Source organism: Cucumis melo, chromosome 4 (assembly GCF_025177605.1).
Source record: "Cucumis melo cultivar AY chromosome 4, USDA_Cmelo_AY_1.0, whole genome shotgun sequence".
Classification (NCBI taxonomy): domain Eukaryota; kingdom Viridiplantae; phylum Streptophyta; class Magnoliopsida; order Cucurbitales; family Cucurbitaceae; genus Cucumis; species Cucumis melo.
Window position 1 is genome coordinate 31892297 of NC_066860.1, and position 72089 is coordinate 31964385.

At 30.4% G+C, this 72089-nt stretch overlaps 5 protein-coding genes and 1 non-coding gene across 9 annotated transcripts in view; 4 read left to right on the forward strand and 2 right to left on the reverse strand.

Moving 5' to 3' along the window:
• Positions 1-5939, forward strand: part of LOC103486685 (DExH-box ATP-dependent RNA helicase DExH1) — a 10929-nt gene extending 4990 nt beyond the window's left edge. For both annotated transcript variants that reach the window (XM_008444703.3, XM_008444704.2), the window contains 10 exons: positions 1-5; positions 90-245; positions 797-889; positions 1335-1549; positions 2492-2651; positions 2915-3188; positions 3266-3458; positions 3613-3799; positions 4572-4940; positions 5433-5939. The exon at positions 1-5 is cut by the window's left edge and continues 199 nt beyond it. In XM_008444703.3, coding sequence (XP_008442925.3) covers positions 1-5; positions 90-245; positions 797-889; positions 1335-1549; positions 2492-2651; positions 2915-3188; positions 3266-3458; positions 3613-3799; positions 4572-4940; positions 5433-5564 — 1784 coding nt within the window. In that variant the 3' untranslated portion in view covers positions 5565-5939. The remainder of the gene's footprint in view (positions 6-89; positions 246-796; positions 890-1334; positions 1550-2491; positions 2652-2914; positions 3189-3265; positions 3459-3612; positions 3800-4571; positions 4941-5432) is intronic.
• A 1004-nt stretch (positions 5940-6943) lies between these two features.
• LOC103486684 (protein virilizer homolog) lies at positions 6944-23678 on the forward strand. Of its 2 annotated transcripts, none has more exons than XM_008444700.3 (28): positions 6944-7318; positions 7440-7528; positions 7770-7893; positions 8140-8760; positions 8943-9311; positions 9432-9536; positions 9658-9840; positions 11085-11226; positions 11679-11860; positions 12005-12090; positions 12170-12218; positions 13178-13244; positions 13349-13812; positions 13927-14026; positions 14544-14677; positions 15148-15215; positions 15294-15510; positions 16317-16532; positions 16624-16779; positions 17854-17907; positions 18010-18224; positions 18328-18397; positions 18888-19204; positions 20227-20413; positions 20493-21881; positions 21974-22747; positions 22834-22905; positions 23343-23678. In XM_008444700.3, exons 1-28 carry the CDS (start codon positions 7244-7246, stop codon positions 23361-23363), a joined length of 6546 nt encoding a protein of 2181 aa, XP_008442922.2. In that variant the 5' UTR covers positions 6944-7243; the 3' UTR covers positions 23364-23678. The 2 variants fall into 2 exon arrangements, with proteins under 2 accessions (XP_008442922.2, XP_008442924.2); XM_008444702.3 differs by having other exon boundaries at positions 21977-22747.
• A 3138-nt stretch (positions 23679-26816) lies between these two features.
• LOC103487154 (dof zinc finger protein DOF3.5) lies at positions 26817-27611 on the forward strand. The gene has a single exon (XM_008445375.2). The coding sequence runs from the start codon at positions 26817-26819 to the stop codon at positions 27609-27611; it is 795 nt and encodes a 264-aa protein (XP_008443597.1).
• A 2208-nt stretch (positions 27612-29819) lies between these two features.
• On the forward strand, positions 29820-29892 carry TRNAV-UAC (transfer RNA valine (anticodon UAC)). Its single transcript has one exon. It is a non-coding gene; the product is annotated as a tRNA-Val (tRNA).
• A 3110-nt stretch (positions 29893-33002) lies between these two features.
• Positions 33003-34576, reverse strand: LOC103486683 (E3 ubiquitin-protein ligase PUB23-like). The gene has a single exon (XM_008444699.3). The coding sequence runs from the start codon at positions 34468-34470 to the stop codon at positions 33250-33252; it is 1221 nt and encodes a 406-aa protein (XP_008442921.2). The 5' UTR covers positions 34471-34576; the 3' UTR covers positions 33003-33249.
• Positions 34577-43194: 8618 nt separating this feature from the next.
• LOC103486682 (BEL1-like homeodomain protein 1) lies at positions 43195-47292 on the reverse strand. 2 transcript variants are annotated; one of them, XM_051084108.1, is made up of 6 exons: positions 47065-47292; positions 46828-46878; positions 45155-46068; positions 44690-45063; positions 44535-44595; positions 43195-44456 (listed from the first exon to the last, which is right to left on the reverse strand). In XM_051084108.1, the coding sequence occupies exons 3-6, from the start codon at positions 45998-46000 to the stop codon at positions 43596-43598; spliced, it is 2142 nt and encodes a 713-aa protein (XP_050940065.1). In that variant the 5' UTR covers positions 46001-46068; positions 46828-46878; positions 47065-47292; the 3' UTR covers positions 43195-43595. The 2 variants fall into 2 exon arrangements, with proteins under 2 accessions (XP_050940065.1, XP_050940064.1); XM_051084107.1 differs by lacking the exons at positions 46828-46878; positions 47065-47292 and adding an exon at positions 46185-46762.
• Positions 47293-72089: the final 24797 nt, after the last annotated feature.

Sequence of the window (72089 nt, forward strand, 5' to 3'; positions counted from 1 at the left end):
TACCAGTATGTATAACATCTTTCTTGTAACATATTTTTAGTATGTATTGTGTCATAATTATAACGTATTGTGTTACCCTCAAATATCAGGGAAAAACATTTGCTGTGGCAGAGTTCTTTCTAGAGGATGTGCTGGAGAAAACTCGTTATAATATCAAGTCAGAGTTTGAAAACTTTGAAGGAAATTCAAGGAGAAGAAGGAGACAACAAGAATCTAAGAAGGACCCTTTATCAGAATTATTTGAGGCATTTTTAATCTCTAATACTGTATTTAATGTTTAATTTTTTCTTTTTGTATTGGCATGGCTAGTCAAATTGCTATTTGGCATATTTGAATGTTATACCGTGCATGGTTTTAGTTGTGGGTTCCTTTTTGTTCTATTCTCTTTAGAAAGTTGGTAGTTAGTAACTTCTTAAATATCATTGAAAAGCTCAAATTGCTTGTAAGTTGTAAAACAAAATTTTCTTTGAGAGCGAAACATGCAGTACTAGAAGCTTGTTTTTCTTATTCTCTTGCAGTTTTAACATTTATGTTATTTCTAACTAAGAGGTTTGCAATTCTATATTGCTGAAATGTTGATTGGTGGGACTTCATTTTTAATCTTAATGCACTGCGGGGAAAATCAATAAGTTGTTGGTTTAGCATGTATTTTTTGTTAATGATTGACCAATTCAAGGTACCTCTGTTGACATTTGGTGTATAGCATTTAAAATATTAGAATAATTCCTGATTAGAACTGTGTAATTAATGTATTATTTCTAGATGTACTAACCTGCGCATTATTATTGATGTATAGGATGTTGATATTGATTCTCAGTACAGAGGTTATAGTTCATCTACGAGAAAGTCACTTGAAGCCTGGTCTGGAACACAACTTGATTTGAGTCTGGTATGTTCTTAGATGTTATAATGAACCACAGAAGATGAATCTATTATTATGTCTTCTTCTTCTTCTTCTTCTCCTCTTTTGTATTTTTCTTAAAATAAAAGAAAAATGTATTTCTGATGAGATGAAAATTTAAAACATGGGGGACATCAAGAATCTGAATCTAACACAAAAAACTTTATTTGATTTCTTTTAGTTTTAGTTTTTTTTTTTTTTTTGCTTTTCTATTCATCTTGTAATAACGAATTTCATATTTTGTAATAAATTATGAAGTAATTTTAAAATGACTAATGTCAGTTTTGAGATCTTCACGTCAATTTGACAATTGAGATCTTCAAGCTTTACAAGTTTAGTTGACTCCTTCCTTTTTCTTCACTAGGCCATGGTACTGCTAAGCATAGATTTTCTTTCCATATATGATATAACCAGTTGTGTACATTTTCTGCAGGTGGAATCAACTATTGAGTATATTTGTCGCCATGAAGGCAATGGTGCTATCCTCGTATTCCTAACCGGCTGGGATGACATTTCTAAACTACTCGACAAAGTCAAAGCAAACAATTATCTTGGGGATTCTGGAAAGTTCTTAGTACTTCCTTTGCACGGTTCCATGCCAACCATTAATCAGCGGGAAATATTTGATAGGCCCCCCCCTGGGAAACGGCAAGTTTGACCTTTTGTTGAACTCAATAGGATCCCCTTCCCTTCTTTTTTTCTTCCCTTTTTCCAAGTCTCAAAAGAAAGCAATTTTTTTAATATAAAAAGAATATCTATTTCAAGATTTTGATCAGTATCTAAGGATTTTCGCCGACCCTTAACAACAGTGAAAAGTAACTAAGAGGTAGTACAGTAGCAAAAATCTCTTGGATTCAGGTTCGGCTAGGAGATGATGAGATTGAAAACCCTTCGTGATATTGTATTATTCTTTTCGTTTTAAAAAGAAAACAAACTGAAGAAAATGGCAGAATGTAGAACAGTCATAAACATCATAAAAGAGATCCATGTGGGTTGTGTGAGTAATCATGTCAAAAGGAAATTTTAGGTCCTGTTTGGTTGAGAACCCATATTTTGTTTCTGAAAACTGTTTTTGGATTTAAATTCTAAAAACCAACATTTTTATGTTTTTATTGGATCCAAATTTTGAATTTTAAAATATGAAATATAGAATTATATTAAATAAAGGTACAAATAATTATACATACAATGTGTCATGTTATAAGCTTAGTTTTCAATATAAATTATATAATATTACAAAATAATACTTATATAAATTCTTTTAACATGAATTATATTCATTAATAAATTAATAATAGTTTATTATTAAAACTATAATTAGTTGTATGATTAATAAATATAGAATATCAAACACATCATTTAAATTATAATTTAATTTCTGGATTTGCTACCAAAACATGAAAGAGAACTCCGTTTCCATTGACTTCCTTTTTTTCAAATTCTCTGTCAAAGGGACCCTTAGTTCCTTGGGAAATTCATGAAACTTCTTTCACCTCTCTCTCTCTCTCATGAATTTGTATCTGTATCGAATTAATCTGCATTTCTTGCTACATTTTCCTTCTTCCAATCCCGATCTGTCCATTCTTGTAGAAAAATTGTGCTGGCAACTAATATTGCTGAGAGTAGTATCACCGTAGATGACGTTGTCTATGTCATTGATTGTGGAAAAGCAAAGGAGACGAGTTATGATGCTTTAAACAAACTTGCTTGTTTGCTGCCTTCATGGATTTCCAAGGCTTCAGCACACCAGGTATTCACTTTCTTGTAATGATAAATTGAAACTAATGACCCCTTCTGGTTGAAGGCAGAAAATAAACTTCCATAAAAATGTGTGTGTGTGTGTTGTGGGGGGGGGGTGGGGGGGGTGTTTGATTGAATAACCCCAAAATACAATTATATCTTTGCTTTTGAGTAAACAACCTAAAATACAAATTTATTACATCCAAATGAGGGGCACTTAGGTTTGTACAAAATGCTTTTGGTTTCCTGACGAGTTGATTGCAAAATTTTCAGAGGCGAGGTCGTGCTGGTCGTGTGCAACCTGGTGTTTGTTATAGACTCTATCCAAAAATTATCCACGATGCAATGCTTCAGTATCAGTTACCTGAAATTTTAAGAACTCCTCTACAAGAACTTTGTTTGCATATCAAAAGTTTGCAGCTAGGAACTGTTGGTTCCTTTTTGGCACAGGCATTACAACCACCAGATCCTCTTGCAGTCCAAAACGCCATTGAACTTCTCAAAACAATTGGTGCTTTAGATGATATGGAGGAGCTTACCCCACTGGGTATATAATGATGGATTTTCGTTTTCTTCTTTTTGAATATTGAATTGTGATCACTAATCTTGCGCACCATGTTGCAGGTCGTCATCTTTGCACCTTACCTCTGGACCCAAATATAGGGAAGATGCTTCTCATGGGTTCTATATTTCAATGCCTGAATCCTGCCTTGACCATTGCTGCTGCTCTGGCTCACCGAGATCCATTTATTTTGCCCATTAATAGGAAAGAGGAAGCAAATGATGCAAAGAAATCATTTGCTGGTGACTCTTGCAGGTGACAATGTTTTATGTGATATATAATGATGATGATGATGATGATGATAGAAAGTGATGACTACTACTACGGTGGAGGAGGATTTTCAAATTTTTTGATGTGGGGTTCTTATGTTTTCTATTTCTGAAATTGGAGTTAAAACTACCTTTTGCAGTGATCACGTTGCTCTTCTTAAAGCCTTTGAAGGATGGAAGGATGCAAAAAGAAATGGAGCTGAAAGATCGTTCTGTTGGGATAACTTTTTATCTCCAGTAACCTTGCAGATGATGGATGACATGAGAATGCAGTTTTTAGATCTATTATCTGATATTGGCTTTGTGAACAAGTCCAGGGGTCCAAGTGTAAGTTTTCTGTCAAAAACTTATTCTGGGAGGGAAATTTTGGGTCTCTTCTGAATCAAAGTTGTGCACCACATTAATTATTTCATTGTGATTGGTCTTGATGTACAATTGCATTAAGTTAGTTTGAAACAAAGCATAAATAAATAATGCAGTGAACTTCATAATTTAACAAGATTTATGTACTTGGTATTTAGTTAATATATTGTTACATTACCTAAACCCTCATGTTGACCGAAAGGTAAGGTAGTAACCTAGCAACTAGTAATGAACCTAGTGAGTTAGCTCTTGGTTAATAGCAAGTATATGTAGGCAACACAGTCACAGATAAAGCATAGACATGGAAGAATTAGCGCATAATCAGAAGGATTTTGGCCTTTTGAATGCTTGAGGATTCCTCATACTATCCTGCAACTGTGTAAGAGGCATCAACCTTGAGTTTTATTTTGTATCAAATCCTTAAAGTTTGATCTTGATGCAGTTTAATTCCTTGGGGGTTAGTTGTATGTTCGCATTTTTGTTCGGTGTTTCCTTGATTGATCTTTGCTAACTTTTCATTGTTTTTGTGAAACAAGTACTCGGGTGTTTTTTTTCATGAGCTATTAAATTTGACACGGTGAAATTTTTATTTTTTTTGTCTCTTTTCTTTTGCTATTGGTTTCAATATCGCTTGTGTATTCTCTTGGAATAGAAGTTGGAATAAATCTTCCTTTTATTCTTTTTGAAAAGGAATATCGGGCATTTCTGGGTTAACAGAAACGTCACTTGTTTGCAGGCATACAACCAGTACAGCCAAGATTTGGAGATGGTGTGTGCGGTGCTTTGTGCTGGACTATATCCTAATGTCGTACAATGTAAAAGAAGAGGAAAGAGGACAGCCTTCTATACTAAGGAAGTTGGGAAAGTTGATATTCATCCCGGATCTGTGAATGCAGGGGTTCATATCTTCCCTTTGCCTTACATGGTTTACAGTGAGAAGGTCAAAACCACTAGTATATACATTAGAGACTCTACCAATATATCGGACTATGCCTTGTTGTTGTTCGGTGGTAATCTTGTACCTACCAACACTGGAGATGGCATTGAAATGCTTGGTGGCTACCTTCATTTCTCTGCATCGAAGAGCGTTTTAGATTTAATAAAGGTAATTCTCACTACATCTAACTTTTTTTTCACTTGTTTGCCCCTTCAAGTGCTTTCTCACTCCAAACATTTATGTATTACAAAGATGAGCATCGAGCATTTTAGTCTTTTTGGACACATTTGCTTTTACTCACTAGCTTTCAAGATGGTTGTTGGGTTTAAATATAGATTAGGATAATGTTTTACTCGGTTGGTCCCTCTTCTTTTAGTCGGAGTGTTTTTGTAGGCTGGTTTTTTTGTATGTCCATGTATTCTTTCATTTTTTCTCATTTCTATATAAAAAAAATATTAGTAAAATGAAGAATTTCTTCTTTTTTTTTTCCTCAAAAGGGACTTTGAATTTATGGAAGGCATGCCAAATTTTGATAACAAGTATTAAATGGCTATGACATTTATTATCAAACGGAGACTAGGTAGCAAATATAATGTTTATAAAAGTTTATGAGTTCCTTTGCAACGGTTTACCTTTTTTTCGTTTATTTTCTTTCTTTAGAAACTGCGCGGTGAACTAGACAAGCTTTTTAATAGAAAGATTGAGGAGCCGGGTTTCGACATTAATACTGAAGGAAAAGGAGTGGTGGCAGCTGCAGTTGAGTTACTGCACAGTCAAGTTGTACATCACTGATTCTTAATTGCTTGGTTTAGTTGTAATTTTGCTTCTTCTACTATCAACTAAGAATATAACAAAGGATTCTTAACGAAGGGATTGATCTGTTCTTTCTGCTTTTGGGTACCCCCTACCTGAATATGGTATATAATGATCCCTAATCAATAGCAAGGTTTGTTGGTATGGAATAGTTTGCTGACGTTTTTTTCCCAAGTGATTACACTTACGCCAGGCTGATCTTTGTACAATTTAGGACGTATGTGAAATTATTAAAAAGTTAATTACTTGTATATTATTTCCTAATCTCTTTTTATTGGTTAGTTGTAATCTTTGTTATTAACACTTGGCTATTTATGCCCTTGATCATTCAATAAAGGTGCACAAGTTTTCTTACTCTATGCTTTAATGTGGCATTAGGTTTATAGAACTTTCTCCCAGAGTTTCTTCGTCATCCTCGTTTGCTGTGGTTAGGACCAATTCCCTTAACCCCAACATTAAAACTTCTTCATCTTACTCGATGATGACTCGACCTATGCCTTAATTTATGGTTGTTAATAATTGAATCTCTACTTTCTTCACCATTCTGATGTAAAAAGTTTAGTTCTTGTCTTTGATATTACTTTTTTTCAATGGAACTCAACTCCAACTGGCCGAATATTTGAAGAATTTGTGTGTAGGCAACGTCATTACTGCTTGATAGTAAGATCATTGATTTGAAATGAGATTACTTATGCTGTGAATTTATTTTATTCTAACGGGAATATTTGACTAATTGACTTTAAATTTTAATTTCATCAGTTGTTATCTTTGTTATTCGACACAAGATTAAAGGCGACTTGTTGACCAAAGAATTAAAAATTGAAAATATCTAACCATACTGCATATAAAAGGATTATGACAGCGATAATAGTATGCTACATTGCTTTTACATTTTAAGAAGAAATGCAACATACCTTAGAAATGGGGATTGATTTGAAATCAAACATTGTTGTCAGATGTGTGAAACATCAATTATCGTTTCAAGATGTCAATAATTTAAATCTACTAAAACTAATTTCTAAAAAATAAAAAGTAAACTACCAAAAACCTTTTTAACTTAAAAATGGGAAAGAGATATTAAACATTTTTCTTAAACCTAATATGTTAAGAAATAAAGGTTGAAAAATCATTTTGCATATTATATAATGTAACATTGTATTTTCAAAGTTAATTACTAATTATTTAGTCATTATACTTTGTAAGAATTTAGTCATTGTCACAAAGTTAAATTATATTGTACAAGGACTCGATATCTTTAATATAAATAAATAAATTTAATCTACAACTAAATTATATATATATTTGTTGTAACGATTGAAGCACTCAAATGATATGTGTTGAAAAGTATAGACTAAATGACTGCGGATTGAAAGTTGATCAAAGTTTTAAAGACCAAAATTATTGTTTTAACCAAAAAGAAAATAAAAGAAAATCGGCGCGCCGGACAGCATTCCGAGGAGCGAGTTGGCAACTCACAACAGTTTTTTCCGACTCGCTAAACCCCAATCTCCCTCGCTCAGGTCGGTGGCGAAACCATCAAAAACCCTTCCAATTACCAAAAACCTCCCTTTTTACGCATCACCGGAACCCTAGATCACAGAATCACCAACCCGCATTCCCCTTCCATGGTCATTTAGCTGCCTCATCACCTTCTTCAGATGGGTCGCCCGGAACCCTACGTCCTCTTTGCCCAGACCTTCGCTCACCCCCACCTGGATGAGTACGTTGACGAGGCAAGTACCTTTTATTTCAAATTTTGTCAAATGGCGCAGCTACTCAATCTGAACATTCTTGTTTGATAATGCGAATGTAAGCATCTTCGCAACTGACATTCTTTACTTGATGAAAGCCCAGGTATTATTTGCCGAACCAGTTGTTATTACTGCGTGTGAGTTTATTGAACAGAATGCTTCGTCTACCTCTCAAGCAGTTGCACTTGCTGGGTAAGTGTGTCTTGCAACATTGAGCCTGTTGTTAAGCATCTGGTTTTTAGATTTATACTTGAAAGTTTGATTCTTGATTTTGAATTGAAAGTTTGCTTAGTGAAGTACAAATTCGGTCTTAATGCTTTGTGGCTGTAATGCCATTGTTATCTTTTCCCGTAAACTTCTTTTTCGTTATTGAGGCCTGGGAGCAAGTTCTTGTTGCACATGTTTTTAATGCACATCTACTTTTCATTTTTAGTGCTACTTTGCCCCCTTCATTCGCCGTGGAAGTGTTTGTTCAATGCGAGGGAGAGACAAGATTTAGGCGCCTCTGCCAGCCTTTTCTATATTCTCATTCATCATCGAATGTTCTGGAAGTCGAGGTAATTTCTTGTATGGAGATGTAAATCTACCATGGTATTGATGACATATTACTGTATTTCTGAGTGACGAAACAATTATGTTCTTTAGGCTATTATTATTTGATTGGAAACAATTTCATTGATGTATGAATTTCTTCAGGCGAATTACTTGAAATTAAAAATTTTCTTTTGAATGTTAACTTCTTGGTAGTGTTATTACTTATGGACGAGTTCTTGCTGTTGAATAGTATTTATTTTGTTTGACAGGCTATTGTAAGTAACCATTTAGTTGTTAGAGGCAGTTACCGCAGCCTAAGTTTGGTGATATATGGAAATACAGCAGAGGACCTTGGACAGTTCAATATTGGTTTGGATGATAGCTCATTAAATAACCTTGTTACTTCTACTGAGGGGAACCTAGAAGATCTCCCTCTGGCTTTACATTCAAATAGTTTGATGATTGACGAGCCGGTGACTTCTCTCATGAAGTTGTCACAGCCTGGTGTTGTATTGGATATTTCAGCGGAAGTTAAGCAATTTTTACAGTTAATGGACAGCATGTTGCAACAGTTGAGTCTAGGTGATGCGATTCATAAAGTATTGGTCATTGTAATTTCAGCTGCTTCCTCCTATGTCTCTTACATACGAGAGAGTTCAAAAGATTCAGAAAGATTATGTGCTATTTTCAACAATGCCCAAAAGGATCTTCTTAAGCTGCGTAAAGCCATGCAAGATTCTGAGGATGTATCAGGTCACTTGTCCGTTGAGTTTTCTTTCCTTGAATCTGAGGATGATTTGGCTTCTACAAAACAGCTGGTGGATACTTTGAGCAAGCATTGGAATTTTAACTTGAGCTCCTCAACTGTTGGCTGTCCTTGGAAATCAAAGGTCTTTTAGGATGTTTTATTTTTAAGATGTTGAACAGCTTCCAATTTTATTTGAAGTTGTTTTCTTTTAAAATAGATTTTCCTCTCTTTACTGTTTTAACTGCTTATTTTCTGTCTTTTCAGAAAAGAAAATAAATGAAAAGTGTTTCTGCTTATTTTTTTTGATTCTCTATTCCCTTTCAGAACACCAGTGTCATTTTTGGGTTGAGTGTGGCTCTTTTCTTGTGCTCCGCTAGAGAGAGTTGCTTCCATTTTGTCAATGGTGGTGGAATGGAACAAATTGTACATGTTCTGTGTAGTGACCTGCAAGATTCTACATCTGCCATGTTACTTCTTCTAGGAGTTATTGAACAGGCTACCCGACATTCATTTGGATGTGAAGGCTTTTTAGGTTGGTGGCCTCGTGAAGATGAAAACGTTCCATCTGGAGCTAGTGAGGGTTATAGTCAGTTGTTGAATTTGTTGTTGAAAAAACCACGTCATGATATTGCTTCTCTTGCAACTCATATTCTTCAACGCCTAAGCTTTTATGAAGTTGCTTCACGTTATGAGGTAGTATTTTGATTTGGATATGTATGCCTCCGTTTGTCTGGTTGACTATAAATGATAGATTTGTAGATGATTATGTTTTCATTCTGTATAAGGGAAGAAGTTCTGATCTAATTTTTGCAGTGTGCTATCTTGTCTGTATTGGGAGGTCTTTCTAGCACTGGCAGAGTTTCAAATGTTCACTTGGATGTGCTTATCAGTATGAAGTCCCAATTAAAGAAAATTTTGGTCAGTTTTGCTGCTTTCATTTGTTTGTTTTTCCCTTCTAGTTACGACTTACTGATTCTCCTGGTAATTTCTTCTCCAAAGTTAATTCTCAGTTTGTATCCATTGACAAGTGTAATTGCAGAATTTGATAAATTTATGTGGGCCAATTCAAGATCCTTCTCCACCTTCCAGTGCTGCGAAATCTTTGTTTCTTGGTCATACTGATGTGTTATTAACATGTAAAGCAACAAGTTGCTTGATATCGTCGTCGAAGTGTAGATTTTCACAATGGGAAACTGACCCTCAGTTACTTGCGCTTCTAAAGGTCCGAAACTGTGGTTCTTATCTTGTCTCTTTATTTGAAAGCAGTTCTTGATTCTTCGTTTCATGGTGTCTTGCCTAGCGTCCAAGGGATTTTTTTTTTTTTTGAAAAAGAAACACAAGCACTTTTTATTGATAGGTTGAAAAGAGATTAATGCTAAAAAAGCACAGAAACCCAAAAAGGATACAAAATCATAACAGAAAGTGAATTAAAGCAACAAAACATAACAGAATTATGAGAACAACATAAAAGCGTTCCAATTAAGACGAATATCCTGCAAAGCTTTTAGAAAAACAACACTTTGAAGAGGCCTTCAAACGAGAAGAGCCAAACCAATCATCCCAAGAAAGATGTTTGTTGTGAAAAACTCTCGGATAATAAAGCCTTCATTGCATTAGACCATAAGTCTTATGGCTGGACCACATGACTTTTCTTGTATTTGGGTGTGTGTGTGTGTGTGTGTGTTTTGTTGGATATGAATATATGATGGGGGCGTTAAGGGGGGTGTCAACCTAGTTGAGATGTCTGAGTGTGCCTACTGATCCATGGTTTTCTTCATGCATTGGTGCTCTTTTTATAACTCTCGTGTACTTTGAGCATTTTATGATTATTAATAGTGGTTGGTCTCCTTTTCCAAAAAAACTTGTAAGATGTTTTCCTACGAAAGAATTAAAGAAAACCCATTGGATGTTGAAAAATGAGAAAAGTTTCCACCAATAATTGCTTGAATACAAACAGTCAAAGAATAAGTGCGGGAAGGATTCACTATTCCTCATGCAAAGAGGACAGATAGTAGGTGAAAGGTAGTGCATTGGGAGCTTTCTTTGAAGGATTTCTAAACAATCTAATGAACCATTACTCTTTATCCGCAGTTAAATCCCTATAGATTTATGAGGTATTTGATAGTGGAGGAGAATATTAATCAGCCCTCCTATAGGTGCTTCACGATCAGCTCATTTCTCACTGCTGGTATATAGGGAATTTCCAAATGTTACCAAAATTCAACAATTTTTAACAATTATGGAATGATTTGTAGAAATCATTGCAAATGTTCTGGCACCTCTTTCTATGATCATTCAGTCTTAGTTTGAATTGAACTATATGTGTGTACACATACACATATACATACATATTATGCAGTGATTATTGAACGCTAATTTCATGATCACCATAACTTCTGATCTTCATTTACTTAGTTTTAGATAATATTCTGGATTCTAATGTTGCAAATATGTTTCTGAAAGCAGGAGAGAGGGTTTTTCTCTCTTTCAGCTGCACTGTTGTCATCCTCCGTGAGGCATTCAGAAGAGAGTAAAATCATGGATGTGTTTTTGGAGATTGTATCTTCTATTGGAGCCATTATTCTTTCACTTCTTTTTTCTCGCTCAGGTTGTCAAACTTCATCTAGCTTTTCTTACTACTTGTGTTGCCCGGATGAAAATGATACTGTTATTAAAATGATACTGTTATTAAAATGATACTGCTATTCTTTGGTCAAATGGAATTTTATAGGTTTTGTGGGGAGGGTGGGAACGCAGGTTGCATAATGGTGTGGAAAAGGGATCCTAGGCTGATTTGGTCCCTTGTTTGCTTTCATATCTCTTTGTGTACTTTGATTTCGACAACCTTTTGTGACTATTCTATAGGCACAATTCCGCATGGTTGAAGTTCCTTCTTGTAGGGGAGCTCCCTTTTTTTCATGTGCTTGTTTTTTTGTATCCTCTTATATTCTTTAATTTTTTTCTTAATGAAAGTTGTGGTTTCATAAAAAAACTAATAATGAATAAAAGTTAACCTAACATCTTGGAATTACAACCATTGATATTAAGTCTGTTTTTCAGGTCTGATATTCCTACTCCAGCATCATGAACTTTCAGCTACAATTCTTCGTGCTTTAATGGGTGATGAAGAGACCAGTTTGGAAGAGTGTATGCCCATTCGATATGCATCAACCCTTATATCTAACAACTTCTTTTGTAAGCCCTCACATGTTTCTATGATTGTACGGATACACTTGAGAGTGGTAAGTTGCCCTCAGTAAATAACAGTGGTCTCTCGAATTTTCTGTTTTCTTGTATTATATCAATGAAATGTTTTGTTTCCTTAAAAAAAAAAAAGAACTATGAAGTTACCATGATATAAAGCAAATTTCATGTACTCTATGTAGGTCGCGGCAATTGATCGCTTACTTATGACCACTCCAAACTCAGAAGAATTTTTATGGGTCTTATGGAAACTTTGTAGTATTTCTAGGTGGAGTTCTGGATTTTCTTTTCCTTAACTTTCTCCCACTTGTCATAATTAATCATTTGACCTACCTTCTGTTTTGCAGGTCTGAATGTGGACGCCAGGCCTTGCTTGCTCTGGCATACTTTCCTGAGGTAATAAAGGCTGGTTGGACTGCCATTCAAGTTTCAGGAAATTAAAATGTTTAGTTTACAATTTCTATGTTTCGTAACCTAGTTTTATTTATTTTAAACAAAACCTTTCTACTTTTAAGTGGAAAGCTAAAAAGGTACAATGATAAGAAACCAACTGCATACATAAACTTCAAAAACACACAGATACTAAACCATCGTGGATTGACCTAGTAGTAAAAAGGGAGACATTGCCTCAATAAATGGCTAAGAGGTCATGAGTTTAATCCATGTTAGTCACCTACCTAAGAATTAATATCTTACAATTTTTCTTGACTCCCAAATGTTGTAGGGTTAAGTGAGTTGTTCTGTGAGGTTAGTTGAATTTCGTCTAAGCTTGCTTAGACATTCACGGATATAAAAAAAAAAGCACACTAATACTACAACCTCCTATCATGACTACGAATATTTGAAATTTCAGCAAAAATAAATATTAGAGGACTCATGAATTGTCTTGATTCAAATTTTGAGGACTTTTTGGCTCTCTGTGTGGTGGGTTTTTTTTTAAAATTTTTAGGGAGTTTTTCCTTCATGTGTTTTCAATCATAAATTTGCAACATCAAATCCCATGTCTGTTTCTTAGCAAGAAAAAGGTTAGACGATGAGTCAACTGTAAAGACTTTGGAAGGCCACCCCAAGGAGCTGAAGATAATTTAAATTTTAATGAAATCAAACTCTACAAACTTCACTAGACACCAACAATAAATTGATAACTTGTATTCTTTTGATAATTGTAATGACATTTTAACTCGTACACACTAATCACTCCATTGATTGGTCAATAATTTTTCACTGCTTTGGCTTTATTTTTTTTGTTACTTTATTTTGTGTGAATCAAACAATTATTATTACCTATATAAAAGACCAACAATTATGGTTACTTCAAAAGTTTAGAGGTGGCTTAATTGCCATTTTTTTTCCAGGCCATTGTCATTTTGATTGAGTCCTTACGTTTGGTCAAAGAACCAGAGTCAGCAAGCAGGAATAGTGGTAATCTCAGTTTTATGGGCAACTTTAGTTTTTTTATAGTTTTTGCAACTTCTTTGTGTCTTTTGTTGGAAATGTTTATTTCTCCCACCTCTTGTGTTATTCAGGTGCTTTGCCTCTTAATCTAGCAATATCTCACGCTGCTGCTGAGATCTTTGAAGTTATTGTAACCGACTCCACTGCATCTTCTCTTGGTTCTTGGATTGTGCATGCCATGGAGCTTTACAAGGCTTTGCATTCTTCTCCGCCAGGGTCTAATAGAAAAGATGCTCCCACTAGATTGTTGGAATGGATAGACGCTGGTGTTGTTTTCCATAAGAGTGGAGCTGTTGGTCTTCTACGATATGCTGCTGTATTAGCATCTGGAGGCGATGCTAACTCAAATTTAGCTAATACTTTAGTGTCGGAGTTAACAGATTTAGATAATACTGCAGAACCTGATGTTAATGTAATGGACAATCTTGGTAAAACCATTTCTGAAAAGACATTTGATGGAATTTCTCTTCGTGACCCTTCTATTGCACAACTGACAACTGCATTCCAGATTTTGGCATATATTTCAGAGAACTCTGTATGTTTCTGTTTTATTATTTATTTATAATCATTTTATTACTTTCTTAAAAACAAATCTTTAAGCTTGTGCTTGAAATTTCTTTGTCAAGAGCCTAAGCTATTTTTGATGTAGACTGTTGCTGCTGCTCTGTATGACGAAGGTGCAGTAGCGGTTATCTATGCAGTACTAGTTGACTCTCGATATATGATGGAGAGGTGCTCGAACAATTATGGTTAGTTGTTTAGATCATTCATATGTAATATGGCTCTGGTAATTGGTAAATTCAAGTTCTTTAAAAACCACTTTTGTCTTTCGAAACTCAAGTATGTAAGATGAAATAATGTTGTGAGCCTTGGAGAGGCAAGACATCTGATATTATATGAAGCCAAGAAGCTTGTTGTCTCGTAGTTCAGAATGCTTATGCCTATTTTATCTATTTCTAGAAGCTAACCATCAGAAACTCACACTTTGGCTTTTGGTTTGTTGCTATATGTAAGGTCCCCAACGTGTCCGTGTCCTATTATTGCTATATGTAAGGTCCCCAACGTGTCCGTGTCCTATTATTTTAGAAATTGTCATCGTATCTGTGTCTGTGTCAATGTCCGTGCTTCTTAGGTGGTAGCCAATTGTAATCTTCTTCTATAATTGTATTTGTTCCTTGTTAATGATGTTATAACCTTCCAACAAATTATGCAGTCTGCTTTATCATGAATATCCTTTTTTGTGATTGGCTATTTTTTTGTAAACAGATTATCTGGTTGACGAGGGCACAGAATGCAATTCTACATCAGATTTACTCTTGGAACGTAATCGAGAGCAAAGCCTGGTCAATCTTTTGGTACCATGCTTGGTGCTGCTTCTCAATCTCTTGCAAACATTGCAGGTTATTTATATTTTATTTCTATTAGATTTAATGTTTAACCAGAGTTTCAAAATTTTACACTTACTGAGCAACGCGGTACTTGGTTTTTATCTATCCATCTATTAATCGGTTTTTATATGATTGATATCTTTGTATTATTATTTTACATGAAGAATACTGGGATACTTCCTCAAACTGAATTCATCTCTGATAGTGTTGCATGCCCGCATGTGCAAATGCTTTGGCCACTTGTATTTTTCTGTGTCGGAAAGAAGCCTTATTTGTAAACATTACATGCAATTTTCAGAATGATATATGACATGTTTGCATGTGTATCAAATATGGAAAAGCTGTCAGAACCTCAATCCTTTTAAAGAACCTCCCTAACCAAATTATACCATTGAGCGAGCATTTAATTTAATGCTTTGTTCTTCTGTATTGTTTATCCTCTTTCTTTAGAACTAATTTTTTTCATTTGCAATCACGTGCAGGTTGCTAAAGAGGAGCATAGGAATTCAAAATTAATGAATGCTCTTGTAAGATTGCATCGAGAAGTAAGGTACGAAAGAATTTCTTGTTGCAAGGTGGCTGAAGTTTTTCACTCAGGAATCACGATTGACCCTTTCTGTCATTGCAGTCCAAAACTTGCTGCATGTACATTTGATTTATCCACTTCATTTCCCAATTCTGCCCTTGGCTTTGGAGCTGTCTGCCATCTACTGGTGTCTGTACTTGCTTGTTGGCCTGTATATGGCTGGTCTCCTGGCCTTTTCAGCTCACTTCTGGATAGTGTCCAAGCTACCTCCTTACAGGTTTTGGGCCCAAAAGAAACTTGCAGCTTGCTTTGTCTGCTGGTAAGCCAGCCTTCTGATTCATAAAGAATGTGTTTGTATCGATGGACGTGACATTTTTAGATGCTAATCAGTATTTTATGGTGGAGTGCTTTTTTATTCATGCTAGTACATTAGTAACTACTTCAGCCTTTGCACATCCAGAAGTAGTTAACTGTTATGACCTCGTTATCTGTCCTTGGTTGCTATCGATACCCTTTTATAGTGGACGTGGTAGTTGTGTGCTTTGTTGAGATGACAAAAGTTCATCAGTAGATGGTTTTTTTTGGGCGATATTTTCTCTTCTTAGTGGAATCAAAATTTCCAATTCTTCAACCCTTACTACAAAAAAGGAATTCAACCCAAAAGAAGAAGACCTATTCCGAAGAGGAACATCCTGTGGAGATGTGCTACTCGGAGCATTTGGGATGAGAGAAATAGTAGAATTTTTTATGATAAATATGATTATTTTAATTCTTTTTGGACTATGGTTCAACACAACTTTTTGGTGGATTACCAATTACACCAAACACTTTTGTAATTATAGTCTTTCTATACTTTTCAACAATTGGGAGGCCCTTATTTGCTAGGTTTTTATTGGGGAGGGTCCCTCCCTTGCCCTTAGGCTGTTCTTCTTTTGTCCCTTTGAATATATTTGTTTCTTATCCAAAGAAAAGGTCAATTTTTATAATTTAATTTAATTTTGTTTTTGTTTAATGATTTTTTATGCAAGAAAAAAGTTTTAGTTGGCATAATGGCATCAATTATCTTAAATTTCCATTTGCCGCTTTTATGTCTCCTCACTCTCCATATCATTGTTATGGTGCTAGAACGATTTATTTCCTGATGAAGGAATCTGGCTTTGGAGGAATGGTATGCCTTTGTTGAGTGCCGTTAAAAAGCTTGGTATCAAGACAATATTGGGACCTCAAATGGAGGATGAGGTCAATTGGTATTTGGAGCCTCACCATCAAGAGAAACTATTGGGACAACTGTCGCTACAACTTGAAAAGATTTCCCAAGTTGTCCAACATTATGCTATTTCGGTGAGTGGTTTCTTTCCTATTTCAAGTGCATTTATCGTGTCTATGTTTCAAAAATGCTTTCTTGATTATTATTTATGTTTCATGTCAACAGACATTGGTGGTCATCCAAGATATGCTTCGGATATTTATAATTCGTCTTTGTTGTCATAAAGCTGACAGTGCTTCTATTCTTCTGCGACCAATATTCTCGTGGATCCATGCTCGTGTTTCTGATTTGTCTTCTCTGTCAGATATAGATGCTTACAAAGTAAAAACTTCTATATTTCCATGATAGTCTCTAATCCTTTTCTTTGCATTTAGATTCATTAATATAGATATATGAAGTAGGGGTGGAAACTGTTTGGTTTGGTTTAATGGCCAAACCAAACTGAATTGTTTTATTGGTTCAAACCGAACCGTATTTATGCGGTTCAGTTCGGTTTCAAATTCGATTTTACTCTCTCTTTTTTTTTTTTTTTTTTTTTTTTTTTTTTTTTTTAATTTTAAATATGAGAATATAAATATATATAAAGAAACATGTAGTAGTTAAAAACAGTTTAGTTTGGTTTCAATTTGGTTTCAAGTTTCTTTAAACCGAACTGAACCAAATTTTTCGGTTTCATTGAGTTTTTGGTTTGGCTTTTGCAATTTGAAAGGCCACCCATTATATGAAGCAAACACATTTTAGTTTGGTTACCATGCTTGTTTTTAACGTATATTCGACACTGGCACTTGTCGGGCATATGTTATATACTTATAAATAAGAAGGTTAGCATTGCTCCCAGACACAAAAGTACATATATTAGGCACATGCAGATTCAAGTATTAAACAATAAACATTCATATCCATGTGCAAGCTTTTGCAATACATTGTTGACCTAAATGAGCTTTATGGATATGACTCATTGTTAGATTGAAGAACACTGGATGATAAATTGCGTAACAAATTGAACTTCGTCCAGTTACGCATGTGTTTGGGACCTTTGGTTCTAAATTTCTTATTAATTGTTTTTATAAGCTGCACTTCAATTAGCAATTTGTCAGATATATTATATTTATGATTTTTTATTTTCTTAACTCAAAATTTACAAAATTGAATATAACATTAAAACTGTACCCAAATATATTTGCAATATTTTTCTCATATATTTGTATTCGACCATATCTTATATTTTATGGCACAGTGTGGTTTTGTTAAGTGAGTATGTTTTTGTGTATTCATAAAAAAAGTAGTTGTTGCTTTTTTGGGATTTCCGTTCTGAAATCAATGCATCTTATCTTGGTATCTTGATCTTTTTGAAAGTCAAATATTCCAATTGTGTCCTTGTCATTTTCTTTGCAGATATGTAGGTATCTCGATTTTTTTGCTAGCTTATTAGAGCATCCTCGTGCCAAGGTATTACAGTTTTTCTAAGTGTTGTAACCCTTCTGATCTCTTGAAATAAAAAAGTTTAAGTGTCAGTTATAGATTTTCTTACGTTGGCTGCTTCTTAATCAGGCTCTATTGTTGAATGAGGATGTTATCCAGTTGCTAATTGAAGTATCACATAGATGTTTAGATGACTTAGATACGGATGAAAAGCTGGCTGCGGGATGTAGATTTTCTACTAAACGTAGCTTTTCTTTACTCAACTGGTGCCTCCCTGTTTTCAAGTCATGTTCACTACTTTGCTACTCTAGACCATCTCTTAAGCACATTGGAAAACACAATCTGTAAGTAAACTTTTTGTATGTTGATTAATTTTATTCATTTCTTTATGACTTATTTCTATAGGTAATTCACAATCTAATATGTGCTGATTTTGTTTCGTTATAGGCGTCATTTTGGATTATTAAGTGCAGAAGACTATTCATTGATTCTACACAATGTTCTACTGTTCTGTCAGGTTAATTATTGTTCCTTTCTGAAGTAATTTGGTAATGGGCCCTTGTTTCCCTCTTATTATGAGAGCTTCGGAATTTAGTCATAAAATGAATTCAATCATTTCCTCATAATTTTGATCAATCAAGGCTTGTGGTTTTTTTGTTGATTTTTTTAATGTCAATTCACTACTGGATATTAAGGACCATGTTTAGGTTATATGTTAATACTCTAAATTCTATTTGCCTCAGTTGAAGGGCATGTCTGTGACTCCCTTTCTATTTACTCTATGGATTGATGCAATTGGTTATTGTTCTTTGATTTTATAATGGAAGTGAAATGTTATTAGGTTAGATGCCACTCTTCAATTTTGAACGTGAGTTTCATCTTGTTATATAAAGTGCATCTTGTTGATTGACTTTCCATTTATTCTCGATTTATCAAAAGCTTCATCGAGTAGAAGAATGTGTTTCCTCCTTTTTATTTTAGATTAACCAGCATGTACTGATTCTCAGGTGCTGCCTGTTGGAAAAGAGTTAGTTGCCTGTCTTGCTGCTTTCAGAGCCTTGGGATCTTGTAGTGAAGGTCAAACTGCTTTAGCATCTATTTTGATTGATATTTATAATGGTGAAGAGCGTGGATCTCAAGGACATAAAAAGGGTAGTGACTGTACTTTTGACGTGTCAAGTTGGAGGATGAATCCTCCTCTGCTTTGTTGCTGGAAAAAGTTATTAATATCAATCGATTCAAATGATTACATGCCAACGTATGCAATTCAGGCAGTTGATGCTTTATCTTCAGGATCATTAAGCTTCTGCCTCGATGGATCAAGGTTAGGTTTCTTCCGGAGCTACTGTTTGATGTGTATAAATGGAAGTCGTACTTCATATTAAAATATTTTATTATTTGAGGGTTTATCTTTATTGAACAGTTTTGAAATTTCTTTTTGTATATACTCTAAACATGCTTGTTAATTTTAAATAAATTCTGAGACGCATGTGTATGCGCACGAGAAAATGAACGTCTCAACTATGGGCTGCTGGGTCACTTTTCTAGTATTGGTAGTGGTTGGTTAGAGGACCAAATGATGTCGGAAGACTTTACCGAGACAACATGGGTTGTCAAGAGGAAAAGGTAGTAAGCATAGCTGGTCAAATCTATAATGCTTATTTGTCAAGATGGTTGTTGGAGTCAGTTTCTCTCTTGGGATTCTCCCTCATCTAAGATTCTTAGGAACAAAATCAAACTAGATGTGCAATTCATCACGTGTAACCATGGACTTCTTGATAGTTCAACTCAAGTCTTGTTTATAGTTCTAGGGTTTGCCTTTCCAGTATTTGGTGTCCTGTCCATTTATTTTCTAGAGAGTTGGGAATTCTTTGTGCAATTTCCATATGTCTAGGGTATTGTTATATTCATTTGAAATCGGAAGATCAATTACCTATGTGCCTGCGTGAAGTATTGTGTATATCTGCCAGAATCAGAAATTTCAGTTTTGTCATAACTGTTCTGAAGGTCTTGTTGTGATTATGTTATTCATCTTTTAAACACGAAATCTGCTTAGTTGTGATTATGTTATTCAGCTTTTATTTCACACTATGTATTTAACATGAAATCTGCTTAGTATATGGAAGTACACTGAAAAATTGTTTTACCCCCCAAAAAGTAAGCATCTTTTCCCTTCTAGGTTCTCTCTGTTGATGGTTATTCTGTTTAACAGCTTTGAAAAGATTTTACTTGTTTCAAATCCAGAAATAGATGATTATTTTCTGGAAACCAATTGACCTTTTCTGAGCAAATTTTTGGTGTCTCTGGCTTATGTCAATGGTTAGCTAACTGTTTGCTATTGTGTAGTTTGGTCTTGGACAGGATTGGAGAAATTAAATTTCTCTTTGGCTTTTCTGATGCTGTAGATGGTGTAAATGATTCTTCCCCCAAAGACGTTATAGGTTATATACAAGAAATGATTGATGTTTTTAAATTAAAACTGAGACTTGGTGATTATCCAGAAGACTCCAACATGCCGACTTATATGCATAAGGTACAAAATATTTGGAATCACACTCTTCATTTTACTCTGAATTTAAAGTTAAAGTTGTCGACCTTGACATGAATTGCAGGTTTTAGAGAGTGCAGAATCATTATTATTGTTGTTAGAGAAGCCTACTGGTTCAGTTAATGTTGAAGATATTAATCTACCTGATAATGCTTCGTTGACACCTAGTAACATATTAGATTCTCTGAAGCTATACCAGTTTGCTGATGACTGCATAGGAAATGTAGATGACAATCTTCTTCTAGGTCTTGGGGACAAGTTTATGTGGGAATGTCCAGAAACATTACCTGATAGACTGAATGCCCTTCCTGCAAAAAGAAAAATGTCAACAATGGATGGGCAAGCTAGGCGTGCTAGAGGAGAGAACTCCCCAGCTGAAATCTCGTCCCAGAACACGTTTTCACGTGGATCGGGGATTTCTACTGCCCCTTCACTTCCATCACGTAGGGATACCTTTCGGCAGAGGAAACCAAATACCAGCAGGCCTCCTTCCATGCATGTTGATGATTATGTTGCAAGAGAACGAAATGTTGATGGGGCTATTAATTCTAATGTAATTGCCATTCAACGAGTAGGATCTTCTAGTGGCAGACCTCCGTCAATACATGTGGATGAATTTATGGCCAGGCAAAGGGAACGCCAGAATCCTGTTGCACCTGTGGTTGGGGAGGCTGCATCCCAAGTGAAGGGTGGGGTTCCTGCAAATGACACAGACTTGGAGAAGTTAAGCAAACCTAAGCAGTTGAAGACTGACCTTGATGATGATCTTCAGGGGATTGATATCGTATTTGATGGTGAGGACTCAGATCCTGATGACAAGTTACCCTTTCCCCATCTGGATAATGGTCTGCAGCAATCTGATCCCGTGTTGGTTGAACAAGGCTCTCCTCGTTCAATTGTTGAAGAGACAGAAAGTAATGGTAATGATACGGGCCAATTTTCTCCCATGCGTGGACCTTCCGTGTCTAATGTTGATGAAAATACTCAAAGTGAATTTTCTTCTAGGATGTCTGTTTCGCGTCCTGATTTTCCATTGGCTCGTGAATCTAGTGTTTCTTCTGGTAAGAAGTACTTTGAGCATCCCGATGATGGGAAGAATGCTATTCCTGTTAGAAGTACAGGTGGGGTTGATACTTCCGCTGCAATTAACTCTTCATATAATAATGCAACCACTCCACCTTCAAAGTTCTTACCTGAGCCTCGGGCAAATACACCAAATCACTTCATCAAAAATAGTCCTCAGCATCTTGGTAGTGGACCACCACCGTCCATAGGATCTCAAGGATTCTATGAGCAGAGGTTTTTCCCGAGTCAGCCACCACTACCTCCGGTGCCTCCACCACCGACAGTTACACCTGCAATATCTCAACCATCTGATCTGGCTCCCAGTCAGTCTTCCCCATTTGGCAACTTTGTTTCTGATACTCAACAACGATATTCTTCGACATTCCATGTAAGAAAACTGTGTGCAGTTGAATCTTCTCTAGATTATTTTTTTGCTGATTGTCACTGTCTGCAACTTATTTCTTCACTTTTCTTTTGCAGCAGGTCCCTTCGGATTATCCATCTGGATACAACAGTTCATCATCATTTTCCAGTGGATCTGTCAGGCCACCCCCACCTCTTCCTCCAACACCTCCACCTCTTTCGTCCAGCCCACACAATTTATCAAGTAAAATTTCTCTCCCAAGCACTCCTGCTTATAACATGGAAAGTGTTGGGATGGCCGAGATTCCTCAGAACCCTACTGCAAGTTCATCGGACACACGTTTAGGTGGTGTATCTGCTCCTGGGGTCATGCTAGCTTCTAATTCTCTGCCTGGACTTCCACACCTGGTATTTAGTAGGCCTTCGATGCCTGGAAATCTTTATGGGGGGATTTCAACTCAGCAACAGAGTGAAAACACGTCAAATATTTTGCCAAATCTAGCTATTCCTCCATCTTCTGTGCCTTCGCTACATCCTCTGCCTCAGTTACAGCCCCTGCAACCTCCACAGCTTCCTCGACCCCCTCAGCCACCCCCTCAGCATCTTAGGCCACCCATTATGCCTTCACAACAACCAGAGCAGGCAGTATCAATGCAAAGCTCGGTTCAAATGCAAATACATCAATTACAAATGCTACAACAGCCAAGAGTTTCTCCTCAGTTCTACCAATCACAACCAGTGGGGTTGTCACATCCTCCTCCTCAGCAACAATTTGAACATCCTCAACATCAAACTATACATCAGCTTGGGGATACTGCAACCACATCTCAGCAACAGCAGGATTCAGCAATGTCATTGCATGAGTACTTCAAGTCTCCCGAAGCAATCCAGGTAACCTTGTTACTTCCCATCAATAATTATTTCAACAAGTTCTCTCCTTTCGATTTTAATCAGTGAGCGTTCCTTTTCGAATGCAGTCATTGTTGAGTGACCGGGAAAAACTATGTCAGCTTTTGGAACAGCACCCTAAATTGATGCAGATGCTTCAGGTAATTTAATGCCTTGATTCTTAAAACTGATTGGTTGAACTAATATTTGAGATTGGCATGCACAAAAATCTGAAGAAAGTTGCAAATTTCACGTATATACATCAATATATTTCTGTTGCTTTAATGTATCAGTGTGCCGTTTTCTCTGTTATTCAGTAGTAGTAGGCTGCTTGTCACTGCACTGTGCTGGTCCACGAGAAAATAAGTTGATAACCATTTTGTTTTTTAAAATTAAGTTTATAAACATTTTTTTAGCTCATAAATTTGTGTGTACTACTACTATCCACGCTTTCAAAAACGATTCAAATGTTCTCAACAAGGAGAGGAAACAAAAATAAATTTTGAAAACAGAAAACTACAAAGGAAATTGTTATTAGGCCAATAGATTACTTGTAGGTGATTCTGATGACTAAATCTTTTATTCTTCTCATTTACAGGAGAGATTGGGTCAACGATAGTAGCGTGAGGTTGTAGAATAGAGAGGGGACACAACTTCTCTTTTGTACTTAATAGTGGCTCCTGTCTAGATAAAATCTGCTTCAATAAAAAAAAAAAAAAAACGGCCTGTATGTATCATTATCGATGAGTTTTGTAGTAAATAGCAATTATGTATTTTTTTACTATTCTTGTAATTTCTTCCATCACGTAACTACAAACAATTCTTTTGTTTTAGTCCATGAATTTTACTATCTTTTTGCTGCATACTGCCAGCTTCACTCTAATCAACAGCAATTCCTGTTTATAAATATGGTTGGATTAACGTCGTTGAGCTATTCTTGCTACTTGGTTTTAAGTTATTACATTATTCTTCTGAAATTAATCGATAGAAGTCTATCGGTGATAGATTTTGCTATATTTGTTTTGTTATATTTGTAATTTTTTTAAAATATTGTTATATGCTTGATAATCTTCAATTGGGACTCATACTTGGTTGTGATTTCTACAATTTATTCTATCAATAAGCAAGATAAATCTACGAATGTCCAAGTCTTGCACAAACTTAAGTTTAGATATGTACAATCAAATTAGTGAATAATTTTGCTAAAATTAGAAGTTTTAGCTCCAGTGCCATTTTCCCTTTGTATAGTATTTGTTTTACATCACACGTTTCATAATTATTGAAAGCATATGAAAATACAATTTTTATTGAACTTCCAAACGAAAATTCTCTATATGGGGATATTGCAACACCTCGATGACTATGATTGCAACCCCTATTTTAGCCTAAGGGTATGGTATCTTGAATTAAAAGTTTAGGTTAAAAATTAATATGATTTTAACTGAGCGTCAAAAGTTGATTATATTTTCTAAAGTTTGAAACTAATGCTAAACAACTTTATTACTTTTTGTGCTAACCAAATGTGTACTTGGTATTATTATATTGTATAGTTTATATGTGTAATTTGTTTATGTTCTAAATATTCAAACTTGGTTTGAATCAAAACTAAATAATTAATAACGTCAAGAAAAGCTAACCAAGTTGAACTGAAATATGAAACTTAATCAACATGTAGAATGTTTTCATCTCACAAGTCATTTTAAATTCATGCAACTAACTATAGTCAAGATAACTTTGAAACCAACTAGATTACTAATATTTTGCTTTATACATATTTCAAATCCTAATATAACCATTGTTGGTCATTTTAGGTATGTTCAATTTGGTCTTTCAACATGTGAAGCTGATTGAATACAAAAGAATTTTCTTAATGAAAATCGAAAGCATCAAACGAAAGTCGATTTGAGGATTTTTTTCCAAAAGTAAATAAATATATACTTCGCCTTCTAATTTTTTTTCCTCCTGCAGGCCTCGCATTATGGTTGAAGATTCCAACAAAAGTATCATTTAGTATTCATTTGAGAATCTCTAAGAATTAGTCATGAGCTCTCCCTTTCTCTCCTCACCCAACCCTAAATTGAAACTCAACTTTATAACACATATGCTCTGTTCATAATTTATTACTATTTAATTTCATTCCCACGATTGGCTATACAAATTCTATTACAAAATCTAAACATCTATGTATCACATTGAAGAGTATTATCATCATCATTTTTTCTTCAAAGAGAAAACAAGAAAAAGAAAACGTCTACATTAAAAATCAAATTACAATGCATTGAACACTCAAAACAAGATTCATAAAATCTTCATTCGTCTCTGAATTTCCCACACATAAATAATTAATTTTGACAATTTGTTAGTTGGAGTCGAGTAGAATATTCAATTTTTTTTTCTTTGTCATACTTTTCGGTGGCTTACGTGGCGAAAGATAATTGGGTGCACGAGGTATAATTAAAAAAAAAAGAAAGAAAGTAATAACGTGATCCAAGAAGCACATACATAAGCACATGATCCAAGAGATCCTTTCTTTAGTCTCGTACGCTACTTCCTTAGGGAAAGGATTCCAACTAATTTCGGCTCTCTCATTATTCAACATTACAATATATATTATCATGATACATTACTTTATCAAATTGATTCATGCAATTAGTTTTTGTTGATTTTGAAAGTATAATTACTTGGTGTGTTTTTTGCACAAAAATTATATTATTATCTAACAAATTTCGATAATATTTAACTTTGGATAGATTAAGATTACTTGAGAGTATAAAGATGAGCTTTATAATTTACCGAAAGTACACAAATTAAAATTGAAAGCAGGGAAGACTGAATTGGCCAACAATATTGTATTTTGAATTATTTTATTTGATTGGTTTTGTATTCTTACCCATTTACCTATGCTATATTTAAGAAATGTCTCTAAATAATAACTTTTTTTTTCTAGATAATGGCACATAGTCGAATTTTTATGGCTGAATTTAGTGTATAAAGTAATATTTTTAAAGAATGATGACATATATAACGAAAGCTATAAGTAATAGATTGGATAGACTCTACCGCTAATATGTAAATCGTGGTGGATAGGCGAAGTAATAAATAAGAGTTTCTCTAAGGGATATAAAAACTAAATAATTGAAAAGTTTGAAGGAAACCCCAAAACTAAAAATTAAAAAACATAGTGGATCTCTAAGTTATTATTTTTATTTTTGAGGGTAAGAAATGCAAAGGGTGATGAAACAAAAACTTTAATTTAACCTTAAATATAATAGCTACTTTGCATATATCGAGTAAATTATATATTTGGATCGAAAAATTAATTTATTGAATACTTAAACTCTTGGCCGTTAAAAGAAAAGAAAACCTAAAATTTTAAATTTCATAGTGATTAATGTTATGAATTTAGTTGCAGCATAAAGTTGGCAAATAAACAAGTTAAATTGAAAAAGAAAAATCCTGCTTAGAAAGTTCTTTACGAACTTGAAGTATAAAAGTGAATTGTTTTTGAACATAATTGATATTGTCAATGGCACCAAATTGTAGAAAACCATACATATTAGATTCATATTTGAAACTTTAGGAAAGAAAATTTGTAAGAATATGAAGGGATTGGATGACCCAATTCCTCAAAGCACACATATTTGAATATATATATATATATATATATATATATATATATATATATATATATATAAAACCAAAGCATGTGGGGGGTTTTGTCTTGATAACATAAAGCAAACCCTAAAATTAGGTTATCGAGGATTTTGCTTCCTTATTCAACTTCATATCAACCAATCACATTTTGACATGTAAGCCGGACACCGACACCTCATATTAGCCTTCGGATCAGTTGCATAATTCCCTCCTTCTTTCTTCATGTGCTCATTACATAACCAAAAAACCACATTCCCAAGGCCTTTTCTTCTTCTTCTTCTTCTTCTTCTTTTTCTTCTTCATTTTCTTCAAAAAAGAAAAAAGATTCATTTTTTAGAGAGAAATTGACATAGCTCTTTTGATTAAATGCCCAATTCCCATTTGGGGTTTCTCTTAAAATCCCATTTGAAACAGAAATATGGAGAGAGGATGGAAACCTATGGTGGAAATATCACCAAATTGTCCAAGGTGTGGCTCTTCCAATACAAAGTTTTGTTATTACAACAACTATAGTCTTACCCAACCTCGCTACTTTTGCAAAGGTTGTCGTCGCTATTGGACCAAAGGCGGTTCCCTCCGTAATGTTCCTGTTGGTGGGGGTTGTCGGAAGAATCGACGTTCGCCAAAGCCGTTAACCCTAACCCCATCTCCCTCAAACCCTAAATTACACCACACCAACGATAGTGATTACCAACGACACCACTGTGATCTCTCTGGCTCCGACGTATCACCAACCATCGACTTGGCAGTCGTCTACGCCAACTTTGTGAACCAGAAACCAGACACGCGCGAAACTATACCAACAACTAATACCACATCGAACGCAGCTGGTCACTTTCCTGTTTCCGGTGAGAGTGGGGTGGTCGGATGTGGGAATTTTTGTGAGTTTTCCATGCAGGAATGTGGATTGGGGGCCAGTGATTATCAAGTGGGAGGTGGTTGCTTTGGGTTAGAGGAGAGTAATAATAATAATGAAAATCAAGTGGATAACATTGAAGTGGCGGCGCGTGAGCTTCAATTGCCGCCGTTGCCGGGGGAGGACGTGGTGGAAGCATGGGGAAATTCTATGATAATGGTGAATAATCATCATCGTTTGCAACCAACAAGAGTAGAAATGTTTGAAGACCCAAATTTGCTGAGTGGTAATTGGAGCCCTATTGATTTGTCTAATTATGATACATTCTCAAAAGGCTTAACAAATATGCATATATAATGTCATCTCTGCTATTATATTTTTTCCCCCAAAGTATTTTTGAGTATGATCTTCATACATACATACATATATATATATATATATATATATGCATACATATATATGTCTTTGTGTTCTATTGTACTTTGTTTATGTATACAAAGAAGATACGATTGTCCCATCCTTGCTTATGTAATAAATATTTATCGTCATTGCAATATCCATCAATAATTGATTCATCAAATTAATGTTCTTTTGATTATCTCCAACTCTTTGAATATATATGAGTGTTTAACCGTACAATGGTGTGTACTAAGTCCTTGTACTTATTTTAAGTTTGGTGTGAAAAAGAATTTATTTTTATATTTTGGTAATTATTATACAAATAGACCTAATTATCACCATTTTCCATTGGTATAACATATATACTCCTGAATTTACTTGACCTAGTTCTTAATATCGTTCCAAGAAAAAAGATACCTTTCCAATTAGGTTTGAATTTATCATAACTTCACATTCATCATTTTCCAATCACTAAATGATGACTTTAGAACTATCTTTGTTTGTATATATATATAGTCTCTAAACAAAAGCTTTTTCCGTTAATCTCATATCTTATTTGTGTAATTGATATTAAGAATTTAAGTGTACCTATCTTTTTTTTCTTTGGAAGAAAGTACGAAACAAGTTAGTAGGTGTACTGGAACGTCTCCACTATGTAGACACCTTTGTAACATCTTCATTATCTCCAAGTGTACCTATTGAATCTCTTATATCCAGAAGTTATTCTTTTATAAAAGTCTTGTTCGTATCATTTGCTCAATGCCTCGGAATATCTACGCAGTATTATTATTTTGGTTATCTTCTTGGCATTGGTATTGACATATGCATAGAGTATAATATATGTTGTTCATGCTTGATTCATTCGAGATCTTAGACCATTCCTAATAAAAGAGAAAGCATAGAAACTAATGTAGGTAAAGACGTAAAGCTCTAACTTCATACTTTGCCTAACATGTGGAGAAAACACCTATTTAATTAAACTTAAGCATTAGAGGTATGTTAAGTTTGGCAAGTACCACGAGCTTGTATACCAAAGTCATTACTGTTATTAGTACTTTTGGAGTTATTCAATATCTAATATTTGTTGAGATTATGTAAATCAACCACATATTAATGCATGTCACTTTCAGCTCCATCAACAAACTTATAAATACCTTTCCAACAGAACATTCTAAATGATGATCTTGACAAGTCAGATCAGAACATATATATGGATTAAAAATTTATTTTTATGACCACGGTTTATTGAAATAATATTTGTACAAAATACAAAAATATATACCAATTCATCATTGAAAATAAAGCCATGCATGTCCCACAGAAAGTATATATAGACGTTTCCTCTAAAACCCATTTGGATGGTTTAAATTTAGAATGAGTTTTCTTTCAATTGTCCAACTTGTTAAACTTTAAATCTTCAATCTTTTGATACTTTTCAAATGGACCTATTTGGAATAAAGAACCCTAAAATCTTTGAAATTTTTGCGAATAAAAGCTTTGAATTTATATACTCTAATTTAATTTGCGGACCAAAGTAGTCAAAAGAATCAACATTTGTAACGTAGGGTTCAAAATCTTATATGCCCTTTCTGTCTACTTCATTGAATTTATTTGATTGTTTGACGAATCCTCTTTTAATTAAGTTCTTAAAGTTCACAAAACATTATTATTATTATTATTATTATTATTATTATTATGGGATAACAAAATTACTACGTAATTTCAAATTCTTACACACACACACACAACATATATACATACACTTTTCAATCCTAAGATGAAATTAAATGAGGTCCAAGAGAGAATGAAACTTTCCTACCTTATTTTCATACTTTTCTTTTTCACCCTAATTACCATATTTTAATTATTTTATCTGTAGACTTTCCTTATGTGTTTTACATCAACATAGATGATGCTTTTTTCTACTTAAGATTTATACTTCTAGATCGGCCTCAAAATGGATTTGGAGACTTGTTTCCATTCAAGTCTCTCTCTACCATGTTCAATTTTAGTCTTTATATGTTTTTCTTCCATTTAGAATTTAGTCATTCAAATTTATTTTTTACCAAAATTTGTTAATTATGAATATCATTTTAATGTGAGAAAATACTACGTGAATAGATTTTTATTAAATTGAACTTATTATATATTCAATTAACATCCAGAGTTGCTGTGGTGTAGTGGTTATCACGTTAGTCTTACACACTAAAGGTCCCCAGTTCGATCCTGGGCAGCAACATCTTCAAATTTTTCATTTTGTTTGTTTCTTTCTTTCTTTCTTTTAATCAATTTTAGACATTCAATTAGTGCTTTTTTCTTTTAAAATCTGTTCATCCAATTCCTTTTAATCCTATGTTTTGTAGCTAATTAAAGTGTTACGACTTTAATAATTGATACAAACGAAAATTTTTACATAATAGATGCGAAAAGAGATAAAGTAAAAGAACACTAACTTTTACCCAACAAAACCCTTCTATCGGTAAGAGGTGAGAAAAGAGCCTTCCAGTCAATGTGTTATATTGATTGTGCCATCTAGAAACTTTTTGAAGTTTTACAATATATTTATATTTATAGTATAGAAAAAATAATCATTAATTATCTGTTTTTTCCCCTCAGTAAATGGAAATTCAAATTCTTTCTCAGCCATAAAAGTTTTAGAATTTTTATTGGCATAATGAAATTTTTTTCAACTTTAACAACTTTCAAGCTTAGTATTATGAGTTCAACAATCAAACATGTGAACTATTAATATAAAATAGTTTCAAATGTCTAAATTTAGATCTATACAATTTGAATCTAACATCAATTTTGTTTTCTTCTTCTTGTTAGTTTGAAGATAACTTTATCAAGTTTGATTAAATGATAAAGTTTAATTTAATGAAGTTAATTTTATCATAATTTGTTAAAAGATAAAAAAAATTATGAATGTGTTCCTCCAACTATATATATAAAAAATGATAATAAAGACATTTGGATATAGAGTTCAAATATAATTTCACTCCGACGTTGTATTGAATTTTCGTTGTTTTAATATTTTTATCATATTTTCATGAATTCAACAAGAAATATTTAACATTTGGGATATTTGCGTCAACATTTCTGCAAAATTAAAACTTTTGATATTTTCGTAAAAGAATGAAAAAAAAAGGTATAAAAAGTATTTAAGAAGTTAGGGATAATGGCTATGCATGGCAATTTCAAGGATAATCATAAAATGTATAGTTAATTTTTCTTAAAAAATTGTAAATATAGAAAAATTTATCTATAGATTTTGTTATATTTATCGTTTCTAAAAATGTTGTTATATATATAAAACACACACATTAGTATTTTTACTGTTATATTTGTAACTATCCAAAGAATTAGCGTACATTTGTTACATTTCATATTACATTCATAAATATTTGTCTACGTACCGTTATTTTTTTATTTTTTTATTGATTTGAAAATTGAAATTGGATGGTTTGTTTTTGGTTATTTATTAGTGTGATGATGATGGAGAGTTGCTATGAAAATGAAAATGAAAATAAAAAGGAAATACAAATGAAATGGTTGGCTTCAAAATTGATCCTTTAGTCAATGAAAATGGCTAATTAAAGGTTGGCCAACAAAAAGAAAAAGAAAAAAGAGGCTAAATTAAAATTTCAGAGTTGTACAGCTACCTCCCCCATCACATCCATTACTATTGAAAATGGTGAGACATCCACATGAATCACTAAATAAAATTCAATGGCCAATAACTCTCCAACCCTTTACTACTTCTTATTTCCCCCATTATTTTTATTTTTATTTTTATTATATGTATAATAAATATAACACCACTAAAATTTATCTAATTTTCCCTCTAAAATTGGCCATGTAAATATAAAATTAAATCTATAGTTTGGAAGTGTATGTAGCACCAATCAAATAATATAAATGTATGTAAAATTATTTGCGAAATGAATGTCGAATAGTCAACCAAATTTGATGAAAGTGGATCTTTAGGATATACTAATTTAGTCAAACAATATAATCCATGTCTCCTCCAATTCACCTCTTGTAAAATAAAAGTCTAACACATGCATCCATATATTCATTCAACCAAATGGAATGTAATAAAGGATACCCATTATTTCAAAGGTTATAAGTCCAAATTACTTTAGAAAAATAAGTGTGATTTTTTAAAGCAACGAGCTAATTAGTTACTAATAATGTTGTTGGTTAGGCTTTTGTTTTTATCGATTTTCTTAAAATGCAACGATAAATAATTTATTTAATTTCATATGTGAGAGACAATTTTTGTGTTAAAATTGAGATAAAGGTTTAGTAATACATTATCAATATTTAAAGTAAAATTAAGATTAAAAGGACCAACGTTAAAATTCTAATCTAACTTTCTATTAGACTATTAATAAAAGAAATATAATGGAATTTGATAATGTAAAATTAAGTTGTGCCTATATCAAATTAGAACAGCATGGCTTTACCAGATACTAATTTTTTTTTTAAAATTCAAGAATTTGAGGTAACTTTTGTTGATTAACCAATTAATTAGTGGACTGGGGTTCTTAATTAATATCTTTCTTTGACCAAATTATAATATATATATATATATAAGTAAATTAATTACAACAATGTTTTCATGGAATTTTCAAATGAACAATTTATACAACAATCTATTCTATAGCTATACTTTTATTTACAATTACTACTTCCAAGACATCATAACTTTGAACTTTTCATTTATACAAAAAGATCATATATATATATATGATAAAACATGCACATAATAATAATAATTAAAAATAAATGTATTGTTATTGTTATTGTTTCGAGTACATGCATATATATTTCCAGATATTAATAATTATCAACTGAAAAACTAAAAACAGAAGTTTTAAAAATCTGTAAAGTTTTAGTTAAATATGTGAAGTATTATTAATTAGAGAAAACTAATAGACATTTTAATTTCAATTAACCAATGCTTAGACATATTTATGAAAAGAAATAGAATAGAAGATTTTGAAATTTAGTATGATGTAACGGGTCTGAGTTAAATGAATTAAATTAACATATATATATATATTGTTATTCTATATTTGCTGAAAAGTAGATTAATGGTTAATTAATTGGATTAATTCAAAGTTCAAAGCTAAAATATTTGTGCTGAAAACATGACATAATTAAAAAGAATCAAAACATTCACATGGGTAAATTATTATTTTACTAATGCAAAAGAATTGAATAAGCCAAAGTTTTTAGTTGATGTTGAAGATTATTGCCAAAGCCTACCCTTCTTGACACTTTCACACCATTAATTGAACATTACCAAAAGTAAATAAATTGGAGAATAGTAATCGTAAAATATGAGCTAAAGATTGTAATATTATTTCCAAAACAACCATGAAAAAAATACAATGATAAAAGTAGCAAACTCAAATGTATTCATACACTAAATTATAAAGACAAAGGTTTGGAAAGAAACAATAATGTGGATCCTTTGGATTTTCTTTTAACTAAAAGTTAATAGTTTACAATTCTATTGAATTATATACACAAAATTGAGAAGAAGAAAAAGGAAAAATAGTTTTAAATTTGTTGATAAAAATTCCTTTTAATTTGTAGGATATGAAGAAGCCAATTTAGAGGGAATACAAGGTGAGTTCTTCCAAACACGAGAATGCATTTTCAAAATCTCTTTAGCTTTCTCCTTCGTCTTGCTTCCATTTTCAATTTGCATAACCAAACACAGCTTTGCCACAATCCCCAATTGCGCCATTTCCATCAACACCGCAGGACTTCCTGAGAATTTAGCCACCGAATACAATATCCTTACCGCCCTTTCACTCCCCAATTGCGACACTCTCAGTATCTTCTTCGAAACCACCGCCATCCCTCCGCCGTGTGCCAACAGCGCCGCTCTTCCATCCGCACACCCACACAGTAAATCCATCGCCGTCAATGTCATTTCACATACTCTTTTTTCCGGCGACGACAGTAAAATCTCAACCAAAGCCCCAACCCCACCTGCTTCCACTGCCTTCAGTCTGTTTCTCCCCAATGGACTCACCGCGATCAAAATACCCAATGCCGCTTTGAAAATCTGTAGAGAGGATGATCGATCTTTCAAAATCTCAACGATTTGCACAAACAATTCGGGTTTCAAGAAGCTTAGTTGAATTGGGTCAGCGACTTCAACAATCGATTTCAAAATCAACACCGCGTACGTTCTGGACGATTCATGAGTACCCTGTTGTAATTTCATGAAATCGGTCAAGGACTCGAGGACTTCAGGATGGGTAGCCAATGATTTAAACGTTGAATCAGAGAGACGGAGGTTATGCAGAGTGGAGAGGGCTTCATGAGAAGCAGAGGAATCAGAATCCACAATAACAGAGACTAAAAACTCCGGCGCACCGGCGAATTCAACGCATCGGCGATTAGTTTCAGACTCGGCGGAAATGGAGCGGAGACGGCGAATGGAGGAGATTAGGGAAGAAGGGGAAGTGTTGGAAGTGGAAATAATGTGAAGGATTTGGGATTTATGAATGGGGGGTTTAGGAGTGGGGAAACGTTCGACGCCATAGGAGGAGTTCAAAGTACACCAAGCTTGGATGAGACGGCGGAGGGTGTGATTGGGGGTGAGGAGATCGGAATCGGAGAGGGAGACGGGGAGTTTAGTGACGGGACAGGAGGAGTTTTTGCCGGAGAAGAGCCAAGTTTCAATGGAGTGGCGATCGTAGGTGATACCGGAGGGGAGAGTTACAGGGTCTTTCATGATTTGGAGGGAGATGGGGCAGAGGAAATAGTGTGGGACTTCGATTTGTTCATCCATTGATGGAGGTTTGGAATATTGTTGGATTGTTGGATTGTTTGTGTTGCTGTGTTTGTGAGAATTTGGGGAAAATGGTAATGGTGGTTTAAGTATATATATAGGAAGCGTTGGAGAAAGTGGGAAGGAAGTCAGAAAACGCGAGTTTAGGGAAGGGGAGAAGAGTTGAATATTCAATGGATTGACCAACTTTGATGTGTATATATTTTGAAATAGTGAATAATAATGTGTTTTAAGTATTTTGAAAATGGGACTTTCTAACTTCAACACGCATATATAAAATACGGCTAATAAGCTAACACACTTCTTTTTCTACTGCATTTAACACACACTTCTATTCTATATATCTATCTCAATCTCTATACTTTGTTTCTTTCTTTTCATTTCTAATTATAAATAACCTACTAATTGTCACTTGATAATCATTTTCACTCATTATGCTCGGATTAAAGATTAAATCTATACCCTTAAACTCAAAATTATTAATATCTAAGCTACAATTTTTTTCTAGTGATCTTATGAATATAAAAGTTGTAGAAGCTTAAAATCTTATAGTAGGAGTCTCTCAAGTATTAAAGATAAGATGGTTGTGATCACTTCTATCACTACTGATCCAAAAATTGAAAGAGAACAATGTATTGTTAAAGGAAACTATTTATAAAATATAGAAAAACCTACCAAATCGTTCGCTTACTATTTTTTTTAAATGGTATAAATATATATATTCTGTTTGTTACCTATAAGAATACATCTAAAACTAGCCTTAATGGTTTAATTAATAAATTAAGTGACAAAAAGAATGAAACTAACACTTAAACGTGGAGAGAAAACAATTTATTTTAAAAAAAATGAAAGAGTCATCCAAGAGCTAAAAAAACACAAAGACAATGGATCGTAATATTTTTGAAGTGAAACCAATTCACCACAAGAAACCACTAGAGATGTTCATTTAATCCGCCAAACGAGACGAAAAATGAGAGAGGGAGTAGGAATTTTTTTTTTCCCGGTTGACAACACGGGACCGGGGACGGGGAATACATTCACCTACCCCGGCCATGCCCCGGACATAAATATAATTAACATAAATATATATAATTAAATATGAATATTTATTTATTTACTTATTTAATAATATGTAAAAGAGTTAAAAAAAATATATTTTGATATTCTTCCTTTTCTTTTTTTTTTCTCTATTCCATTTCTTTATTTTTTTCCCTAATTTCATTTATATGTTGTGAGCTAAAAAATATATGTATATTTTGTGTTTTGACTTGTAATTTGTTAGAATAGATTTTAATTTATTTTGTATGAATTTTTAATTTTTATGGATGCGTAAATATATCTTTAATAGTTGAATTTTTATTTTGTAAACATCTCTAGAAACCACACCCCAACTTAAAGCCAAACAAGAAACCGTGATAAATCAACTAATGCAAATTATCATATGCACTAAAATATTCTTAGCCAAACAAATAATGCAAACATCACACAAAAGATTGGACCATATAAACGGAGGAAACCAAAATTAATTTAAACTTTAAACTCAAAAAAATACACGTGAGGGAAAAAAAAAGTCAAAGTTAATTTAAAATATAATATTCCAATACTTGGAGGAAGAAAAAAGATACAAAATTTTGCCTCAATATATACAGTAACAAAATGCCAAAATTTCCCATATGTGTTTATGAATCATATCAAACATAAGGCAAAATATTGAACTCCATAATTTTATGGAATGATACAAAACTTGGATGTGATGGGACTTTGAACAATGATATCATGATATTAATGACAGCATGCAGGCACATGAGACAAATTTAAATTAAAATATAATTAACTTTTTATGTTGACTCTCTCTCTAGAATCTTCTTATCTCTTTCTCTCTCATATATATTTTTTTTTATAAAATATAAGTTTTTAATGTTGAATTTTATGCTGGCCAATATGGAAAAATATAATGGTGGGCAAGTCAGACCCTTTCCCTCTCATCCAATCAATACTCATTCTCTTCATTTGCTTAATTATTTGGGTGTTGTTATCGTCATTTCGATGTTATATATATATTATATCTCTCTGTGTGTGTGTGCTTCTTCTTTTTTATTTTGTGAATTGTTCTTACACTGTGGCTTTTGAACTATTCATTATTTTGAGTTGAGACTAATTCATATACTAACAAGGTTTTAATACCAATTTTAAATATACATATAGCTAAGAATTTAAATATGTTTTTGAAATGCTTTAGAATCTATTCATATAGATTATGGTTATTTTTTGTTTTTAGAAGTTGAAGTTTTTCTTTTATACACTGATTTAAAATAAAAATTCTAAATAAAAGTTTATAAGTTTAGCTGATTTTTTAATTATTATATTTTTACTTATTCTATAGTTTTGAAGGTCTCACAACTTTTTAACAACTTTTTAACATGAACTACAAATTCAATAGATTGAAATGAATAGAAAGAATTTAGCTAATCAAGGAATAAAAAACAAGGATCATTATCGAATATCACAATTTATCTATATAATAGATGTCGTAGTTAAGTTGTGATATTTTACTATTAAATGTTATCATTTAAAAATAATTGTATAAAAAAAACGAATAGAAAAAATAAGTAAAATTATTATTCTTGGAGGGTCAAAGTTTAGAGTATATTTGTTACGGAAAAAAGAAGCTATCGGGGTTTTTGCTTCTAATATAAGTAGGACAGCTTTTCATTCGATTTCTTTCTTTTAAATTTAATAAAAAAGAATTATTTAGTCGTCAAACTCTCTACAATATAAATGAGTTGATTTTATTTTTCTCTTATTTAACCAAAATGTATCAACCTATAACATGATAAATAGCATTAGAATGTAGAATAATAATTTGAATCTGACTTATATATGAGATTAAAACGATCCTAATTCACTTGTGTCAACATTTTACATTTAAAATTTGTGATTTGAATTCTCAAATTCTTATAACATTTCAAAACAACTTCCAATTCAAAATTTTTTTAATGTTTGAGTGAAAAGTTAACTGTTCCAACTTAATTTTTTTTTTTTTTAATAAGACAAGGAACGACCTAAAATTAAAATTAAAGTTAAAAGTATTAAACTTTTGTTTAATTAATTTTTGAAAAAGCATACTATTTTAGAGCACTCAGATAATCAATATGGATGGGGTTTAAACTTTAAAGGGGTATTGTAATGTAAACCCACTTGATCAGGAACTTTGAATTGTGATATTAATTTTTTAATTTAAGAATGTGAGTATATATTGCACATTATGCATGAAGACATAATATTTTAATTTCTAAAGGACCACTAAAAATGAAAAAGAGAATAGAAAGGTAATTGGTGGGGGGGTGGGATTATACCAAAATAGATAGGGAGAATGTAACCCAATAATACTAATAAGTCATAAATAGAATGAATAAAATGAAGAGTAGGTGAAAAGGGGATGAGTTTTGAGAGCCGTGGGCGTGGGCGTGGCCGTGGCCGTCGGTGATGAATATACAAACACGTGGTGTAAATTGAATCAAATCCGGTGGTCGCACGCCCACCACCTTCCCTTTTTATGGATAACACTCACTATATATATATATATTTAATTTATAAGTAGTAGTTTCCATTTTCCTTCTCACCTTCCTTTCTTTCTTTCTTTCTTATCATAAATAAATATACTACGTATTTATATCTCCCCTCCCACCTCACATCTCCAAATTCTTCTTTTTTTTTTTGTTACCTTATCTTCCTTAAATAAATTACGATATTTTTGTTATATATTCGTCCAAAATTTCTCATTATGAAAATCTATAAAAGGTTTTTTTGTTAAATTTTTTTTATAAAATATTTACGACTCCCGTAATAAAATAAAAAAATTAATTTTTTTTAAATATTTCAAATTTGTTATTCCCTTTTATCGTCTTTTTCCTATTCTTTCTATGCGACTTTCTTTCTTTCTATCGTCTTAATTTCACTATTATTTGCATATAATAAATATAAAAAATCTTGAAAAAAAATGTTGTTTAAATTTGAGTAGTTAAATCGATACAAAAAATGCCCAAATCTATATTAAAAAAATCTTTAAAAAATTGTTTAGATTTAAAATCTAGACTACTGTGTACAACAAAATAATCAAATCTAAACGTACCAAAATAATATTGAAAAAAAATCGTTTAGTCAAATTAAAATATATGTACCAAATTTAAACAGATCATGTACCAATATATTATGGTCGTTGTTGACGGTAGAACGAAACATTTTTTATATTTTTTATTATGGATATGTAGATTTTTTTTTCTTTTTTAAAATTGTAAATATTCTCATGGTTCGTTATATTTTTGAAAATACTCCTTATTTTGTTTTAATATAAGGAAGTAATGATTTATCAAATTATGTGAGTGAGCGAACAATAAAATTTAAAAGATTGATATAATAGTAATAGAATAACAATAATTATTACGATACATTAAAAATGAGAAAAATCAATTTCTTTGTCATCCTAAATTCCATTTAAAGAATCCTGTTGGAAAATTCGATTAGTAAATTGTCTCGGTTTCTCAAAATTTCAATTTCAATTGAACTAAATTACATTAAATTATTATATATCGTGTATATATAAAAGGATAGCAAATGGATAAATCTTGTTTTACTTTTTCGTTGTAACTTCGTTTGAATGTAATTTTGATATTCACGTAGATTTAATATTTGTAGCCATTTTTATTATAACTTTTATTGTTTATTTGAGTGGAAATGATTTTTTTTTTAAATTTTCATTTTCCTATTGTAACTTTTATCAAAATTTAAAATTATTAACTCTTTTGTATTGCTTTCAACTTTTCAAATTCTTTATTTGGGTATAAATATCTTATTCATTCATGTTCATAAGCTACAACAAAATGCAAAGGGCAAAGAAGAAATCAAAATCATGCTTTTATATTCTTTTCTATTTTTTTTTTCATTTTCTTATTTTATTGTCTATCTTTTTTTATATAAAGAAGTATGCTTGTGTATATTCCTCAATTCATAGGTTTCTTTTTAGTACACAACAAACGTTGGAAAAACTTAAACCACCAACTTTTGACACACACACAGAGATATATATATATATATATATATGTTTATGCTCTTTATGTTTAAATCATGTAATATTGAGAATGTTTTTTAATGTAACTATGGGAATCTTGCTCATGTCTTTTTCTTCGTTTAATTTTTTTATCAAAGCTATTTTATTAGTAAAATGGTTGAGTGATTTATACTTTGATTTTATCCAAACAATGTAAACATTGTTCGAATTTATTAAATATACATAAAGGTAATAAAATGTATAAATATTAGAGTCTTTCCTTTAATCTTTTTACCTCCACAATCATTAAAAACAATTATGATATAATAAGAATTATATTTGTTCAGGTACTAATTAATCATTTAACTAATAACATTTTTTAGCAAAAAAAAATAATAATATAATTATGATATTTATTTTATTAAATTTTTTGTTTTTATAGTAACGTGCATGCCTATACGATTGAAATATTCAATTTCACATTTACATTAAAAAAAAAGTACAGTTTCATTTATAACTATAATTAAAATATAAAAAAAATATTTTAAAATGATATATTACGATATTTTTAAATTTTCTATTCATCTTCAACTTCTTACTACGTGAATATAAAAAAGATACAAATATAAAGATATTGAAATAACTTTTTTAATTTTATAAAATTAAGTTAAAATTATAATTTTTTACATGCCATTTTCGATGCATGCGTTGTTTATTAATATATATATATATAGTGAGAGAGAGAGAGAGGGGTTAAATATAAGGAGAACAAAGTCAATGGCGTCAATGACCGCCGTTTCAATTGCATTCCTCCTAATTATTTATTAAATAATTTTCTCTTACGTTTAACACTTTCTTAATGTTGAACTTACTTAGTCAAATTAATTTAAATTAATTTGAAACTTCCTAAGTTCTACCCTTTTTTTTCTCACTATTTGCTTCTTCCAAACATTTCTTTTTTAATTTGATTTTTTAAATTTGAATTTCTTGAAATTGAGCCTCGTATTTGAAAAATAGTTGACTATAAAAACTACTCCTTCGTTAATTGAATTGTTCTCTTCAAAATCCTTCAAGTTTTTAAACATTTTTTTATTATTATTATTTTTATCAGGCTCAATCTTATTAACTTTAAGGGACTATTTATAAATTTTTGGATCGGAACATCTCGATAATTAATAATATGTAATTTTGTCATGAAATAATTAATGATATAGCAATTATATTTATATGATTATTGACAAAAAAATCTTATTTAACTAACCACATAAATTATCAATGCAAAAACAAAAACATTCCATCCAACACAAAGCTCGATGAACCCAGTAAATCTTTTCTAGAATTTCTATAAAAAAAAAATGTCAATTATAATTGGGTTCTTAGATTAATTAGCTTTATCAAATTGCCTAAATTAAAGTGTCATCTATTTCTTTTGTGGGCTTTTTAATATTCATGAATTTTTAGCCCATGGACATTTATATTCTAGGCTTCCATGGATTTCTAAACTCCTATGCTAATTGGCAAGCACCAAAAAAGAAACTACAAAATTTCATTTTTATTCGTGATTCAAAATTATTGACTGATTTAAATTAGTTGAAATGTTGATCAATCAATCAGATCACTCAAGAAAGAAAGAAAGAAAGAAAGAAAAAGAGAGACTATTTTTCAAATCATTGTTCGATTTAGTGCATTTGATGTCTATCAATCAAATTTCAATTAATTGTTTTTTTTTTATAATTTGTTAATTAGGTATGTCATTTATTTAGTTTTACACTTAAAACGGGATTAAGTATAAAAGTACGATTGTGTATGAAAATATGTGTAAAATACTAGTGTACTGAAAAAAATTAATTTCGATAAAATTATTTTTGTCAAAGCTCATTTCATTTTGATTCTTTTAAAAATAATTATCGAAAAATTCACTTATATGATTACATTAATTCACACCATATTTACAAACTTCCCAAATGTTCAATGAAATAATATAGCAAAATATATTTTCAATTTGTTGGTTACATATAAATTAACTAGACACATATAACAATATTGTTATTTGACAATTATAGAGTGCTTAAATAACAAAAAAATATTTAAGATCACATAAGTTTAAATACAAACTCTTTCAAATACTCTAGAAATTAGTTTAATTTCTCTACCACATACATCGAGAATTATAAAAAATATGCATGCACACATTTTATTTTCTAAACGTACTTTTTCTGTCATTATTTCATGCAAACCAAAATATGCAGCAAGGTATAAATTACAGACATCAATTATTTTTAGGTTGATGCTTGCTTAGAGAACATTTAGGTCTTGTTCACCTTGTTGGATTTAAATTTAATCACAAGATACATATACAATATGGTTAAGGTTCTTGGAATGAGGCACTGAGAGGGATATTAGTGATGGGTATCTTCATATTAGTTTTTTTCTTTCCTGTCAATGCTAAGCATATATCATGGTTGAATCTAAATATCTACAACTTATCTAACTTGCTTACTAGCATGCATTTACGTGGATATCTACCTGAGACGTCTCCAATTTTTCATGTACGATGTTGTTGCAATTGTTTTGATGTACTCACTTGTGCCTTAAGGTATATTGAGTGAACCAAATTTCTTTTCTTTTTTTACACAACTTAACACCAGTGTGGTTTGCTCTATTCGTGTCTCATCACGTAGTTCTATGGTTTCCGTATGTGTGTCTATGTATATATACTCTTTTCTATAACATAGTAGGTTAGAGATAATAATAACTAATACACGTAAATATATATCTAGGTATATTGTGTGTTTATGTTTATATTTTTGTAAAGAGTGAAGCTTTTTTAAACTATTTATATTAACCAAAATATGGGTTGAATAACCTACTTAAACAAATTCAATAAAATTGAAAATTTATCATATAATTTATTTTTGATAATGAAAACATAAACAATTAAGAAAGGAGAACCTTCCAATTTGTTATTAGTTAATTAAATTGAGATGGACGACTTTAATGATATTTTGGAAGAATCTCTTCGATAGATAAACTCCAAGAAGTAATTGATAATTTATTCTTAGGCTTTTGAAAAGTAAGTTTATTTTTAAATAAATAGAAAAAAAAGAAGAGGGTAGATTTTTGAATGCAGATTTAAGGGATTCACACTCTTTTATTTATTTTAGTAAAATGCAAATTAATTACCCACAATATGTGTTTTTCATTTTGATTAAGATAATCAATATATTATTCTTCGAGCTAAGTATTATTGTCTCTATCATTAAATTAAAATCCATCAAATTTCCATCATTATCAATATGTGTAAAGAAAAATCTATGATGTAGTTATTTTGTAGTTGCTAATTTTAGTGAGAAAACAAACAAACAAACAACTTATTATATAGATTTGATATACAATTTGTATGCAATACAAGAGAAGAAGGAGAATCAACTAAACTTAGAGAAAAAAAAACCCAAAAATATTTTAGATCAAATAAAATTGACAAATTACATTAATTCATACAAGAAATTAAATTATTAGGGTGTCCTTAACTAAGAATTCACTCAGTGATTCATTGATTTCTCATGTCATTGCCAACATAAAACATGTTCATTGATCAAATTAACAAAGGCAAGAACAGTGAAAAGAAAAAAGCACATACATAAATATTTTGAGGACTTATTTAATCCATATACATATATTTGAAATCAATATTCATATATTTATAATATATAATGGGTATAATAACACATTACACCAGCCAAACTGATCTAATCATAACAATCCATCTAACCCATTTTTTTTAAAGAAAAAAAAAGCCCTTACAAAAAACAATATACAATCCCCAAAAATATATATACCCTAAAGTTCTAATTAACCCACTGATTGAGATTTATAATTCTATGCAAAGTGTAAATGAAAAAAAAAAAATTAAAAACTATACTATTAAAATTTGCTTATTTAATTTTCTTTTTTTGTCTTTTTGTTGTGTCCTTTTTTTACAATAGTACCTTAACAGCAATTTCTTCCTCCAATTTGTGTTTGCACAGAATCTGAGAATGGCGGATTGAATTTTCCTCCGTGTTTTGAAATTTTGGTTTTAGGCCACAAAATCTGGAAGTAATTGAGCAGCAAACCTTTTTCCATTTTGAATGTTGATGGTATCAAAAGCAGTGGAAGAATGAGCTGTAGAAGCGTTAATGGCAGAAAAATCAGTGGGTTTTCCAATTTCTGTTCTTCTTCCTAAATGGATGCTCTGGTTGGGGAGGAAGCTTTGGTGGGTAGCTGGGTTTAAGGAGAGATTTTCGCAATGGGGAAGGCCTAGAGTTAACGAGACGCCATTGTTGCCGGAGAATCTTGGAGTGAACTGATCGGCGTCGAATCTAGCGATTTCTCCGATTGGGTATTGGCCAAATCCGCCGATGTTGAAATGGGGTTGGCCTAAAAATGAATACCCATCTCTGTTTTGTCTATCTTCATCGAATTTCATTGGAAGATGATGGTGATGATTATTATGATGGGGATTGTGAGTTTGATTTTGATGTTCTTCTTCTTCTCGAGGTTTGATGTCCATGTTTATGAAAGGCACGTTGTTGTTTGAGGAATGAAGGATGTCTGGGCCTCTCTGTTTTTTCGGGCTTCCTTGTGTGATTCCGTCGAGTTCCGATGAGGTTCCGATGAGTGTAAATCCAGATGAGTTACGAACATTTCCGCCGGAGGAATTTGAGATTGAGATAGAAGGATGAACGTTTTGATTTGGAGAGTTTTCTTGTTTTGAATTGGGGCTTTTTGTTTCCGGTGGTGGAGCTATGGATTTCGAAACTGAATCGTCGTTGCTTTTTTCTGTTGTCGGTGTCGATCCGTTGCCGTTCTGTTCTTGCTCTTTGATTTCTTCCATGTACATCTCTTCCACCATTGGCTTCCATAGTCGAACTCTCGCGTTTATGAACCAATTCGAAACCTGCATTTGTTGAATCCAATTAATTTGATGATTCAAGCATTTAAATTCAATTAATTTCGATTGGAATTCCAAACCAACCTGACTTCTTGTGAGCCCTGTTTGCTTAGCGAGCATGTGTTTATCGGAATCCTTAGGGTAACTGCAACGAAACTCAAACGATTCAATTGAAATTCTGATGAAATTTTCAAATGGGGTTTGTAAGAATTGAACGGAAAAATTCGATGAGAACTTACGGATGGAGGAAGTGTTCGAAAAGCCAAGCGCGAAGAATCGAAACAGATCTCTCGGGTAAGCCTCTCTGGGGTCTCCAAGCATTGTGTTGAATCATACCCAATTGTTGCAGAGCTCGTTGTTGCCGGAGATGGTGATCGACGAATTTCAACCGTGAACCTTCCATTTTTCTTCCAATACATTCTTCTTCACCCAAACTCTTGTTCGCTGCTCGGATTTGGCCGGTAATTGCGTCTTTTAAGCAGCGGAATTGCTTCGAAATCGTCTGAAGTGCAAGCGCGGTGTAGGTTCTCGCCGAACCGGCTCCAGCGGCCTGCTCGAATGAGGATATCACTATCTGCATCTGGTGGTGGTACTGTCGGTATCTTTGTTCCACCTAAAATTTGAAAAGAAAATTAAATTAAGAACAGAGCATGAAAAAGAGAATTTCTTGTGAAGGATTTTTTTAAAGAATTCATGTTGTGTACCTCTTCAAGCATGCTTATAAGCTTTGCTTTCTTCATCTGAATTTCTTGTCTCTCGGAGGTTGTAAGCTCGGCGGCTCGTTTACCGTCGGTTTCACCTTCTAAAGAACCATCTGCAGTTCCGGTCGCAGCGGCTGCATCTCCGATCGCCTTCGATTGATTTCCAGTAGCCTTCTTTGGAGATGATTCACTTTTAATTCCATTTTGGGTGACATTAACAACTTCATCTAGAAGTTCTTGCGCAGCCTTAAGATATTTGGAGCTAATCAAAACACCCTGAATTCCAGCCACACCATTGGTTACACCGGAAGCCGAAGAACTCGATCCGCCGGAGATTCGCATGTTCTCCTCACCAGAAACCGCTTGTTGGGTCTGCGATTGAACATCTCTCGACCCAAAGCCTTGCTGATGTTGAGAAGAAAGGGTCAAAGACAGGCCCTGTTGAGCACGTGCAGACTCACGCGCCGCCGTGGAAGGATCAATTTGGTTCCAAATATTATGCTGAAGGCGCGGAACAAAGCCGTGCAAAGCAGAGATATCATGGTGAGGATTCAAAGGATGCGAATTATGGTCTTGGGATGTAGGGGAAGCGGCGGATGTCGTCTGTAATGGAATTCCAACGAACTGTTGGGTATGAGACGAAGGAGGCGCTTGTGTGAGTGCAGTGAAGGTATTAGCAGCGGAAGTAGGGGAATTGAAGAAGACGAGATTAGGGTGGGAAGGAGGAGGAGGAGGAGGCGGAGGGGTATCGGAGAATTGAACATAGGTTGGATTCATTAAGACAAGGGTTTGAAGGCCGCCATCGGAGGATTGGAATTGATCAGAATTGCCATGAAGGTAAGTCGCCATCGCCGACCGGGGGGGTGAGTGAGTTTCGAAGAAAAATATGTTATCCTTTTTGTTGGGAATTTACTTCACTGAAAAAGAGAGTACGTTAATCAGTTAAGCTTCACATCCATTACATCCAATCTTCTAATTCATATTTTTAACTTCAAATCATCAAAAAGGAAGAAAAAAAAAAAAAAAAAAAAACCTAAACTTGGAGCCTCTTCTTCTTCTTGATCTTCTTCCAAAGTCATTTATCAAAAATAATTGACAACTTTCAAACCATCTCTCTCTCTCTCTCTCTCTCTCTCTCTCTCTACTTCTCTTTCTCACTCCTTTTCTCCTTTTTATTTATTTTTTCTATGCCGACAGAATATATAATATATTTATACACAAGTTTCTTACAAGTGTATAAAAGAGTGAATTGAATATACAATAAGTTAAACTTACAAATTTCCTTTTTATTTGCTTTTAAAATAACAATAAATTAGATAACCCCATTTTACATACTATTTGGTAGATGGGAAAATGGGGGGAAAACTATTGAATCCAATCAAAGATGGAAACAACAGAATCAGCCATGAAAGAGATTGTTTGCAAAACCTTCAAATACACAATTTTTCTTCTTTTTTTTTTTATATAAAAAAAAAAAGAACATCTTTTCATGACACCCTTTTCCTGTCACTTCCCTTATCAACCCCAAAGATCTCTCTGCTTCATTTTTTTTTTCTTTTTCTTTTTGAAGAACAAAGAAAGCTGCAAACAGAAGTTTCTTCTTCACTTATATATATATATAAGAAAGAGAGAGAGAGAGAGAAAGAGAAAGAATTTATTATAGTATTAGTTAATACCTCAAAGTATAATGGGAAATCTGAGAAAACACGTGTGATTCATGGATCAATCTGCAATTTAGCAAAGGAAAGGAATGATTTTTTCAAAAACCCAGATCATTAAAAAAAAAATAAAAAAAACTAACTTTTCACATAGACAGATAGAGATAGATATACATATATATATATATATACACAAATAAATAATAATTTTAATTATATAAGAGAGAGAGAGAGAGAGAGAGAGAGAGAAGTGACCTGTTGAGAGTGAGATATAATTAAAGTGAGTTCAAATATAGAGAGGGAAGAAAGAAAAAAAGGGCAGTGTCAGACTTCAAAATCTTCTTCTGCAACTTCCCCTACTTCTAAAAGGGAAAACCAAATGAATAAACAAAAACTAAAAAACCTACATATAAGAAATCAAAAATAATTGGCCTTTTTTTTTTTTTTTTATATATATATATATATAATTTTATAAAGGCTGAGAAAAAGATACCCATCTTTTTTCACTTCATTATCCATACATATACATGTTATAATTTCCTTTTTTCTTTTCTTTTTTTTCTTTCTTATCTTTCAATTAATGTCAAATTTTAATATTTATATATTTCTTTTATTTTAGTTTTCAGAACAACAATGGGGAACTTCTGATTTGACTCTGCCTTTTCTTAACAAATAAATAAAAGGAGAAGAAGATTTTTTTTATATAATTAATTTAATTAATTAATAATTGGGTTAAATTAATAGAATGGGAAATATATAATGAAAAAAAAATAGTGATTTTAATGTAAGTCAGATGGAGATACTAACAGCTGAAAAACGAGGAAACGTCTCCTTCCCCACCAAAGCTTTCTTTCTATTTTTTTTTTTTTTTTTTTTTTAATTTTTAGAAAAAGGATGATGATGAAGATGATGATGATGGTGAGAAAAAGAAAAGAAATTGTTTTTTTTTTTTTTTTTAATTTAAAATTATAATTTTATTTTTTAAACAAAAAAAAGAAAAAAAAAAGAGGGCCCTTTTGCTTTCATTTCATTTTTAATATCTTCTTGTCCTTTTCGTAATATCTAAATATTTCTTTGTTTATTTTGTTTATAAATTTCTTTTTTTTTTTTTTTTTTTTTTTTTTTGTGGTTTTGGGAAATGCTTGAGATTGGAGATAAAAGCAAATTAATTTTGTAGAGAAACGCTGGACCAACCACCCAACACCCACTTTTAATGCTTAGGGGAAAAAAAATAAGAAAGAAAGAATAGTCATAACTTTGATTTTTCTTGTCATTTTATTTATTTTGAGGTGGGTTTTTCCTTTTAATCCAAAAGTGAAAACCTTCAAAATAGAAAAAGTTTTGGTTTAATAGGAAAAGAGAGAAATAATAAATTTATACAAAAGAAAAGAAAGACACATGTAGGGTATTATTGGGATGTGCTAAGTTTGTACATAAGAAAATCTATATGAAGGAAATGATTTTAAAGCAGTCTTCCCAATCTACCACTTTTGTATAAATACCTTATGCCTTTTTAATTATCTAAATATATCATTATATATTTAATCACATTTAATCCTTACCTAATTATATAAACGGTAAAACAAATACGGTTCCAATTCTTATTTTTCTCCTAATGTCAACGATTTAATTTATTTGATGTATTCTTGTTTAATTTTCAATGATTAATTTTTGTTTTTAACAATGTCACGCTGATTAAGAACCAATTGATGGGATTAATTTATTAATTATCTTATCTTATTTGATATTATTTCATGTTCTAAACAAAACTAAAGATCCATCTCAAACATATATATAGGGGTTGCTACATTGTTTGTTAAAAACTCTGTCTTATAGCGATAGTGGTATTGATCTTACATTTATAATACGTTTAACTTATATGTTTATTACTCTCAATTTTACGTGTGTATATATATACAGGATTGTTTTATTGTGTCTCATAAAGTTCCAAACTTTCGATTTTAATCTATGATTTTTTCAAGTTTTTTTCTTAAACAATAACTGATCTACTAGATATGAAATTGAATTTTACGTTATTAATAAGACAACTTTTAATTTTGTCTCTAACTAGGGTTTCGTAAATTTTTCTAAAAATCAAATGGGTCAAATGACATATTAGCTAGACACAATACTGATATTTTAAGGATATATTAAAAACAAATTGAAAGTTTAAAGAATCAATTCGCCTTTAAAAAAAATCTACGTACTAAAATTTGACAAACATAAAGGTTTACGGATCTATTAGATACATTTTAAAATTTGATACACCAAACAAATATATGAAATAAACTTTTACATACTAAATTTGTAAGTTAACGCTCGATAATATTAGAAAAGTTATTTGATTGCATCAATGTATACAATCTACCTATTTCACCTTGAAAGAGAGAGAGAGAGAGAGAGAGAGAGAGAGAGAGCAACAATGAATAAAGTACAGATTATTATAGCACTAAAGTATTGATAGTCCTAGCCCTAATTTCAATCTCAATCAAGTAACAACAATTGACTAATTAAGATATTAGATGTAAATTGACTATTTGACACTATCCATTAATTTTTATTTATTAATTTCTATATATGTAAGTTGTAATGTTTCTTTTCTATCCTACATATATACAATATACTATTTCTTTTTTTTAAAATTTTTTTTTTTACAATTTTATTTTGGTAAGTGGTAGTTGTTCTTTGACCTTAAGCAAGTAGAATTTTTCTTCCCCCCAAGATTTAATTAGTTTATCCATTTGTTACCCATCTAATCACCTTTAATAAAGTTAAACCCTACTAAACTCATAATTAAAGACATCAACACCTATATCAAAACACACACCTACTCTAATCTTAAATTTTAAATCAAACGACAAGCTTTTCAACAAAATATCCCTTGGCAAACAATAAAAATCTTAACTTAGGATTATTTTTTAGTGTTTCCAAGATATTGTTAATTATTGGAATTGTTATTGCCTGTTTATATGTGTATATATATTTATTAATTTCAGGGATTTAGACATGTATGCTAAAATTATTTTTCTTTAATTATATGAAAAAATTTTAAGCTTTCAAGGTGGGTAATTGAAATTATCAACCTTTGAAACAATGATTGATATCTCACAATTGAGAGTATTAAATAAATAACAACAATAAATATATTTTAAATTCTTCTATCTATGGAAGCTCTGAGATGGAAAAAAATTAATGATAAGTTGATATGATTATTTTACATTGAACTTTAATTTAAGACGGTTTGAGTTAGTCCAATTCAAGAAAATTATTCGTTATAAGGTGATCAAATTATTGTCTATAATTTTTCAACATTATTTGAAGTCTTTCGAGGTGAAATATTATGTGAGTCATATGAGTTTTAAAGAAATTAGATGAAGTGGTATAAACATTCACTGTTGTAAAATAATAATACTAACAACATTGTAATCTAAATATTCAACATATAATAATACATTTCTACAAATTGTACCTAAAAATGCAAACACATATTATAAATTGAAACGTTCAAATCTCTTACTTCAAAACAATAAATAATAATTAACAATTAAGTGATTGTAATTAAGACCATCCTGAGTCAATAGAATATGACTGAATATGTGCTATCTTAATTGTCAGAAATAAGTTGAATAAAGTAAAATTGAACCCCCTTTTGAGAGCTAGGGTTAGTAATAACTTTGAGTCACTATCAATGGTAGATTGATGAAACAATAGAAGAAGAAGAAGAAGAAGAAGAAGAAGAAGAAGAAGAAGAAGAAGAAGAAGAAGAAGAAGAAGAAGATGATGATGATGATGGATATGTTACAATAATTAATTATGATTAACCCTATGAATCAATAAACAATTGCTTTTAGTTGATTAACTATCTTAGTGACAATGATTCAACTGACTCCCTCCTAATAAACCCATATTCTTCTATCTTTCAATTGCATCACACTATGATATTAACTAATTAAAAATAAATATATATCTTTAATTTTTTAACTTTCCCTCTCTCCTTAAACCTCATTTGCAAACGTCCGTACATACACCAATGTTATTGTCCCCCTCAATGGTATATATTATATTAATGCAATATATATATATATATATATATATATATATATATTGTAATAGATAAAAAGACAGCATCACATCAATCTCTCTCTATAAATATAATATTTTGTATGAATAATGATATGATATTTCTCTCTCTCTCTCTAAATATAGTGCATAAATGATATGATGATTATAAGTGTGTGGGAACTGGGGAAGTGGGTACATTTTTGTAGCTAGCAATGGTGTGTAATGCTCCAATTTTTCTATATTCAACAAAGGCAATAATGGGGACTCTTTGCTTGCCTTCATGCTTGTCTTTTCTACTCCCAAAAAATAAAAAAACTTTCATTTCTTATCAATTATTTTCTATAAAGAAAATGACAGAAATAGAAAGAATATTAAAAAGTGACAACATTATCGAAAAAAAATTGTTTTCTTAATCAACGATAAACCCTCATTTTCTTTTTTTTTTTTTTTTTTTTTTTTTTTTTTTTTTTGAAAATTTATGATACTTCTTTATTGTAAAGGAGAAAAATTACATAAAATTTTAGAATAAATAAATTCATGGAGTTAAAAAGCAATTAATACGTGATGAACATGTTAAACATACAAGTGAAAAAGGTCACATGAGTTTATATGAATGTGAACGAGATTGTTACTATTTGCATATCATATACTAATTATTATATAATGATGATGAATATAGCTCAAAATAAAATGTTAATTAATGAAATACAGTGTGTTTAATTAGAATTGAGAATAGGGGATATGAATCCAAATCAATAACAATAAAATGGAATAGTACGAATTGTTGTGTATTGAGATAACAAATAGGCGAAGGGCGGCTTTGATGTTGCCATTCCCTTTAGCCATCCAAAAAGGCAACTAATAAGGACCCTCTTAGGATTTTTCTTTCTATTTTCATTTTTTTTTCTTTTGAAAAAATTTTTTCTTTAGGTTTTGGGTCTACCGTTTTATTCTTTTTTTTTTTTTTTTTTTGATAAATTTTAAAATATAATATTTTTATAGTTTAATTTTGAGTTTATCTATAGACGATTAGAAATCTTAATTTTGAGTTTGTTTTGATTTATTTTCTAAAGTTCACAATTTACTCTTTTAGTTTTGGATTTTCAAATAGATACTCAATTATTTCAAATTTTGATAATAATTCATTTTAATCAGGTTGGTTTTCACTAATTTTCTATAGTTCCAAAGATAACTACACCATCAAAATGTATTTAAATAGGAAAATTCTCAAGTACCAAAAGTATATGTCATAATATTAGTTAAATTTAGCACGCAAACAAAGGTTAATCATTCAAAATATGATTACAATTTTTTTATAACTAATGAGTATAGTATTTAATTGGATAAGTTGTATACATTGGATTATGAATTTAAAGTTGGACAAATTATTTATTTTATTTTGAGTATCATTTCTATGTTGTCTCACTAAATTTCATTATTTTACAACTCGTACTCCTAGTTTGACTTTATTTTCAACCCACTCTCTTAATTTCAAGATATTAACTTAGTTTCCATTTAGTAGTAGTAAGTTTTAGGATTTCACTTTTACCCTTATATCCCTGCTAAAATACTCGCTTAGAAGAATTAAATTTAGTTTCCATTGATTTTCTATAAATATAAAATTAATTAAATATTTCCCATAACTATTTAAAATAAATAACTAAAATTTTATGAAATAATTAAGTATGAACCTTAAAAACTTAAATAGGAATTAATTAACTCAAAATTTATGGATAATAACAATATAACCATTTGAAAACTAAATAGAAAATAAACTCAAAACTAATCCCATACAAAAATCAAACATTTCAAAACATTGGAAAACAATCATAAAGTAGATTATATATCAGTTTAGTTCTTAATTGTAATTAACTTAAAAGTTGAAGAGTGTAAGCAAGTGTGTTTGATTCCTATTTCTTCTACAAATTATATATATAATATTTAATTCCTTCTCCAAATTAATTGATTTCATCAGTTATATTTTATTTATTTTATGACTTGCACTTCTAGATATGTGTACTTCAAGAAGCAAAGAGAACACTTTTGTTGGATTTTGTTATAATTTTTACAAATAATATATATATATATATATATATATATATATATATATATATATAAGAAAGAATTGCAATTTATTATATTCTATAAAACTTGTCTATATCCGATTGTTCGTACTTTATTTCATTTTCTTATACGGCACTAAAACAGAACTTATTCCATTTTTTATGGGAAAAAAGAAAAGAAGATATATATTAAAATTATAGCCTCTAGAAATTTTGTGATATTATCCTCTACAAAACGACACCGTTGGGAAGGAATATATATAAGATGAAATAACTAAATAAATAAATAAATAAATTTTTTTTAATTGAGCTGTCATCAAAAAGTCTAAATTATATTCTCATAAGAGAAAATATCTGGATAAAAAGTGTTATAATGTGATAATTTTCGGTATTTTCCAAAAAGAAAAACAAAACAAAACAAAACTATTTCCCATTAATTCAAGAGTATCTTAAATTTAGAAACACTAGTATTGTTAAAATATAAAGTCAGCTAAGAAACTATTTTCAAAATATCTTCTTTTCCTTTTTTAAAACACTATTTAAAATGTCATTTTTAATTTTCTTTTAGTTTATGTATTTCAATTAAAATCTTAAATTTAGTCGTTAATATTCTACAAAATTGGTTAAATAATAATTCCATGCTACAAAAAAATAAAAATAAAATGATTTTTTAAGTAGTGTGTTTTGTTAAAATTTATTATGTTTATGAAATTACTATCTTTAAGAATTTTTTTAAAAAATTTCTTCCTTATTTTCTTTTATAGATTCTCCCACACAAAATACCTATAAAACAAAACTAAATTTTTATTCTTTTTTAAATTAACATTATTTATTTCAATAAGCACACATAATATAGTACTATAATTTACAATTTTCTAAGACAAATTAAAAAAAATCAAGGTTTCGAAAACAAATTTTCAATCAATTTGTCAAATTATGTACTTACAATATCATGAACGGGCTAAATACGTCAAATGTGAAATATAATTTCTTAACATGAAAAAAATAATAATAACCCTAGTTAACATCGAAGGATGATTGTCGAAATATTACATAGTTGTATTAAATTACCGATTGGTCCAAAAAATTTAAACCAGTAGATGAAGGTACGTTTAACTATGAGTTCAAAATTTATCCAAAAAAACTAACGAGTGAGAATTAATATTATTATAGACATTTGAATACAAAACCTTTCTTAACCAACTTGCTTTGATATCATATGAAATTATTGATTGACCCAAAAATTTAAACTAATGGGTGAAGGTAAATTTAGATAGATATATAAAAAGTCAATACAACGAAGAATTTCATACACACTTGCTTAACTATTACGGGAACCCAATTAATTAATGATGTAGAACAGTTCTATATATCTTTATCGTCGATGTCAATATCAAGCATTAAAACTTTAAACGATAGGGAGAAAAAAGGTAAAGGAAAGAAAAATGTAAAGAGATAGAGAATAGGGATGCAAAAGTTTGATCCACGGCATGAGGGGGAAAAACTATGATAGTTTGATGAAATAGGGTTAACATTTAGTAAGAGAGGTTGGAAATTCATTGATAGAGAGAGGTAGCTAAGAGGATTATGTTGACCACGCACGAGTTAAAGAGGGTAAGGGTAGAGTTGCTTTCAACCATTTGGACCCCATGGTTTTGATTGCCAACAAAAGTGATCCTATCTACTAATTAGTGATTCTTCTTCTCTTCTTCCCCCTTTTGCTACAATACCCACCCCAATACGCAAACTCTTTCCCAATCTTACCCTTTTTCTTCCCTCTCCCCTCTCAAACCCTATTTCTCTATGATTTTATGTCCGGAGTCTCTCGCACGTGACGAACTTTTCGTTCGTATTTTGACTCAGTGGTGTTGGATTTGTTTGAACATGGTTGTAGTGATATGATGATGTGCAACTCACATTTTTTCAAGAATTACTTGAAAAGATAATTCCTAACTAGTCATATATGTGTTTATATAGTTTTAATAATCGAATCAAATTTGTTTAGGGTTTACCACAGAAAACGAGTTCAATAAATATTAGTTAAATCGTAAAGTTTGTCGCTATAATTTTAGAAAAAATAGAACTTAAAAGATATGGTTTGAAAGGCTCGTAAATACAATACAATATGTGCTATTTTTATAAAACCATAGGAACTATTGATGTGGATTTATAAAATTATCATATGAATTATTAGGGAGGTTTGTCAAAAACCTTAATTATTAAGAAACTAAACTCTAACTTTTTCCAAAATTACATGTACAAACTTTACAATTTAACCATAAATACTTGAAAAATTGTACCTATTGTGAAGATCAAAGTGTTGTTCCTTTTATTAATTAGCGATATCTTGTTCCTTTTATTTCTTTAGTTACACATTACACTTCATGATGGAAAGATTTGTGTCTCTTACCTCTTGATCAAGGTTATATATTATTAATTAACCAATTCAGATATAGTACTCAAGTTAAAAAATTGAATATTTATTTGAAAACCTATAAAAGATAGATGCGGACTTGGTTATTTTATTTTGAAAAAAATGAACTCCTACCTTAATTTTCATTATATACATATATACAGAATAATTATTTGTGATTTGGGTTTTATATTCTTTTTTTTCTTTTCTTTTCTTTTCTTTTTGTTGTTTAGAGGTTGGTGTGTGTTTGTTTTAGACCTAACCCTTTTTAGGGGACTTGGACCTTAACTTTATGGCATTGTTCCTAATGATGATGATGATGATGTGGTAGTGGTAGAGGCAGAGGTAGAGAGAGAGTTCATTGAATTTCTGCAATGATAAAGCATAATTCAATCATTAAAATTGCATAGGTTCCTTTCCTTATAATAACTTTATTACAATGACAGTTGGACTGACTGACTGTGTTTGAGGTTTTCCTATACCCCTCCTTTTTTATAATATAACATAATATTGTCTCTCCTCTCCTCTCCTCTTCTCTTCTCTTCTCTTCTCTTCTCTTCTCTTCTTTCCCATATTCATTTCAATTTTATTTACTTTTTCTCCTTTTTATAAACTTTATTAAAAAAAAAAAAAAAAAAAAAAAACAAAACAAAACTCTTTAATCATATTCATACCCACACCTCCAATCCCATTTTGTTTTCTTACCCATCTTTATTTAGAGTTTTGCTTTCTTTTGCTATGTCATCATAGTTCTTTAAATAAAGGAAACTTGAACACACCACCAAAATATTTGTGCTTCTCTTATTCTTTTTCTTACATTTTTTTCATTTTTGTGAATTTTTGTATTTTCCTTTCTATCTTTTTAAACGATAATAGATTTGCTTTTAACTAACCATTTTAAAAATAAATTCAATAAATTTTTTAATTGTTTAACAACTACTCACAATATCTTTCGTATTTTTTTAAAATAATAATATATGAGACCCTTGATAAATAACCATCTTATTTAGTACACTATATGATCTACTGTAATTTAAACCACCAAGTTAAAAAAAAAAAAAAAAAGTATATATATATAAATTCTTGTTTATACTTTTGATATAGTTTTTCAAAGGTTAATCTATAAAACGTCAATTCCGCAATCATTAAACCCTTGAATTTTTTATGAAGAAAAAGAAGCATAGAGATTAGATTATATAGAATTAAACTGATCTTTGTTCCCTTTTCTTCAATTTTTTTCAAACCCCAATAAATTTTTTGAAGTAATAATTATTACATTTATGTGTTTCTTTCCTACACTCCAAATAATTAAAATTAATTCATATCTTAATTGTTAAGTCATTTTTATCTTATTAGACTTAAACTTTATCCTGTTTTATAAAAAATTAAAAATTAAACACCAACTCTTGTGTGTGTTGTGATATAATTTATTTAGTAAAAAGAACAATAATCATAACATTTATCTTATAGTGCATGAAGATTAATTAAAAGACATCATTAATTAAAATAAATAATTTTAATTAACCAACATACATATAGTAATTAATGAATCCTTACTTTGTTATGATATATATTTTAAGAGTGACGTGGGAATGACAAACCATACACAGAGTACTAATGTTGTCGTGAGTATCTAGAGGTATCATATGATTAGTTAACACTATTTTAATTATGTCTATATATATAATTAATGTCTAATAAACAAACAAATTAGTATTTAATGTAAAAGTCTATGAGATTAGCTATATAAAGCAAGCATGTATCATGCTATGAATATTAGGCTATTTTTATCTTTCAAAGAAAGAAAATAATCAGGCTATTTCCTTTATTTAAATAATTCGTGTGGATGATAACCTAGTGTTACCAAACATTAATTATTACTTTTTAAAAGTACTTTTACGTCACAACCTTCACTTTTTAAACCTCATCTTTCAACCTACGTACATTGGAACATGAAAAAATTAGGGATCAAAGATGGTTTTTTATGATTATTTACTTAACTTTGGGGTTTGTTTTACCATTGATCATATGTTTGCTCATCCGCGAAACGAGTATAATTTAAATTTTATAAATTTTGTAACTTCGACTAAAGGTGACACACCCATATCCTCATTCTATTCATACATTTTATAATTGATTATGATTAAATTTGTAGTTTGCACATTTATCAAGTAAATATGTATATATATAAAGAAATATTCTTCGACATATATTTGTCCACCAACTTTAACTTTAATGTTAAATATTATTGAAGTTTTTGTAGGTTTATTGGATAATTTTATCTTCTTGTCTTAGATTTACTTTTAACAATTATCAAGAATGTCTCAATCTTATAACTCTATGCTTTTGACTTTGGTTGGCTTATTAACTCTAGCCTATTAATTTAGTCCGTGGTTAGAAAACAATCTCTCAAAAAATGAAACCGAAGTTACCAAACATTTACTTGGGGAAAAAGTATTTTAACAAATAGTTATTGTTTACATAATTTTATAGTTAAAACATCGTTAAATTGGAGTCTTATGAAATGCTCCAACTTTGAAACTCCACTCCCAAATTTAAGGGGCCGTTTGGGGAAAGGGTTGGGTTATGGGGGGTTAGGGTTATGATAAACTTAGTGTTAAGATAAACCTAGGATTATAATAAGATGTGTTTGGGGGAAAGTTATGGAGGAAGTATTATGATAAGATGTGTTTGGGGGAAAGATTATGAAGAAAGTGTTATGATAATATTGTGAAGAAGGATTGAGGAAAAGTTGAAAAAGGGTTAAGAAGTGTTGAATAAGGGTTGAGGAAGGGTTAAGGAGTTAAAACTAGGGTTACATAACCCTTCCCCCAAACGGGAGTTGGATTACATAACCCTAACCCCCCATAATCCAACCCTTCCCCCAAACGCCCCCTAAGTGATTTGATACTCAAAAATAAAATTTATGTAACCCTCTAAAGTCCAAGTAAAATTAATGTATAGTCTTTGAGTTTTGTCTTTTTAAAATTTATGTTGATTATTGCTTTTCAATATTTAATTACAGTTCTCACCTATCTTCAAAGAAAAAATACAAATAAAATTCAAGAACAAAAATAAGTTTAAAACCTTATTTAAATTATGAAAACGTAAGTAGAAAATGAATAATATGAAAGAAAAAAAAATTAAAATTATATAGATTTGAATTTCTATTATTGATCATAATTTTATTCTTAAATGAAATTACAGGTTTGAATGATTACTATCTATTTAAATAGTAATATTCTCATAAAAGAGGAAACAAATTATCCTAATAATTATCTACTAAAACTTGGTTTAAATCTAAAATAGCTAAGACAAGCTCTCCAATCATCTAATAAAATATTTAAAAGTGTATATCTCGAAGAGAAAGGAAAAACTTTTAAATGTGGAGTTAGTTTTAGGATAATTTTCTTCCATAAAGTTTGACAAATTATTTACAAAATATAATAGGATTTCATATTTTGTCAATGATAGATATTATTAGAAATCTATCGATATTTATTAATGACATTGATAGACACGAATTGAATTATATTTATGTATGTCATTGATAGAATTTAAATATTTACTATGTTTTGAAATATTTTACCTTATTTTTCTATATTTAAAATTATTTCAATTGTTTTTCTATCCTTCATTTTAGTCAATTAATCAATTAATATATTTTGACGTTGATCTTGTCTATCTTTTTTTTTTTTTTATCAACTCTTAAATATATCAAAATAAATCTTAGATGAAAATGAACCTCGATAATGTTGATAGGGAAATTAAAAAAAAGTATGTAAAATTTAGAAGGTGAAAATGGTGTTTTTAAACTCTCCTTTTACAATTTTAAATTAAAAAAATAATTGAATAAAAATATCACTTTTCAAACTAAAATTAAATATAATTCATAACGATTATTTAATGGGTTTTCAATTTCAAATATAAAATAGTTTTGCGTTTTTCCAAAATAAAAAGAAAAAAACAAGAACAAATGAGAACCAAACCGAACCAAAGTGAAGGGAAACAAAATTTGTCCGAGTTAAAAAGAAAATAAAAACAGAAACAAAAGAAAATCACGAGTCGGCCACGTCACGCAAACGCTAGAAAAGAGTTAGGCAGAGGGGTGAGTAGGGCCCAGGTGGGTTTGATCCTACTTGGCAGGTAGAATTGCGTTAAAGGTCCGTCGGGGGGGGGGGGGGGGGTTTTGGACTTTTCCTAGTAAAGAAAAGAAAAGTGGAGCCCACAAGAACCCAATCACTGTACACGCGTCAACCATACGGGTGGGGGATTTTAATTGTGCCCCGAAATTTTTTGCTTTTTACGAAGATTCGCCAAAAGTGGGGCCCAAGTAGACATCCAATCAGAAACGAGGCTTTTTGGTTTTTTTTTTTCTCCGAAAAATTTATACAAAATTTTCTCTCTCTGCTTTAATTGAGGCGTGTAATTCCACGAATAGCAGGGGCCCACGTGTTTTTTGTAGAGGAAAAAGTCAAGAAAGCAACCAATAGGAGAAGAGAGATGGGTGTGTGGGCAACTCAAAACTGCCTTTTTGTTTAATGCGGGATAATGTCCCGCTTGTCATTGTCGGTTCTATGATTTGACACGTGTCGCATTCTTGTACCACGTGACCAACTGCCCCCGCTCTACTACCCTTTACTTCCATCCTCTTTTCACTTTTTTGCCCCTAACTTCTCTCTTTTTTACACCTCTCTCCCTTTCTTCTCTACCAAATTATTGGAGCACCACCATGAAACTCTCCTACGTTGTTTTCCGCCGTTTAATCTATCTTAAATTTTATGTAGATGGTTATTAGGACACCCCATTTTTAATTATCATGCCTTGCTTAAACTTGGACCATATTTACCCACTTTTCCTTACTCTCAACCATTTCAATCCTATCTCACCCCTTAACATTTCTTTTCATTTCGCCGAATAATTACTTCGTCCACCATGGACGTAATTTTAGACTTACGTTTCAAGTTCTAAAGGAATTGCAAAGATTTAATCTATATATGATCCTTTAATTGTTCACATATCTATATATCGATTGAGTTATGTTCTATTTGATGAAAATCAATAATCTTTTAACATAGATAGAAATATTGAACGATTTCTCAAGTTTGACTAAGAGGTTGGGATTCTTGTCACCGTATTCTAGTAATTCTTTTTAAGAGAAGGCACTCATACTATATATAGATGCTTATTTGATGAATTTTAAACTTATAAAAAAACTAAAAGATTATAAAGATTATAGATACATAAATAATTATCTATAACATGTTTTGATCCAAGCTATTTAAACAACTAATCAAATCAAATTTAGTTAGTTCTGCAATCATTTTCAATGAAATAGAGACTAATTAACCTTGCAAATTTGCATTTTTTAATATATAATTTGAACAGTGTCTCAACTATATAATTTTCATAGTCATCTAAAATATTTCAATGGTGAGTATTTGATTTTGTATACTTGTTAATTTCGATATTATTGACTGTGTCTATCTAGTATCAAAATATTTTTGAGTAATAAATGTTATGCAAAAGAATTACTATAAATCAATTAACTAATTTAATGGATTTATTTTTTTTAATTAGCCCAACAAATAAGAGACTGAATATCTCTAAGAGGAAAGATGACGCTAATTAACTAAAACCTAAACTTAATACAATAATAAAATAATACAGTTGGGAAGGTTTTGATAACTTTGGATCTTTTAATAGATTTTTACGATGATAGAGATAAGAAGGATCGAATCTTAGAGGAAGCATATGACAATACCATTAAACTAAGTTTATTATTTACATGTTATGTTTATCAATTATTATAAAATAATTTTATAAAATTTTCAAAGTAGCAATTAATATACTAGGGCTAAGATTTCATTTTTATAATATATTTAAGCGAGACAATGTTACAAATAAAATATAATATATATAGTTATTTTTTAGTGTCATTTTTAGAAGTCAAGATGAAAGCATATGACCCATGATTAATTAAAAAATGGTCAAAATAACCATCATCACCTTCACCTACATTTTTGTGAAAACAACATACTAAGAAAAGCATGAAAAACATTGTTATAACTTTACAATGGTGACCTACACAAATACCTTTTGGTTTCAATGAAAGCTATCTATAGAAATATTTTATATGGATAATATATGTTAATATAATTAATATTTTTCATCAAATATAATTATGAATATATGGATGTGATATGCAAGCAATAATGGTTTGAATAAAACTAAAGCAAGTAATATTATTGAATGAAACTAGCAATAATAACAAATAATGCCACATAAATAGTTGTAATCGATGCTAATTACAAATTGTTTGGAAATTTATGTTTTGACCGTAAATGGTGAATGAATGACTAGTACTAAAACTTATTGAATCATATCTTATATACTATTGGATATTATAAATCTTGGGATATGAATTACTCCACCCATTTCAATTTTCCATTAAAAATAGTTTTGGCGAACATTAAATAAAATATTTTATAAAAATTGAAAAGTGTGTGAAAACTAACATATAATTGTATATATATATATATATATATATATATATATATATATATATATATATATATATTTAAAAAAAATGTTTTGGAAAGGAAGAATTTGTGAAAAAAAAAATCATTTCCAAACAATGGGTCAAAATCGAGAATTTGTTGATGTGATTATTTAGACGAAGATGGAGAGGCTTTCATCATTGCAACAAAAGGGATGTTGGTGAATGTAGCAATTTTAAGAAACAAACTTGATAAAATCGAAAAAAAATAATAATATAAATTTGAGCAAACATATTTAAAAGAATATATTCCATGACATATTTGAAAAGTAAATAAATTATTGACAAAGGAAAATTATTTTTTTAAAACTTAAACTTTAATGAATCATACGGAAACAATAACATACATTTGTTATCTAAGATTTTATTTTTGTACTTTTTTTTCATTACGTATTTACTTTTAATAATTGACGTTAATATCTATTAATTAACTCTTTTAATAATTGCTAATTAAAATCTGAAACGTAGATTATGTTTATATAGGTATTTCTTTTTACTCTACATCATCGTAAATGTTTAAATAAATGAAAGACAATATAACAGCGTAGGTTTACATCAACCTTTTGAGATGGGAAAAATGGAAGACGGGGGAATTTTTGGGAATCCTAAATAATAGTCACGGCAAAGTGTACAAAAAATGAGTATTCAAACGATTAGACCGTAAATCATTGCTTGGGCGGGTCTACGTGCATGGTGTAGTATTTGTTTGTGTACTGACATTTGATGCTGACCTCAGCTTTCATATTAAACTTTCAACATCTCCTGCTTTCTGCTTTCTTTACCTATTCGATTCCTTCAGTAACTGTCGGGATCTATTAATAGTAAACTCTTTTTTAATAATAATAATATTTTGTATTATACTCAATTTTGCAATTAATATACTAGTTTGTGTTATAATAGGCTTTAATGGAAGCTGCTTTTATTAGATTTATAGAAAAAGTCTTTATCCAAATGCTACAAATGGAGGTGGTGGGAGTTTGAACTATAAACTTAAATTTTGTTGTTGCCTTATATAAATTATTAATCTTTAAATATGTATAAGTAAAAGATTTTAAAAATTGACCATTGTATCTAAAAAATGTCAAATTTATTTTAGATCATCGATTCAATTTTTAATTTTACATTTTCAAGGTAGGTTTCGTACTATGAAAAGAATAAGAATTAATTTCAAGTGATTTTAAAAATAATAAAAATGGTTTTCACGTTTATATCACTTGCAAACATGTAAGTAGGCTATATATCGAACCGACGATAAGAAATTAAAGCAACTTTCTTGTCTTAATTTGTTGTTAATTTTAGAAGTATATATAATTCTAACTAATTAAGAGTGTTTACATTGAATTTTTAAATACTATTATAAATTTCATAAATAAAGTGGTACTTTTAAGTGTTTGATAAATTGATCTACACAAATGTAAGATTTTGTCAACTAAAATTTTCTAAAATGGAATCAAATCATATATCATAAAAATATACAAATTGAAAAAAAAAAAGTTAGGATTAGACCAAGCTACATGTAGGTGATATATATCTATCTCAAACCCTAATCTTGAACCAAGATCATATTGCAAAAGTAGTTTTTTCCCCCTAGCCATAAAATAAATTAGAAACAATAATACAAATACAAGAAAAACAAACGAATTATTATTTATTGAAATTAAAATAATAAAGAAAATATAAAATTTCCATAGTGATAGACAGCAAACTTTCTATTAAAAAAAAGAATCTTTTCAAACTAAAAAGGAAACAAAAGAAGGGATGTAAAAGAGGCACAAATTATTAGGAAAAAAAATTAATGGATATATGAAAAATGAAAGAGAAAAAATAAAAATAAAAGACACATGATTCATGTACTTAAATTGTCACACCCACTGATTATATATATAGAGAGAGGATGGACCATAGCTAGGGTTGTTTGAAGGGTACATCCACCACACACCATACATATTATTATAATATATGGTCTGGTCTTCTTGTTTCCTTCCCATTTAATGATCCTTCCATAAAACTTGTCTGTTGTTCAACCTTTCACATTTTTATGTTTGTTTCTTAGTATTTCTAATTCCACAGTTTTTTGTTCTTTAATTCATTGCTCAACACAACTAACCTAACTCAATTTATTAGCTAGATTCCAGCTCTTTGTGTTTTCAAAAAATTTTGAGATAGTTTGAATCAGATCTATTTTAGTCATTATTAATACATATATGTTTGTTCTTTAATTATTTAATTTGTATTTTGTTTTTATTTTATGTCTATGATCATCGCCTCAAAATTTCTCTATCAATTGGGTGTGTGTGAGATTTCAAATCATACAAGTTCAAGCCATGCTATGAATCTTTTGTTTAAAAAAGAAAGAAAGAAAGAAAGAAAGAAAGCGTTTCAGAAAAGAGACAAAGCGAACTTTTTCACATATAATAATGTAGTTTGAATGGTTAATTAAGAAGAAGAAAAAACCTTCTAAACTTTGTCACTTGAATATATATGCAAAGTTGTAATATTATTTTTCACCATTTCATTAATTTAATTTAAAATTTTACTATATTTTATCAATTTTACGATATTTTCCTTCTTCAATTAATTTAAAAATATTATTTTGATTCTTTAAGTTATTAAATGTACGTTGTCTATTAAATTCTTTTTATTTTTAAAATTACAAAAAGGTCATGTCCAATTTAACAATGCATTGAATTTGTGGTTATTTAAATAAAAGTAAAACTTTTTTTCCCTCTAAAATGGACCTATAAATTCAAATTCTAACCTAGCGACGAAGCTATAGCTTTAAATAATAATGTTTAAGATTCAGAGAACAACAACAATAATACAAAATTTAGACATTAACCCTTAAATAATATGATCGAAAGAAAACAATAACACAATTCATCATCACCAAAATGATTGGGTTAGTGTAGAATAATTATGTGACTATGTTGATTTAGTTGAGTCTTATAAACTAACCACAACTTATTTTTACATAATTCAAAAGCAGCTGTGATTAATTTCAAACTAAAGAAAATATAAGATATTTGGTTAATTTAAACGTGTACCACTGTGGTTGATATATTCAATTTCTAAAATAATATTGACTATGTGTGTGTGTGTGTGTATGTATATATATATATATATATATATATATATATATTATTTGTGTAAATGCTATGTTAATTAAATAGCTAGGTTGCTATTAAATCACAACCATTTGCGTTATGTGTGGTCTTTATAATTATTTTATTAGGTCAGCTTTTGGATTTTATAGAAGGGTCCCGAGTTTTGAAAATGTGTATTTATAAAGAAAAGAAATGAATGCATATATTTTTTTTCAATTAGATTTATAATTCAATTATAGATGAACAAAAAAAGTGGAGACAACATACAATATCTTCAATACTCTTTAATTGATTTTTATAGGGAAAAAACATTTTAAATATTTGTACAATTATCTTCGTCGGTCCAAATTTTAAGCTAAATATCCCCCCCCCCCCCCCCCCCTTTTTTTGAATTATAAAAGGTTTAATTATTTTATCATTTAATTACTCAAAATCTTATGATTCTATCCCATTCACTTTTTTTTTTTTTTTTTTTTCAAGCAGAAAGATTCTTTTAAATAGACGTAAAATTTAATGCATTTTCTAAAAGTGATTCTAACATATATTTAAATTTTAAACATGTTTTGTTTTTTCAAATAACCCATTAACCCAACTAAGGCAACGCAAGCATCATAATTTCCTCTCTGACCTATCCATTGGTATGTTAGACTTAACTCAAATATCTGGTTGAAAAAATCATACAAAGATTTTAATACGTTTTTTTTTTCCCGAAATATCTAGTTTTTTTAATATTGACTGTCTGCAAAATATAAACAATAATTAATTAGAAAAAAAGAAAATCTTAAAAAACGATTTTCGAAGTCAAGAATTGCAATTAGTCGTTGATAAGATTATCTAATGAAGGGGACATATGGAAGATTAGGATTGGATATTGTAATTTAAGAGAATTAACATCCAAATATTGTTTGAGGCAGTGGTTGAAATTTTGAACATTTGAATTTAATTTCTCTCGCATTTTAAATTCCAGCTGTATTTTCCCGACAACCAAACAAATGGTTTAATTAATAATATCCATTAATTCTACAGTAGTCTTATTGAATTATTATAAACCTATATTCAAACTTTAATTAGTAACTATTTCCCAACCTTGTTTGTTTTTCAAATCCACCAATTTAATTAGGAACAACTCCAATCATTCTCCCAATACAAAGTCTACCGTAAATTAAAATTAAGTTTCAATTTTGTTTAATTATTAAATAAGTTTAGTACATTACCACTTATGCTTAAAATGTAATGATTAAGTTGTTACATATCAATGTTTTTGAGACTAAACTATTACAAACTGAAAGTATAGAAACTAAATCATGAAAGTCTAGAGAAAAAATATTTTTTAACACTTTTGATTTTGTGATAATTAAATTATTATATATCAATGTTTTTTGGACTAAACTATTACAAAACTGTAAGTATAGAACTAAATCATGAAAGTCCAGAGATAAAAAGTATTTTTTAATCATTTTGATTTTGTGATAATTAAATTGTTGTAACTTATATATATGTTTTTATTCTTTTAAAATTTTATATCAACTAGGTCAACCGCTAAGTTAATTTTTGTTTCTAGTAGATATTTGACCTAACATTTAAAAAAGTTCACAAACTTACTATATGCCCAATTGAAAGCTAATGGTTATTGCGTTCAGATCTGATAAATTAATTATGTTTTATATATGTACTCAAAAACTTCAAAAGGCATATAAATAAACATGAAATTGAAAGTTTAAAAAGAATTATAATAATTTAGAGTACTAAAATCATTTGAACTTCAAAGACAAACGACAATACCCTAGTTGAATTTATAACTCCAAATATATCTTACAGAAGTTTAAAGAATAAAATTTGTGAATTAACCTTTTATGTATATTATGAAAATATGAGAGAGAGAGAGAGAGAGAGAAGAAGAAGAAGATAAGAAGGGCAGATGAATTTGGTTTAAATAAAACTATTCAATTAGCCAAACGTGGCCCTTCCAAGTTCCACAAATATAGAATAAAGAAAAAAGGTGGAGAAATTGAAAGATGGCCGTGAGGCCTTTTTTTAATTGAATTTTGTAGAGACAAGTGTAGTACAAGATACCAACACATACAAACCCATAATTGGGGGGTCACCTATAAAGTCAATAAAACAACTTGGGCATACCTAACTTAATCTCCTAATTCAAAATCCCAATTTCTTTATTGGGACATTTCTCCATTTCTAGACAGAGAAACACCCATGAGAGAGAGAGAGAGAGAGAGAGAGAGAGATTCCTTCTTTTGGCATATCTTTCTCTTGTTAATTTAGAGAGAGATTGATGATTCCTTTATTTTTGGTATGAAGTAGAGTAATTCAATTGCTTTATTTTTATTTTTTTAAAATAAATGATGATGATTTGTTGCATTAGGTTTTTGGGTGATTTCATAGAGCATTAAAATTTTAAAAAAGAGGGGGGGGGGGGGGATTTTTAAATTTCAAAATGGTGTTAGTGAAAAAAAGAAGAGATACAGCTATCACTTACCTTTTTTCTTTTCTTTATATCAATCTAGTGTGTGTGTGTGTGTGTGTGTGTGTGTGTGTGTGTGTGTGTGTGTGTGTGTGTGTGTGTGTGTGTGTGTGTGTATAGTGGAGAATAGACAAAAACACTTTTATGTGAAACCCTTTTTTGTGTTTTAAGAATTAATGGGATTTCATGGGTGTGGGTGACAATGTTGTTTGTCTGTTGATCATAGATTGCATTAAAAAATTTGTTTAATCCAAACTGAGGTTCCAAAAAGTTGGAGTTCAAGATATATTAGTTTTATATTTCAGATAAATTAGATAACATGCATCACTCAAGTTATTAGACCAAAATAATATATCGTTTGATTAATATATATTATATCTTTATACATATTCATGAAATAGAAGACGTGTTACCATCAATAATTAACAAAACAAATTAACTTTCAAAACACCCAAAAACCTAGACAGCAATAGAAAAAAGAAACTTTTCCAAACAAAATTCCAAATCACCATGCACAAAATTACAAGATTTTATTATAAAAAGTTGGTCTTTTTAATTTAATTTTATTTCATTTTCATTGCTTTTGTTAATCTCTATGGTTTAGTCTCTCTCTCTCTCTCTCTCTCTCCCCCCCCCCCCCCCCCCCCCCCCTATATATGTGTGTGTGGGTTTAGATTCTGAGAGAATTGGTTGTATTTTGTTATAATAATTGGATGAAATTGAGAATGGGGTCATAGATGAAGAAAGTGCCTGAGAAAGCAAAGACAAAGGGAAAGAGTTTTGAATGTAATATTACAATATACACTTTCATTATCAAAGGCCATACCCCAAAGTGTATCTTTCAAAGTCAGTTTCCTATATGTTGTGTTTATTGCTAACATTCTTCATATAATATACAAAAGTGTTATATTCATATATATAATTTTCAATTGAGTACTATATACAAGAATGTTTTAAGGGTTCAAAAACAACTATAGCTCTTTGGAATTGTGATTTTAAAATAGATTTTTTTTTTGTTTTTATTTTATTATTTAAATGTATATGTTCCTAAAGCTCGTCTTATATACTTATTTAGAAAAGTTACGAACTAATTAAAGACAAGTAGAATGAAACGTTGAAAGGGATTGAAATAGCCCAATAATTGTCACAAAGTAGAATAACTTTAATCGTTACAAATGTTGAAAATAAATTAAAGTAAAAGGACAAAAAGATGAAGCATACCCTAATTAAATATTACAAAAGACATACACATACACAAAATTTAAGTAGTGGAATATCACCTTTATATAGGGGGAAAAACCTATTAACAAAAGTAAAGGATTTAATTATATGTGATTGGAAAAATGGGGTACAAAAGTAAAGAAAAATTACTAAAAAAATACAATATATACATGTATGATTAAAGAAGAAGAAAATCATGACATTGAGCCAAACAATTAATTACATGAATTAATCTCTCTCTACTTTTTTAACACAAATTAAATCTTTTTTTTTTTTCTCACTTAAAAAGTCACACCATATGAAATTTTCAATTGGGTGGGGCCAGAAATTTGAATTCACAATTCTCTATAAATTTTAAAAAATAAATAAAAGAAAAAAAAATTAGGGAGAAAATTGGATAAATATGGTTGAATTTGGATTTGGAGAAAAGAAAGAAATGACAGAATGGGAGGGTGTGAGTTTGGCAAATTAGGCCATGGGAGAATTGAATTATTGTCAAAGTTGGTGAGATGAGTTTTTTTTGTGAGGATATAATAAAATTAGGTTTAGGCTAATTGAGGGATAGTCACAAAATATATTAATACTTTGGCAAATTAAGAAGATGATATCCATTTTTGGATAATTCTTTTTTAGGCTTTCGATTTCTTTAATCCAATAGAAAGATGTTTATTTATGAGAAATCATACTTATAATGTTGAAATTAATAGTATAAGTTTATGTTAGTTTTCTTTTTTTTTTTCGTTTATAAAACTACGTTAGTTCAGCTATGTTTTTAAGATTAGGTGGTCTAAATAATAAAATTACTTAAAACATTCTATTGCATTATTTATTTATTTATGGTTAAAATCAAATGGTTCTTACTCAATACATTTTAAATTATATTTACACACAAAACTAAAGAATAAAGTGACTTAAATTTCAAACTAAAGTATCTATTTTTTTTTCAAATGGATTTAATGAGTTTTATCATGTTATGGTTAATCTTGACTAAAAGACAAAAGAAAAAAAAAAAAAAAACTAAAAAGGAAAAGAGAATGGGCTGAAGCCCAAAACAGAGGTTTGGTCTTTGGTTGGGCCAAGGTCGTTAAGCCCAAACTTCATGTGGCTCGAGCTAGTCTTCAAAAACTCAAGCCCTCTCGAATTACAATTTTATTAAGTTTTAAGCTTTGAACCTTTTTAAGTAAGGCATCGAAACACTTTGCCATAATTACGTTCTAGGCTTGTTTTCTTCTGACAGTTGCATGCATATTGATAAGATTTTGAATCTTGACAAGGTAACAAGATATTTATTACATTGTTTTTTTATAATTAAATTACATTATCTATAATACACGTAGCTAAAAAGAAGACACTAATTGACTTTCTAAAATAGTATATAAAGGTAAACCTAGCTTAATTGTAATTAAAATCTACTAATTTAATTTACTTCAAATTAGAGGATCAATGTTTATTTGCTATATTTTATTTATTTATTTTTAAATATATGGAGTAGATAAATTTTACGGTTAATTTTAAGATTGATAATACAAATTTTATGTCAAATGGAATATCCATTAGGTTCACTTATTAGATTTTAAAAATATGACTTAAATCTTTGTAAGGTACAACAAATGTATCAATAATTATTGCAATTTGTGCAAGAGAGTTTAGTTCTTTTATTTGAATAATTCTTAATATTTCGACCATATTCATTTGGAGTGGACTTTGATTGGGTAAAGCCCAACAACAAATATGGGGCAGGCCTTTTACTCTCGGGCCCAATAATTATGTAACTAATGGAATCTCGGATGTTTGACAGACATTTTTAATTCCCAACTTTATCATTCATAATTCTATAATCATAAGTTTTTTATACTCCTAGTAAATGGTGTAAATGGATTGTGTTGGATTGAGTTGGGAAACATTTTCAACTCGACCCATATTTTCAGGTTGGTTGGATTGCCAACTCGAATTAAGTTTCCAACCCAACCCAAACCGTAAAATATGGGTTGGATTGGGTTGGATTGTCGGTTTGTATTATTTTTATTTTTTTTCGTTTTTAAATTTTAATGTTTGTAAATGGAAATCATCAAGCATAAATCGAATATTGTTTGCATTAAATTAAGCAAAAAAAAACTTCGGAACTCAAGATTGTTTAACTTTTATTAAATAAATTATATATATATATATATATATATATATATATATTTATTTATTTATTTATTAATATTTATATTTATTATATTAATTTGGATTGGGTTGGGTTGACCCGAATTTTTTAACCCTCCAACCCGCAACTCAATCTAACATGAAAAAAATCAAAATTTTCAACCAAACTCAACCCACATTTTAAACTAACCCAACCCCATCCATATAATATGGGTTGTGTAGTCGGATTGTCGGGTTGCTCAGATTATTCTTAAAACCTAAGAATATTTAAATTATTTAGATTATGATATTTCACATCCTTACATGATATTACAATTTGTCACGTAATCATGTTTTATCCAAATAATTATTACTAGAGATAAAGGTTGTTATTCTCCACAATTAAATCATAATACTTCATATCCAACGAGATATACCAATATTCTATAATAGTTGTAAAAAAAAAAAGATAAAATAAAAATTAGGAAAATTTTCATAAATACAATAAACTACTAAAATCTTTATCGCGTCGGTAACAAAATCCATAAAATTAGTCCTTTTTTAAATATTTCATGTTTGTCCTTCCGTCTATTTTCTCCTTTTTCTGTTGTCTTTCTTTTTTTTTTCTATTTCTAAGTGGTTTAGATTAGGTTAACCAAATCTAAAGGATGTTGAAAAAAATCGTTTAGTTTGAAGTAGCCAAATTTAAATGATTGTGTAGAAGAGAATCTTGGAAAAAAAATCGTTATCTAAACTACCAAATTTCGAAGAAAAAAATCTTCCAAATTTGAATCGTGTAACAAATTAAATGATAGCATTGAAAAACAAATCGTTTAGATTTGGCTATACAAATCTAAATAACCAAATATAATATCAAAGTATAGTTTAAACGATCGTGTACCAAATATATTATTCGTGTTGACAACGTGATTAACGGAACATTTTTTTGCATTTTCCATCGTGGGTGTATAGACCGTTTTTGAAATTATTCTCGTAAATATTTTATTACTTTATTATATTTTAAAAAAAAAAACTCCTAAAAATTATTGAATGATTTAAATTTAAAATGAACATTAAAAAGTGCCTCACTCTCTTGTTGGTATATAGATATAGATTTTTCATCTTATATGAAAGAATTATATATGAAATTGAGTTTTATTGTGTTATGTTAAACTTTTTTTTTTTAATTAAAGAAAAACCTCCTAAAAACTTTCCACTCTAACAAAGTGTATTCAACATATCTTAAAAGTTA

What these genes read in the sequence shown, in the direction of transcription:
- LOC103486684 (XM_008444700.3), top strand. Translation starts at nt 7,244, where the DNA reads ATGGGTCGCCCGGAACCCTACGTCCTCTTTGCCCAGACCTTCGCTCAC. An exon ending in TGCCGACTTATATGCATAAG is followed by an intron (nt 20,414 to 20,492) that starts GTACAAAATATT and finishes CATGAATTGCAG; the next exon opens with GTTTTAGAGAGTGCAGAATC. An exon ending in GATATTCTTCGACATTCCAT is followed by an intron (nt 21,882 to 21,973) that starts GTAAGAAAACTG and finishes TTTCTTTTGCAG; the next exon opens with CAGGTCCCTTCGGATTATCC.
- LOC103487154 (XM_008445375.2), top strand. Translation starts at nt 26,817, where the DNA reads ATGGAGAGAGGATGGAAACCTATGGTGGAAATATCACCAAATTGTCCA.
- LOC103486683 (XM_008444699.3), bottom strand. Translation starts at nt 34,470, where the DNA reads ATGGATGAACAAATCGAAGTCCCACACTATTTCCTCTGCCCCATCTCC.
- LOC103486682 (XM_051084108.1), bottom strand. Translation starts at nt 46,000, where the DNA reads ATGGCGACTTACCTTCATGGCAATTCTGATCAATTCCAATCCTCCGAT. An exon ending in TTATAAGCATGCTTGAAGAG is followed by an intron (nt 45,064 to 45,154) that starts GTACACAACATG and finishes TTCAAATTTTAG; the next exon opens with GTGGAACAAAGATACCGACA. An exon ending in CAGGGCTCACAAGAAGTCAG is followed by an intron (nt 44,457 to 44,534) that starts GTTGGTTTGGAA and finishes CAACAAATGCAG; the next exon opens with GTTTCGAATTGGTTCATAAA.